Genomic DNA, 72,089 nt, shown 5'->3' with positions numbered 1-72,089 from the left:
TGTGTTTCCTGGAATTGGGTGACTATTTCCTTTCCCATGTTAGGGAAGTTTTCCACTGTAATCTCTTCAGATATTTTCTCAGAGGCTTTCTTTGTCCTCTTCTTTTTCTGACACCCCTATAATTCGAATGTTGGTGAATTTAGTGTTGTCCCAGAAGTCTCTGAGATCGTCTTCGATTCTTTTCATTCTTTTTTCTTTATTCTGCTCCTCAGCAGTTATTTCCACCATTCTGTCTTGCAGCTCACTTATTCGTTCTTCTGCCTCAGTTATTCTGTTACTGATTCTTTCTAGTGTATTATTTTTTTCACAAACCAAATTTTCCTAGATCTTTTGGTCACTTAAGATCACTGAAAAGTCATGGTGAGTTTTTGGAAAATAAATGGAAATCTGGTTTCTTCCTGGTGAATTGTCAATTATGATTGGTGTTCATATTTTCTTAAGATAAAATAGACAATTTGTTTTAGACATAGTTCTTAAAAGACCAGAAGTTTGGGTTGGTTATGCACAAAAAATAGTTAATTTTCCAAATGTGTAAAATGCACACAGTTTCTAAAATTCAGCAAATGATTTTCCAGGAATTCATGAAAAAATGCTTTTTCTTATAAATCCTGCATATGATAAATGTTCAAAAGTATATTAAGTTGCTAACATTGGACTAATATGGGAGTGAAAAAATACATTTAGAAAAAAATTTTTCTGGGTAAATTTTGACACCCCAAAGTTTGTTGTATACTGCTTTTTAAAATAATAATTATGTGAATTAATTAATCATATATATATTTTAAGATTAATAATAACATACTTGCATAATATGAAATGTACAAAGTAAGCTAGCCTTTTTAATTGTCTAAATATGTTAGTGTATTATAGAATAAATAACAATTTAAGAAGCCTCCTAGATCTCTGACCCAAACTCAAACAACCAAAATTTACTCCCTGATTTCTTTAAGGTTAATTTTAATGTTATGATTCTTTTTGCTAAATTTTTGAATGAAAACCTTAATAAAAACTTGCATGATGGGAAATTTTAATCTATGAGAATTTTAATAAATCTATCATTACTTGGATAAAAAGTCTGAAAATAATAGTAGTATCATAATAATTTGACATATGATGTTATTTAATTTAAAATTTGTGGGGTTTGCATTGAAAAAGAAATATAGAACTTATCTGAGAAATACTCTCTCAAATATACTGTAATTGCTGATAAAACACTATGGAAAAATATTTCACTTGGATTTGAAAGTATTAAATGCCTTGCCTGTCAGCAAATTTAAGCTATTTTTTCATGGTTGGTGGAATGGACTGAGAGGATATCCTCTATTTTGATATTAAATATGTAGACAGTCTAATAACTTATGATAAATAGATTCATAATGGATAACAACATGATTCCTCACCTTGACTCATATGCAAATCATATTAATAAAAAGTGGTTTGTATTAATTGTACAAAAAGGTAATATTCATGGTATTATACTAGAGGACTGGATATCAAATTTTGATTTGGTTCAGAGAACAAATGTGGTGCCATTGAAAGTAAGCTAAGGGTGAGCTGATGTGTTGAGCTAGTAGATGTCATAAGTTTTGACTTCCATTGTAGACTGCACATTAATATATTCTAATGGAAAGTAAAAACCCACAATTAATCCTGCCCTGATGGTTGATTGATGAAAGTGAGAAATTTTAAATGCTGATATAAAATAGAGGAATAGGGGAGAGAGAGAAGAGAAAGGAAACGTGAAAGAAATTGAGAGTATGTGAAAGATTTATAGACTTGATGCAACTAGTTTTCTTCTATTAAAATTTCTGTCAGATTTCAGGCATTATGAAAAGAGAAAAAAAACCTTTGGGTTGAACTATATAATTTATCTGCTGATAATTTACCATTTTTGACCTACAAATATAACATCTTCACATGTTTCAACATAATATAAAACACCTAACTTGATCTGACTTTTAATGAGAGTTCAGTAGTAGATGCTTGCTTTTCCTCATATAATGCAATACTCAGTTATTTTTGCTCCTTTCATAGTAGCATTCTACAATCCTATAGAGATTCTAGGGTTTCAGAGTCCTGTTGAAAAAGGAATGGGAAAAGAACTTTCTGCAGACAAGGACAAGAGAGTAAAAGAATCCCAGGATTCAACAAATTTTTATTGAACCTTTACAAATGGCAAAAGGAAACAGAATAGACATCCTCAGGCAATGTGGCCAGAAGTGGCCGTTAAGTAGAATGAAATGTCTTTGAAACCCCAGGTTTGTCTTTAAATATCATGTGATAGTTGCAGTCTATAATATGTCCAATAGTTTGTTTCTGCCCTCAAAGTCTTAGAGAAAAATAATTTCCATGAAAGTATATAAGTATATCCTGTGGTTTCTAAGACCTCTAGATTGCCAGTTGGGTATCTACATGGTCAAGTTTGAAAGGCATGGGATAACTCAGAAAATATGAGTGGAAAAAGAGCTTCTGAGAAGCACAGACATTGTGAGTTAGAGTAATTGGAAGATTCATGGAAGAAATAAAACTTAAGTTGTCTTTTTAAGGATGGGTAGAATTTAGCTACAGAAGGTAGAGAGGGAAGTTCAAATAAGAATAAGAAATCTTATTCAGATTCAGTAGGAATCTGTTTGTCATGTAAGGCAAAGTCAGCTGAAGAGAAAAGAAGAATACACACTAATAAATGGAAAGATATCCAATGTTCCTGGATTGGAAGAACTAATATTGTGAAAATGTCCATACTACTTAAAGCTATTTACAGACTCAATGTAATTTCTATCAAAATTCCAATGACATTTTTCACAGAAATAGAAAAAGCTATCCTATAGTTTTTATGGAATCACAAAGACCCTGAATAGCCAAAGCAATGTTAAGAAAGGAGAAAATGTTGGAGGCACCACACGTCCTAATTTCAAGCTATATTAAAAAACGATAGTAATCAAAACAGTATGGTACTGGCATAAAAACAGGCACATGGACCAGTGGAACAGAATAGAGATCCCAGAAATAAGCCCACACATATACAGTTGATTAATTTTTGACAAGGAACCAAGAACACACAATTGGGAAAGGATAGTCTATTCAATAAATTTTGTTGGAAAAACTGGATATCCACATGCCAAAGAATCAAACTGGACTCTTACTTTTCACCACTCATAAAAATTAACTCAAAATGGATTAAAGACCTAATCTTTAAATATAGCTCCTAGAAGAAAACACAGAGGATAAGCTTCTTGACATTGGTCTTCTCAATAATTTTTTTGAATTTGACACCAAAAGCCCAGGAAACAAAAGTAAAATAGACAAGTGGGATTACATCAAACTAAAACACTTTTGCACAGCAATGAAGACAATCAACAGAGTAAAAAACTAACTTACAGAATGAGAGAAAATATTTGCAAGCCACATCTCTAAATCCAAAATATAGAAAGAACTAATACAACTCAATAGCAAAAAAGCAAATAATTCAATTAAAAATGGGGGGAAAATTCAATTTAAAAATGGGGAAAAATAGACATTTTTTCCAAAGAAGACATCCAAATGGCTTATATGTATGTGAAAAGATGCTCAATATCATTAATTATCAGGGTTATGAAATCAGAACAAGAAGATATCATCTCATACCTTTTAGGATGGCTATTATCAAAAAGAAAAGAGATAAATGTTGGTGAGAATTTGGAGAAAAGAGGACCTTTATACTCGATTGGTGGGAATATAAATTGTGTTAGCCATTATGGAAAATATATGGTGGTTCCTCAAAAAAATAAAAATACAACTACCATATGATCTGAATCTCAGGTATATATCTGAATGAAAAGAAATCAGTGTCTCAAAGAGATATCTGGGAAATCCTGTCATTTGGACAACATGGATGAAACTGGAGAGCATTATGCTAAGTGAAATATGCCAGACAAAAAAGGCAAATGCTGTATTTATGTCACTTATAAGTGGAATGTAAAACGAAATAGTTGATTGCATAGAGACAGAATAGAATGGTTGTTGCCAGGCTTAGGGGAAGGAGAAATGGGGAGATGTACATCAAAGGGTACAAACTTTCAGTTGTAAGAAGTTCTGAGGATCTAATATACAGCATGATTATTTTAGTAATATGGTATTGTTATACTTGAAGGTTGCTGAAAGTAGATCTTAAGCGTTCTCAACTCTCCCATCCCAAACGCACACAAGAGTTAACTATGTGAGATATTAGGCAATGGATGTGTTAATTTTCTTGACCTTGGTAATTATTCCACAATTTATATATATATATATATATATATATATATATATATCAAATGATCATGTTGTACACTTTAGATATATGCAATTATATTCATCAATTACTCCTCAATAAAGTTGGGGAAAAAAAGAAGATAATAACACACAATGTGGGTTTTTTCCTCAAGAGTATCTGGTCTACCTATCAATTGAAGAATTCTGGGTTTACAGCCTGGATCAAATCATGAAGCAGGGTTAAGAGGATGTAACTATCCATTATGAGGACTGAAGACAGGCTTTACATTTACTCCTAGAGTCCCAGTGATCCATTAGCTACTGCCAAAGATCCCTGTAGTTAAAACCTTTCTGTTTAGTGATCCAGCCATGAAGAGTAGTATGATAACCACACTTACCTTATTTTTGATTCTTAAAATCTGCTTCTAGGTATTTGCCACTCTTGAGTCCCATTACCTCTATTAAAACCTATTTAAATTTCATTTCTAACAGTTCATTCTCAGCCTTTATCCACAGAGGGTAGCAAATAAAATGCTTTTAGTAATGGCCAGGCTTCCCTCACTATGGATTTTGCAATGCCTTGATAATGACACAGTCCCCTGGGGGTGAGAGTAAAATTTTAAAATTCCTTAAAGAGGTATGATGATAAAATACTAGTTAATACATAAACCCATATAACTATCTTCTTTATAATTATTCAGGACTTGCCTTGATGCCAAAATTATATTCTTATGCATATATATATGTTTATATGTAAGCTTCTATTAAAAAGGATCTTGAAAAGAGGTGCCTATACTTATATAGATTGTACAGTGTTTGAGAGCAGGTGTCATATTTTCTCTTTTGATGGTCATATTCCAGATTTCAATACTATAAAAATGGAAATGATGCAAATAGGTGAAATTTGAAATATAGCATCATGCTCAAAAGCATGTTTTTAATCAGATATATTTTAGTTTATTTTGGAATCTTTGATCCACAGCCTATTATTAACCAGGGCTACTCTGATTATCAATCCTTTTGGATTTGTTTGAGTAGCCTGAAGTTGCCAATAACTTTAGGATACCTTTCTCATCCTTGCATTCTTTACTCATGGAGTCTGCAGTATAGACTACAAACTGAGAACAGAAATTGGAATTGGAAGGAATATGGACAGTTAATGGGCACAGGAGCACTTATACTACAGCCTAAATACTATTAATGGTCATAAATAGTAGCCATGGAAGCTTTTGGCAGACCTAGTAGGTAGGAAAAGTAAGAGAAAGAGAGGGAGAAAAAAACTGCATCAAGAAAGCTGGAGAAGCAAATGGAATAGTAGGATAAAAAGGAGGAGAAGAATAAAGATTTAGTAATAAGGGAAGGCAAGGCAGTTGGCTTCTGAATCAATTGTCAATTCCTGCTCATGTCATTGGGTCCTTCTGAGGGAGGACTAGGCAGAGATTTAGGTATTAAAATATGTACCCGACTATAATTTCCTAATTGTCTTTGCCGTCTTCTCAATCCCTGTGTGCCTTTAGCTCCCTCTGTTGGATTGGTATTGTTTACACACAAGTGATACTCGCTTTTTGAAGACTTAGCCAAACAAAACTCCCTTCCAATATTTTACATTCAAAAGACGAGGAAAATGATCTCTTCTTAGTGTTTCTACATTTGTATAAAGCTTCTAAGCACCAACCAAGACAAATTGTTTGCACAACTCAAGACTCTTCCTCCAGGTCTTTATTCTAGTAAAGAAATATAAGTATTTTGTCTCTTTACCACACTGACTCTCTCACATCAAATATTCAAAATTGCAACCACATTAAGGGAGACCTTTGGAAATTTTCCTGTTACAAGGCAATCACAATAATTTTCAGTAACCACTAGACCTCTTGTGATTCTATGACTTTAATACAATAACAAAGCCTTCATTCCCAAATGGGTGAAAGGTAAACAGTTTTCTAATAGTGTAAGTCATGTTTGGAGATAAAACATGAGGACTAGGAACTCCAAAGTTCGGAAGATTTTGGAGCCATAATACAGGATATAAAATACGTTCATCTATGAATGCTTCATAACGTGCAATGTGTGATGCTGGAGTTGTATGCCTTGTTTATTACTTTATGAAATCTCTCTCAATCATTCTTTTCTTTAGTTTATGAATTTTAGAAAAAAAATTCTGGAAAAAAGTGGACTTGTAATTCCATTTTCATTAGATTTACAAACTTTACTCACTTTGTGTTTCTCCCACACAGCACAGTTGATTTCTTAAACTAGAGTGTGGGTTAGAGAGATCCCAGAGATTGGAACTGACGCAGTCATAAGATTTCTGGGATGTCCCAAAGTTTGAATGCACATTGGACTCTCTTGTGTTGTCTAGAGTGGAATAAATTGCTGGATGAAACCTGCTGTTTCTCCCAAGGCCCCAGTGTTTATTTTATTGGGAATGACAATGGCCTACTATATTGACTTTTCCATGACTCTCATTACAGGACCACCTAGTTTCAATTTCCCTGAATTCCCTAGAATCTAGGTGTGTGTGTATATACGTGTATGTGTCTTTGTGTAGGAATCAGGGGGCTGGTGAGGGGATGAGACAGAGAAGGAGAACTGATGAAAAGCAATGCTTAGGACATTATGTAAAATTTTGACCTTTATGTTAACTTTATAATTTTTCCTTATGTAGCATTATTTTGTACCATACAGTAGCATATTAAAAATGGAAGTTCTGTGAGGCACTCATTGCCTTTATGTTACTTAGGTATCATATAACTGTAAGAAAAAAACCTCTCAAGCTACATTTGGTAAATGAGATATATTGTAGAAAACCAAGAAAACATCATGGAATCCAAATGGAAGGAGGGTTAGCTGAGCCAAAAATGATTCTGTAATGAGGGACTGATGTGTTGTTCAAGAACCAAGGATGCTAATCTCTTGACTTCTTTCTATCTGGAGCCATGTGACTCTTTATATATGTGGGCATCTATTTCATGCTTCTCTGATCACAGAACTGGTTTTACTGCATTCACATGATCCTTTATAGCTGCCCAGAAATATGACCTGAGGCTCCATAACCTTCTATGACTGGCACCTACCACTAACTTAATGTGGTTTCTATGTACTACTTTTACATTCCCAGGGGAAAGAACATGGTTATCTCAGCTTATGTCATGTACACCCTGCAGGTTTAATCAAGGAACTGGGTTTTCAGCCTAGAATAGGGATGTTTTAATATCCACTTTGTGGAAGGTTGGTATCAGCCTCTCCACAAGAGGTGTGGAAAAAATATTCAATGGCAAATTTAATATTTCTACTTTAATATGCAAACATTTATTTTAAGACAAGAGACAGATCAGCCTAATTCTACCACTAAAAGTTAAGTTGAAAATCAAAATATTTCTTTCAATAATATTCAATATAAATTCACTTGAGTAGATACCAGGGAAGGTATCAATTTAGTAAAATTAACCTACCAGTTTATTTTTTTCCAGGGTACTCTAAGATTTCTAAAATATTGGAGTTGTTGATAACAGCTTTCTTTCCTATAATATAGATAGTCGATTTTCTATTAATGAAATTCTGATACTATTTCCACTCCTAGCTGAACAAAAGTATAACAGTAGAAAGGTATGCTATAACAAAGACAGTGTGAAAGTTCTGAAATATATTTTGAGTTCTCTTGACACCATTTGTATGGACAAAAGGAGTTGCTAGAGGATTTGGACCATTTTACAGTCTGTATTAGGTTTCAGAACTTGCATACATACGAATTTTCATTCAGTTGCATAGAAAGAATTTAGAGCCAACAATAACTTTGGTATTTATTAAAAGCAGGTCACCCTTTTAATGGTGAAATGTTTTGTGCTAAAAGCAGGAATAGTTCTCTTTACTAGATTTGTTAAGACTCAAAGAATACAGAAATGGTTCTTGGCGAGGATAATTTATAGCACTCAAATATTCCTAAAAACAAACATTGTTATTATGTTTTCTAAAAGGACAAGGATACCAATCAGATAAATGACAGGGACACCATTCACATAAATGAACTATCTGTTAAGATTGAAATGAACAGGAACTTTTTTGTGTTGTTATAATCAAGTTCTGTCTTAGAGACAATGATAAATTATTAACAATGTCCATTACGCAATGAAGAGTAGCCCCCTCTCGCCACAACTAGAGAATGCCCGCGCGCAGCAAAGAAGACCCAAAACAGACAAAAATAAATAAGTAAATGTATTTTTTTAAAAGTCCGGGCTTCCCTGGTGGCGCAGTGGTTGAGAGTCCGCCTGCCGACGTAGGAGACACGGGTTCGTGCCCCAGTCCGGGAGGATCCCACATGCCGCGGAGCGGCTGGGCCCATGAGCCATGGCCGCTGAGCCTGCGCGTCCGGAGCCTGTGCTCCGCAACGGGAGAGGCCACAACAGTGAGAGGCCCGCGTACCGCAAAAAAAAAAAAAAAAAAAAAAACTCCATTAACCAATAGGCATATTAAAATACCTTTTCTATACTTTTATCTACTGATTATTTCTATTAAATTCAATTTCTAACATTCTTCACTAACTAAATAATTGTCTTAATATTCCACTTTCTAAAACACTCTGTTAAAGGAAGGAGGAAAGGATGGATGAAAGGAAGCATGAACTAATAATCATTGTGCACCTATTAAAATAAGCCATGTGCTTTGCATAAGTAAGCATATTTAATCCTTACAACAACACACTATAGATGACAGTGGACCCTTGAACAACACAGGTTTGAACTGCCCGGGTCCACTTATATGCAGATTTATTTTCACTAAATACATATCATAGTACTCCCTGAGCCACAATTTGTTGAATCTGCAATTGCAGAACATTGGATACAGAGGGCCGACTGTAAAGTTATCCTGGGACTTTCCACTTCTCAGAGGGTCAGTGCCCCAACCTCTGGAGTTGTTTGAGGGTCAACTGTATTATGCTATTTACGAAAGAAAAAAATTGAGTATCAGAGAAATTAGATAATTTGTTCAAAATCAAATAGGTAAGGTCTGTATATCTACAAAGTCCTTTTTTTAAAAAAAATTTCCTATATGCTGTGTCAATGATTTCTCATTTCTTATTATATCAAGATGAATCTGCTCAGCCTGGCTTTCACAATTACCCATCATCTGGTGTCTTCCTAGTTAGTCAGCCTTCTTTTTCACTGCTCTCCAACATGCAGCTTCTTTTTCAGTCATCAGTCTGCTTCCACTTCCAGGCCTTATTTTATCCATTCTGGAGCTAGAAGGCTCAATCCCTCTTTTATAGCAATCCAAATCCTAAACTCTCCAGGACGACCCTTACCCTTATTATAAATAACATTCTCTGCTCCTTTTTGTTTTTACCTTATTGTCTGCCTGCTGTTTTCCCATGTCCCTCTTCTTTTACTGTGGTCTAACAAACACCACTTCAGGTTTATCAGCCTGTCTTCTTCTATAGCATCTCCTCTAGAATATACATGTTACTCCGTCTCTCACTACCTGATTTAAAAATGGGCTGCTTTTCTTCCAGACCATTTATATACTACATAATTAGTGACGGTATAGCCATACTGTAGTGTACAAGGCTGGGTGTAGAATTGTATATAATCTAATACAGCAGTCCCCAACCTTTTTGGCACCAGGGATGGGTTTCGTGGAAGACAATTTTTCCACAGACGGGTTGGGAGAGATGGTTCAGGCGTTAATGCGAATGATGGGGAGCAATGGGGAGCGGCAGAGGAAGCTTCACTCACTCGCTGGCCACTCACCTCCTGCTGTACAGTCCAGTTCCTAACAGGCCAGGGACCAGTAACTGTCACGGCCCAAGGGTAGGGGACCCCTGATCTAATAGGACTGATTTAGTACCTGCTTTTATGAATGTTTTAATTATCTGAAGAAACAAATCCAACATGAAAGCAGATTTTTATCTAAATGTGAAAATACAAGGGAGAACGTTTTTGTTTTTGTTGTTATACACACACACACACACACACACACACACACACACACACACACACAATTACGCTACTTTATACCATAATGGATAATAGAAAAGAAAGAAGGAGAAGATTTTGTACCTGGCAGAGTACATATCCTTCAATAATTTTCTTTTCCCCGCCACTTCTGGTATTGTTATCTATTTTCTTGCTATATGTGACTGACATTAATTCAAGGTTCTGAAAATGATATAGTCAATTAAACCAAATTAAGTGTAAGAAAAATTTTGCATGTTAACTTGAGGGAACTAATGACTTTTAACCCTCATGTCAGTAATAGCAATCCTCCAAAAAGATCAGGGCCTAGGATCTCATGGTTCTACTGCCAAACTTAAGAATCATCAACTGCTTTTTGGTCTCAGACACAATTTTTTTTCCCCAGTGAATTACTACTTACATGGAGCAGTGTAATTCATGTTTTCCTATATTTAGCTGCATTCCAAAGAATTTCATAAGCATTTCCCTGAGCTCGTTTTCCCATCCTCAGTCTGATGGCATGAAGCAAGAGAGGATTTTTGATGAATGTAACAATATTTTGCATCTTGGAATGTAGATTAGGGGTATTTTCATACGGAGGTGAAAAGGGATTGGGAATGGTGGGAATGAAAGTGATTTCTTCTGGGAATCCTCACTATGGCTGTTCATGTTTTGGCACTGCATTTGTTATTTGTGCACACCAAGAGGGGCTTCTATATTGACATGCTTCTCCCCTCCCATCTTTTATTTTATCTGAATCTATACACACAAATATATCATATTTTACCTTCCCATTCATGAGAGGCTGCTTTCCCAACCTGCCTGCAAGAACTGCACTGTGAAAGAAGATAAAGGCCAGTAAAAGAAAGGAGAAAAGAGGAAGAATCAATTGTTATTCTTTCATGATTAATCTCATTCCCCCTCCCACAGTTAGGGCAGAAAATATTCATTGGCTACTCGACCCCAAAACCATTAAACTTGGGGTCAGGTCCACAACCTCAAAAAAGGAATGTGCTAACTTTCCTTGGGTCTAACTTCCACCTCTTTGAGGCTGTGCGTAAGTGTGTGCCTTCTTCACTAACACACTGGAGGGAGAGACGGGCGGTGGGGCTCACCAGCTTCAGATCAATGAAGGTGCTCAACTCTTGAAAACTGGTGCCTCGCCATCTCTGTCTTTTGTGAGGAATCCTTTGCTCTTGTAGTTGTACATATCCAATTTTTATTTTTTCTTCCTGTCTTCAGGTTTTTGTCACATTTGTAATTCAAAATTAACCCCATGAAATCATCTCATTGAAATCAGGCCAAAAGCATATCTAATCAACTCCAATTGGAAATTTAATTCCAAACATCAATATTTTACAACTTGTGGTTGGTATGCACTTATAGTTCCAATATCATTTAGATGTAGGAAATTTGTGACTACTATCTGCTATTTATCTTTTCCAGTAGAATTTTTTTGATAGATCACAAGGCTTTACAGTATTTATATAATTTCTATTTTACCCAAATAGTCACCTTTTAACTGAATTAAAAACTGTGTAGAGTGAGGCTATATCTTATCTCCTTTAAACCACCATTCTCTAAATTAATACTCATTTTAAAATTTTGTTTTGTTTTTACATCAGAAGATGTTAATACATTTTTGTTGAATGAATGAATGATGAACTAGCTCTGAGTGGGAATGCTCAGTAATAAGCACTTTTTTTTACCCTTTAAAAAAACTCTGGTTATAATCTTTTATCAATAAATTTCTCATATATGGCTCATATTTCACAAGTAACTAACATACCCAGGCACATACTAAACATTTTGAGTAACATAAGACTGTATTAGACTCAGCCCTTGTCTTCCATCAGCTTTCAATCTAGTTGTGAGTTCCTGGGAAATACTTCAATTTTGACACTAGAGAAATCTCATGCCAGAAATTTCTGCCAGTACCAATTAAAGATATTTTCCCTCAAGTTTCCTGAGGCCAAGGTACACAAGGTCTGCAAATTACCTGACTACAGAAATGAGATTGAGTGTAAGCATTGCAAAGAAATCCCAAAATTACCAACCAAAACATTTTTAAAAATTAAACATCCCTCCCCAGTGGCCCCAGGAGATATACAAAAGTCAGAGGATAAAAAAGCAGCATTCTTCACCTGTCTCCATATATTTCCTTGTCTGAGCTGCTTAACTTTAGCTTTCCAGGCAGCCAATGTGCTTGGACTAGAAAAGCAGAAATGATGTCAAAGATCTCAAAGTCCAAGAAGCTTTTGCTTTCCACGTGCAGGAGCTTCAGTAAAGCTGAAGATACACAGATTTGCGTTTTATAATTAAAAAAATATGCCTTTGTTCCTAATGCTAGCCAGTAAGAAGTTACTGACAGTGTCAGAAGCCTGGAATTTACTGTATCAATGAGAAGGGACTTCTGGCTTCTCAGGCAGATGAGGATCAGAAGAAGCTGAGCCATGGAAGCCCACCAAAACCACGAAACATTAACACTGCTGCTCTACTTCCATCCCTGCTACAGAAGCCATGTGAAATATTTTTTATACAGTTCTCAACTTGTGGTAAGGAATTAAACCCAAATATTCTAGTAAACCATGAATTTTGATTTACTAAACATTCAAGAATGCACTTTCTTTTCTTCCTTCCATAGATTTGTGTCATGATTTTAGTTGAAAAAATGCATGACTTTGTCTCTACTTACTCATTCCCAGAAATGGTTACATGTGTATAATACATTCACAGTCCTTTCTTTAGTTCTCTGAGGATTGCAGCACACTGAAGGGGGAAGAAAGTGGTGTGAACACCAAATGAAACCAAGCAATTGCCGGCATCTAACAAGCTTTGCTGCTGGGGCCTCGTAAAGATAAATACTCATCCATCCAGTTCCTTCATTTCTGTAATGTCTCACTGTCCAACTTAATAAATGCTTTCTTGCTGTTTTTTTGGCATCTCTTTGAATGAGGAATGTAAACTGAAAAGGCCTAGGAGACAAAAACTGGCACAAAGCTCTATGATGAATAATATCAGGAGACACACAGACTAGCTCAGTAGTCCCATAAGCAGTGCCACAGTCTCTACCAGAGGACAGAAGGATTTGCTGCCTGGGATGGGGCTGTTATATAATTTCCAGATACATGAAAAAAAATAAGAGAAAAAATAAGGACAAAACCAGGTCCAATTTTGTGTGAATGGAAGATAAGTATAAAACAAGAGATTTATGGAAAGGATATAAAAGGTAATATAAAGCTTAATAAACAGAACCATCAACATATATTTAATCTTTAGATATTGAAAAAGGAAAACATAATGTGGGTTTTTCTAAGAACACTTCAAAATTTTGGGAGAAACTTTCAGCAAAATTAGACGAAATTATTATTTAGTTATCTCTGTATTTACACTATGTCATAAACTATTACTGTTTAAAAGCCTTAAAAAGCCCCTGGAAAATTATGTTCATCTTTCTCAAGTTGAATACCATGAAAAAAAAAACACAAAACTTTCATCTTCATGCTGAGGAGTTTGACTACACTTTAGTTCAAATGTTATTACCCAAAGAAGCCCTCCATTTTATATATTTAAAGTTTCTTTTTTCTTTTCACATATTAGGGAGTTTTCCCCAAGCTTTTCTGCTATCCTGTTCAAATCTTTGATTAGAATATTGACCTCATGTGCCCAGGTAAACTGAAATGAGTATCTACTAATTCAGACCCACCCAGTAAGTAGGTAAATTGGTAACTTACTATCTTTCAGGCCTTTAGGAGAGCAATTTTGGAGTGTGGCACAGCAGCAGATAGACACAGGGGATTAGAGGCAGCGTTCCCATGGACACGCTTCCCTAAGGCTCACTGAAGGGAGGTTAGTGTTGGATGTGGTGGCAATGAAGAATATGTTACTTACATGTCCAGGGTTCTACGAAATCAGTACCAAAGATCCTAATAACTAGAACGTTTCCCTCGTGTTTCAAGATGGTTCTTGAAACTCCACCCTTTCTATCCATCAGAAGCAAGGAGAAAGTGGTGAAAACTCCCTAATTGTTTGAACTTTCTCTTTACAACCCATTGGCCAAAACTGAGGGTTGCACCATGTTGCAAGAAAGGCTAAGAAATGTTACCGTTTCTCCAAATAACCATGGGCCCAGTAAAGGATTGAGATTCCAAGGAATAAAGAGACTATGGATATTGGGGGGCAAATAGCAGTATGTGTCCCAATAAGGAAAGGCTAGAACTGTTGGTTTAAATGGAGAACATGTTTGTTTATAATGCTTATCATTGTTCTTCGAAGATAAAAATAACTGTTCTAAATTTTGCTGGTATATTGGAATTATGTTAGCTTTACTTTCCCTAGGAGGAAGTTATCCTCAGTCAAAACTTTCTGAGTTTTTAGGCATGTTTAATAGTCATTCATAATTTGTTAACAGCTTATCTCATACATCACAATGAAGTTTTCTAAATAATGAGATTTCAACTAGCACACGCATTTTCCGACTCAAAATATTTACCTCTGTAATTATAGCATCTTAAGTTTTTATCAAATTCTAAATTTAGCCTATTTTTAACTTGCTTCTCTTTTGTTTATTCTTCATAAGAAGAGTTGTAAGTACTATGTGAAAACTGTGTATTAGTACATGAAATTTGGGAGGGGACCTCTGTTTGGTGGAGGCAAGGGCACATGAATACTTATGACAAGTCTTTTGGCCAAACTGAATGTGTCAATTTCTTGCAGCAGTGCTTCCGAAAAGAAAGAACAGGAAAAGTACAATTGGATTGTGGTTCATATTTATTAATTTTAATCCTAAACACAATTAAGTTGTCAGTAAGATAGTGTTCTATGTAAATATTCATAGGTGTTTACCATGTGAGCTGGACTGGAAATCCATTGGTGAATAAAAGCCATGACAACAGCCTTCAAAATGCTTGTGATCCAAGCGTTTTTTCTCTTATAAAACAGGCATTGAAAAATCCATAGTCATCAAGATGATACATTTACATTTTAACAGCCATATCTATAAACCATAGCAACAAGAGAGTATAAGAAGTTTACCCTCGGTATCAGGTTTAAGAAAAAAAACTTTTAGAACCAGCACAACTTAATGCATATATAGAGTGGGCCTCAACTCCATTGGGAATGTAGTTGGAGCAGCTATGAAAGAAGCACAAAGTTGGGACAATGTTTAGAGCATACTCCATGCCTGGTGCGTGAAAGACAGTTGTCAGTGATTTCATGCAATTCTGCTTCTTTCCCCCTGACTCTCTTTGCTTTAGTATGGTATCTTAGTTACCTATTGCTGTGTAACAAATTACCCCCAAACTTAGTACCTTAAAACAACAAACATTTATTATCTCATAATTCCAGTGAGTCCGGAATCAAGCCATGGCTTTGTTGGAGATCTCTGGCTCAGCCCCTTTCACAGGCTACAGTCAAAGTGTTGTCTGGGACCACACTCATTTCAAAGGTTCCCTGAGAGAGAGAGAATCTGCTTTCAGGCTCATTCACATGGCCATTGGCTGGCCTCAAGTCCTTACTGGCTCTTCATTGAGACATCAGCTCCCTGCCACATGGGCCTTTCCACAGGGCTGCTCACAAGAGGGCAGTTAGCTTTCCTCGGAGTGCGTGATTGAATGAGCAAGAGCAGGAGTACCCCAGATGGGAGACACTGTTTCTTTATTACTTAACTTTGGAACTAACTTTCCATCACTTTTGCCATTTTCTATTCATTTCAAGGGCCAGCCCATACCCAAAAGGAGGAAATTCAACACAAATACAAATATCAGGAGGCAGAAAATCATTGGAGAGCATCTTAGAGAATACGTACCACATCTTGTGAAGTAACCTGACGTGTAGGAAAACACATGGATTCAAGGGACAGTCCCTCAGACTTAAAGTGGGATTTGGGCTCTACACCTTACTAGCTGCATGAATTTGGGCAAATCTCCAATTTCTATTCTGAGGATAAATAAATGAATGCTAAGATACTCTACCATCCCTCAGTTCGACATACATAAAATGGGCACAATCATCCATAACTCTTAGGACTGTGTTTAGGATTAAATAGCATAACTTGTGCTTAACCTATAGGAGGCATGCAGCAGGTATTTCCCTGTCCCTAGTAGAAGTAACAGATTTATTTGTAAATTCAAGAAAAACAGCTCTCCATAGTGACTGTCCCATGAACTTCCTGGGTTCAACATTGGTGCCTTCTTGCAGAATAACCAACATATTTATATCTTCAGAATTCAGTAAAAGTGGTGGTTATTTTGGACCATTTTCTGTCAGAAGCAGAATATTATGACCCAACTGAAAGGAGATATTTTTTCTAAGTTTTTTTTTCTCTTCCTGGTACTTGAGTTCAGCCAAGATACAGCAATTCCTCATCATCCCCAGTTAATAGTTAGACCTTTGGTCTACTTTGTACTCAGTACTGACAACATAACTGGACTGTTTTGATAATTTCTAGATGTTACATTTTAGAAGGAGGCATGGACAATTGGCAACATGTCCAGAAGGAATGACCAGATTGATGAGTGGACTCTAAAATCAGCCACATGTCATATTAAAGATGAACTACCAGAAAGAGAATATTAATTTAGAGAGGAAAAGACTATTGTGACATACGGTAACCACCTTCAAATATTTTAAACTGTTATGTTAAAGAGAGATTATACATATTTTTAGTGTTTTGAAAGCTATAGCTGGGACAAATGTGTTGAAGAAGATTCCAGGTCATTATAGAAAAAAATTTCAGAGAGAGGTAGAGTGGACAGAGCTGTACTTGAATGTTAGTTCTGCCTCCTACTAACTGACCTTAAGAAGTTCACTTATCATCTCTGAGACTTGGTTTCTGAATCTGTAAATTCACACTAACAGTTACATATAACGGATCTATCATTTGCCACACACTGAACAGGTGCTTTGTATATTAATATGCATTAATAATGCTAAGGATGGTTATTATTATTTTTTCTTTTACACATAAGTGGGGAGCTTTGTGGCAGTAAGTTTCAGCCCTTTGCTGAAGAGTTTCTCTTCAATATTTGTGTTGGCACCTGAAGCAAGCTGGTGAAGAATATCTGTTTCTAAGTGAAGTTACTGCCTATGCTAGTGATCAAAACTGTTAACATCTCACTTTTATTTGGTTCATAGTCTATTCAAAGTAGAAATTGAAAATGAGTACCTGCACTGGGCTTTTAAAGCCCCAAGACAATGAGATGATACGATTTATAGACTTCATCTCTTTATCTCTACAAATACTTTTAGCTAATTAAAAGGTCAGAGGAAAAATACAAGTCATAGTAGGGATGTTGAAACAACATCAGGTGTTGTTTTTTTATGGCCAGTATTAGAAAACTATGAGAACTTAGATTTTTCTTTGGTAAAGGCTTGAAAAGGTCACCTGATCTCTGAGTACCAGAATTTTTTTCTATGAAATGAGGAAAGTGCAATAGGTGGTTCCTCTTAGTTTCGTATATCTGAATCTATAAATACAATGAAATTACTACATGAATCGGACATGACAAATTAATAGACTTCCTTAGGTTTTACTTCTTGTGTTCACATATTGTAAATTATAGGTAAATGAAATGTCATCACCTTTTATTTATTTATTTATACTTATTAAATGTAGTGTTTTCCTGATGTTCCTCAGGTTGCACAGGTTTATTCCATTAAGACTTGAGTTGAAATCTATATATATATATATATCAGTTTGCAAATACAGTGACTTTGACCATAAATATAATTATGAAGTTAAAAATTTTTTAAATTATAGAACATTTGCTATCTTAACAAGGATTTTAATTTTTATTTATAATTACAAAGAAACAGTGAGGTAGAGTTACATAAAGAAAGGGAAAATAAAGAGAAAAGGGATTAGAGAAAGCATGATAAACTTAGAAAGCAAAGAGATACAACCTATTTAGAATTGGGATCCTCAATAAAGAAAACTAAAATTTAGAAAGAGGACCATGATTAAAATTATAATTAAATATAGTTTTATTTTAAGAAATAAAGGAATACTTGAAACTAAATATTTAAAATGCACAATGCATGTGAAAAAAAAAAAAAGATCCAGAATGGTCAACGCTAAGACATTATTGGACGTGAAAGAGAAAGAAAGAATCCTTTACGCAGCAGTAAAAGAAATAAAAATCACCTGTAATAGGGGAAGCATCAGACTGTCCCAGATTTCCCCCACAACATTCAATGACATTCAGTTGAATAAAATCTAGGAAATTCAATAAAATAAAATTTTACCTAAGGATTTCATATCCAGTCAAACTATCCTTCAAGTAGTAAAAAAGAGAAACAAACAAAAAAAACTATACAATTATTTACATGCAAAATTTCTTTTGAGTTTTTTTGAGAAAACTACTAGAGGGTGAAGTTCATCCCACCACATGATGAATAAAGAAACTATAGCAAAAAAATCCATGTGAGTACTATTTATAGTTAAATGTTGAACTACAATTAAAATACATAGCAAAACACTTTTACAGTACTCAGACACTGTTCTAAATTCTTGACAAATATTAACTGCAGGTATTGGGATGACAGTGAAAATGTAAATATGGTATGCCTTCACAATATACACATAAGCCTCATAATTTAAAAGTGGGGCTTAGAGAAAGTTTGAGGTTTACTTCATGTAAATACTGGGGAGCAATGACTTCATTTCAAACTGGAGTAAATCAAGTAACAGAAGCATAAATTGATTTAACCATATAAAAGTAAACACTAAGAAAGATAACTTTATTGATTAAATTTGAATGATGGAATGAGGGGAGGGTAAGAAAAAGAAATAGGATAATGTTATATTGATTGTGATAGAGGTACAATGCACATAATTTTTAAAATACAGGGCTGAGGGACTTCCTTGGTGGTGAAGTGGTTAAGAATCCACCTGCCAATGCAGGGGACATAGGTTCGATCCCTGGTTCAGGAAGATCCCACATGCTATGGAGCAACTAAGCCCGTGCACCACAACTACCGAGCCTGAGCTCTAGAGCCTGTGAGCCACATCTACTGAAGCACATGTGCCTAGAGCCCGTGCTCCGTAACAAGAGAAGCCACCGCAATGAGAAGCCTGTGCACTGCAATGAAGAGTAGCCTCCACTCCCACAACTAGAGAAAGCCCATGCGCAGCAATGAAGACCCAATGCAGGCAAATAGGTAAATAAAAAATTAAAAAAAAAATACAGGGCTGAAAGTAAGATATAAAGCTATAAAAGTAACCCATATAGTAATGTAAAAAAATTAGTATTTTAGTAATTACAAATATACACACCACACAAAGAAAAATGATTACATTTTGTAAGACCTTTAAAAAGCTAGAAAAAAACAACATAAAGTACGGTCAGAGCTAAGGCTAGACATATATTCAAACTATTACATGTAAACAGTTTAAAAGAAAAGACAAAGTATTTTTTAAAAGACTTTTAGATTGGTTCACAAAGCAAAACGTAACTCTGTGCTATGTATATGAGACACACCTAAAAGCTAAAAGAAATGTGAATATAAGGTGTGCAAATAGGCAATATATATCAGGCAAATGCAAACAAACAAAAGCAAGGATTTCATGCTATCAGAAATGGCAGTGTACCTTGTAACATAACAACCTTTGCTTTGAGCATAAATGTTAAGAGCAAGAACTACATACACACACATGCACACACATGTATCCAACCTGTTTTGAGATACTGGGGAGCTAAGCATAAAGATCTCAGAGAGGGTCAAAGATACCAGAGACAAGAATGGTAAAGACAGAAAAAAATATTTTTCAAGGGTGGTATAACAGAAGAAAACACTACTTCTCCTCTTGACATTTGTCAGTTTGTGAGCTGCAGCTGAGAGGCTGAGAAACTGAGCAGTCTCCAGCAGTCCTTTCAGAATGTGGAAACAAAAATTGGACTTTAGGACCTTCCAAAGAGAAGGATCTGACATATAATCCAAGCTGCCAGATGAGACTCCTACTGGGCTGTACTCTAAAAGTAAGGGAGAAACAGACTAGACCAACCCTCCTAAAGAATGAGGCCCAATTTAGAAAAGATTTAATTCCTTATTAAAGTTATCTGCCTTCAGCCTGTTTGCCTAAAACAAAATGAATCCTCTCTTGGAGAAGACAACATCATCTAGAACTTCCAATTATCCCTACCATTTTTTATTTAAAATGTCTGTCATTTAGTCAAAATATTACCAAGCAGGAATAAAGACAGAAAACATGACAAAAGAACAAAGAGGAAAAACAGCCAATAGAAACAGAACCACAGGAGATGCAGATATTGGAGTTATCAGATGCAAGTAAGAATTGATTGTTCTTGGACTTCTAAGTAGGATTTAAAGGTTATGTCAAGCCTATACTCACACAGTTCGTAACAAGGAAAAAGGATAAATTACAAAAAATACTTTTGAAAATGCATCATGGAACTGTGGAAGCTATGAGGACTAAATGGTCCTAAATTATATAGAGAGGAAAAACATTCAGAGGTGAGTAGATAAATAGCAGCTGATTTTTTATATGGGGGAATTTGCCAGTTCTTGGTGTGAGCTGAAGTTTGTGGTTTGGCTCAGACAGAGAGCAACCGTTAAAAGAAGGAGAAACCAATGTAGCCTTTAGAAGTCACTTGGGGATAGAGAGACAAAATTGAAGGTTTGAAGTCCACAGATACATAACCATTTTCCACAAAAGATATTTGCTATATTCTAAGACTATGTAAGAGCCTGAAATCTAAACTAAAATCTTTTGAAATTCAGTGTGAAATCTATTATAGTCTCAAGGGACTTAGGAATCAGATTTGAAGATAGAAAAGGCAAGAAACAAAAGCCCTAGAGAGTATGGTGTATTGGCACTGAGGATTTACAGCCACTTTTTGCTAACCAGTTCTGAGTATGGCAAAAAGTTGAGAAACCAGGTCTCTGGCAGATCATTCATCATTAGATGAATATATTTGAGGAGTAGTCTCAAAAAAAAAATCCCCCTGCATATTGTTTAGTAGGTACAAAGGGAAAAGGATATTTATACGGTGAAAAAAATGTGACAGGCTCCATCTTAACAAAGTGACTAAAATTAACATCGACGGCAGGGCAAATGAATAGTGTGTGCCTCTGGAAGTGGTATGTTAAGAAGGACACAGCATCACTTATATAGTATTCCTGCCAGGATAGTCATAATCTGAATCTAATCATGAAAAAACTATCAGACAATTCAAATTGAGGAACTTTCTACAAAATATCTGGCATGTATTCTTTAAAAAAGTCATTTTATGAAAGACACAGTGTTGTGTCATTCCTAGTCTGTTGATAGTAATGTTCTTGGCTAGGAATCCTGAGTCTCTCACACGGGCCCTGTATTTACTCTAGCAAGTCCCACAAACATTACCCGCCCCCCACCACCAAGGCCAATGTTGTGGCTGAACTAGCCCTTGTGGTTCTTATTATGACCACAGGACACGTCTCAGCAAAGCTACCAGGGAACTTTAAATAACGAGATTTATTACTCTCAGGTCCTGGAGGATACATGGCATGCCTGAGGGCCACACAGAGAGGTCACAGGCAGAGAGAGAGGGAGGGAGCACGGACCTGGGGCTCTGTCTGTGTTAGGGTCGCAAGGATGGAGTGGCTAGGGTTTCATGGGTTCACTCTTTATTGCTGAATTTAAAGCATAAGAGTGGAAATTAGGACACAGGAAGGGAAAAGTGGGATGGCTTTAAGCTGTCAATGATCTATCTTCCTCAGGACTTTATAGAGGGGGAAGTTCATGGATAGGATCAACCTCGTTCCTTACCTAGACGTATTTGCTAGTAGCTGCATCATAGAGCTGGCAATAGTTTATTCAAGATGGATGTCTTTGAAATGAACGCCTCAGCAATCAAGAGCTTAATGTCAGACATTTGCACTACACAAAGAAAGACCGAGGACTTGTAGATTAAAGGAGATTAAAGACATATAACAAGTAAACACATGCATGATTCTGCACTGGGATACTTGATCAGAAAAATATATATGCTATAAAGGACAACATTGAGACAACAGGTAAAATAATTTTGTATTAATGTTTAACTTTCGGAACTTAATAGTGCCATGATTTATGTAATAAAATGTCCTATTTTTTTAGAACACGAATATTTTGGGGTGAAAGGTCATGATATGTGATGCTCTCAGATGTTTCAGCTGATACTTAACGTGTGTGTGTCTGTGTGTAGAGAGAAGGTGTGGCAAAATAATATTAACAATGGTCACTGTAGGTGAGTGTACATGAGAGTTCATTGTATTATTCTTAAACTTTCTTTGCAGGTTTAAATATTTTTTAATAAAAGTATTTTTAAAAATGGCATGCAAAAACTTTGGAGAGCTATGATATAAGAGGTATATAAAAGCAGAGGTAGCCTTAGTCGTGGTATTTAGGTGAGACTGTGCTCATTTTGGTAACCCAGCTCATCACTGGAGAGTAGTGACCTTCTACTAGACCTGCACTATAAGAAATCTTAAAAGAAATCTTCAGACAGAAGGAATATGATAATCAAAATTGGATCTACACAAATAAATAAAGAATGCTGTAAAGGTGAGAAAGGAGGGTAAAAATAATTTTTTTCTTTTAATTGCTCTAAAACTTAACTGATTCTCTGAAATAGGGGTTGGCAAACTTTTTCTATAAAGGATCAGATAGCAAACACTTTTCAGCTTTGTGGGCCAAATGGACTTTGTTGCAATTAATCAACTTTGCCTTTATAGTGGTAAAGCAGCCATAAACAACACATAACAAATAGGTATGGCTGGGTTCCAATGAAACTTCACCCTTTTGTCAACACAGTCTGTATTTTTGTCATGTTGATCTCTTTGTGGCTTCCCTAAGTTGCCATATTCTACCTGTTGGCTCTTGCTGTTCTCTTTTTCTGGCACACATTATCTTTCCAGTCTTTATTTATTCTTTATTTATTTTATTATTTTATTCAACCTTTATTTTCAGGACTCAGTTCAGGTGTCACCTTTTTTAAGGACTCGTTTTCAAAACGTTTATTCCTAACAGGCAGAATAGGTTTTCTTTCCAGTCTGTATGATTCCATAGGAATTTGTACCTCCTGGCTATACCTCTGACTTACTCTGTAACCTTTGGAAGATATTTAATATCCCTAAATCTCAGTTTTCTCATCTATAAGATAGGAACAGTACTTACATTACAGGCCTATTGTGAGAATGCTTATGAATTACTTAACATAGAGAAAGAAATTTCTTAACTGGTCCATAGAAAGCATTTAAATCATGAAAAAATGTTGTATAATAATATTGTGATGAGGATAATTATTCCTTTATCATGCTACTTAGTGATGAATAATATTGGCCAAAAGTAAACTATATTTTGTTTTGCAATACTTTTATAAAATATGCTTGGTTAGATATTGTGTGAAGGAAAGTTATAATAATGTGATTAGGTATATTTGGAATTTTTTGTTATTTTAATAGCAATAAGATGTACTAAATCAGAAGAACATGTCTTAGTCAGTAAGATATATGAAGATTCAGGTAAGATAAGAAAAGATAAATGTTACAATCCCTGTAATTTCTCAACCACCAAAGTAAAGTTAGCCAAGAACATAGCTGGAAGGGGACCAAGTGAAGCAGAGTCCAAATGAGCTCTTTAGCTACAAGCCCTGATTGCGCCGGACACAGAGCCCTGTTCACACCGAGGAGTGCAGCAACTAGTAATGGAATGGCTTGACTAATACAATCTCAAGAGAGCAACCAGGAAATTTGGAAGGGATATTGAATAGAGGTGATGAGAGTTGGGTGGTGAATAAAAGTGAACAACAAAATACATGCTTGAAAATATCTTGTGTGTGGCATGTGTCTATACTTTCTTTAGTTGGTATTTTAAGAGCACCATAAATAAAATGAATATGGAGACATGTTGGCTCATCTCTTAGTAGCTCTGCTAAAAACAAAAAATAAATCCCTGAACAAAAAATGACAAACAAGGAATTGTACATCAATTGGCTTGGCTAAAATCTCCAGAGAGGATTAAATCTGCCCCAAAGACACAGGATACAGAGTCAATATTTTTTAATATTTTATTGAAATGATGTATGTCTTAATTTTTATTCAAAGTAATTCATGCACATAATTAGTACCAGAGGATTTTTTTGAAATCAGGATTGCCCTTCCATAGACTACCTACAAGGGGTAATAATTCTTTTAGTTATATCTTTTGATATTAGCCTTTATTTCTCCATTTTTCAAAACCTAAATAACATGACTGTACTTCTTTTCCTTGATTTATCAATTTTAACATCCGAAATAAATTTCACATTATTTTGAAAAAGAATGTAAATCTCTTTCATGCTGATTCTCTCCTCCCAATATAGCATATCATAATTATTAGTTAACAATGTAGTTTCATTACTGTGAATATGTAAACTCATAGTATACTATGATTGAATTTTCTCTCCTGTGACCTCTTTTCTCAGAAGTTAATAACTGTCTCATTTTTTAACTTATATAACTTTCTTCTATTCATAAAAGTTTAACTTATGTAACATTTGCTATTCATAAATGTTTCCAAATACTCCCTTAGATCCTTCATTATCCTATAGTACCAAGTTCTGCTCTGGAAAAATGTCATTCTGATATGTCCTTCATATGAAACGCATTATTCTTTCCAGAAGTTATTGGATCTTCTCTTTATCACTGGTGTTGTGATATTGCATAAAAATGTGCATTAGTTTGGTACTTTTTTTGCACTTACTGAGCCACGTCATTAGAAATTGGGTAATCACTTCCCTCATATATGAATTTTTTTCTGTATGTTTGAAATTATCTTCCTTATATTTTCTCTTTTTCCTTTCTGGAACACCTACTATCCTGATAGTGGATATCCTGGATTGATTTTTCTAAATATTTTACCATTTTCATCCAATTTCCTATCTCTTCATTTGCTTTGTTTTCTGGAAAATGTAGTTTATTTTATTTTATTTTTTAAAATTTATTTTTATTATTTATTTTTGGCTGCGTTAGGTCTTCGTTGCTGTGGGCGGGCTTTCTCTAGGTGCGGTGGGTGGAGGCTACTCTTCACTGTGGTGCGTAGGCTTCTCATTGCGGTGGCCTCTCTTGTTGTGGAGCACGGGCTCTGGCACGTGGGCTTCAGTAGTTGCAGCACGCGGTTTCAGTAGTTGGGGCTCGCAGGCTTTAAAGCTCAGGCTCAGTAGTTGTGGCTCACAGGCTTAGTTGTTCTGCAGCATGTGGGATCTTCCCAGACCAGGGCTCAAACCTGTGTCCCCTGCACTGGCAGGTGGATTCTTAACCACTGTGCCACCAGGGAAGCCCCTGATTTTATTTTTTAACTCTTGTACTAAAGTTTAAAAAAAACTAGCATGTTTTAAATTAGATCATTTTACCTTTTTCTCAGATATTTTATAGATGCATTACATTCCCTTATTATTCTAATGATATTGATTTATAATTTTTTTTCTGAAGTTTTTCAACCTGCATTAATTCTGCTTATTCCTAGGTCTTTATTTTTTGTTCTCTTTATATTTTTCTTTCGTGTTATAGACTTTCTTTAGATGTATGCAAATTCATACTTTTCCATGTATATTTAAGAATGAGATACTTAAGAGATTTCTATTTCTGGCCATAATAGAATAACTGGAACCAGATTTATCTTCCCAACTTAACAGGGAAGACAAATGGAACAGATATGATATGACGCTTCTCAGACATTGTACAACAGGCAAACAAATAAGATGGATCCTATGAATATCTCAGATTACTATGTAGAATATTTCCAGGGAGTTGTGCAGGAAGTGGGAACCCAAAGAGAACTCGGGAGTCTCAATGAATTGAGGAGACAGAGTTTAGTAAAGGCAGGACAAGGTGGCTAGCAATTATAGGGTAAAATATCAGAGAGAGAAGAGATCCAGGCAGAGAGAAAGAGAACTCCAGGGAACTGCAAAAGGGTCCCCTTAAGTCTTTGGCTGAGTACTGTTTCGCTACAGTGGGGAAAATATAGAGCTCGTGCAAAGAATGGCCTGAAAGAAGTAGAACAATCCTCAACCACATACAGGGCTGGGAATAGTTTCTATTCCCACTCATCAGAGTGAAAAGACTTCCTGATACACAAGATATCAGCTGGAGTCCTCAGAAGATCAGAAGTTGGGCTAAATTAGCTATAGATTAAGGCTTTTTTACATCTGACTTAACAAAGCTAGAAAGCAAGTCTCAAAAGAAGCAATCTTATTCCAAATAACTGCATTCTAGAACAACGATTAATTAAAGGTTGTCAGAATTGCAAAGTTGGATAATATTTCAATATCTGCTCTTAGTAATTTATATAATAATAATACAGAAATTCAGGAAAGATATAGAAGATTTGATTAACCAACTTGACCTAACTAACATATATAGGACATACCCCCAACAAAAACAAAATACACATTTATTTTTCAAGTGCACATAAAATGTTTTCAATATAGATAATATGCTAAGCAATAAAAAATTATGTGTTACACAAAAGAGGAAACAAATGGTCAATAAAGATATGAAAATATGTTCAGCCTTACTAGAAATCAGGTAAATTAATATTAAAACCACAGTGAATTATTAGTTCACTCACATGAGAATTGTAATTCTGAAGACACCAAGGGATAGTGAGAATGTGGAGAAATGAAAACTAATATCACTACTGGTGAAAGGGCGAATTGATATAAATGTTTTAGAAAGCAGTTTGGTAATATTTGTATACATATTCTCTAAAACCCCAAAACTGTAATCTTAGTTATATTCATTATAAGACTTTAATATAAATTATAAGGAAATGTGTTCAAGAATGTTAATTGCAGAATGGTTTGTAATCATGAAAACAGAAATAACCTAAACATCTATCAAAAGGAAAATAGATAAATCAGTGGTATTGTAATCATTCAATGGAATATCATAATGACTAAAATGAAGCAACAAAAATCAATGTGGTTGAATCTATCAAACAAAATATTAAGATACAAATCTGCTTGTGAGAGCATGCATACAGTATAATACTATTATTAAAATGTTTAAAAATGCAGTGGCATACATGACAGCATAGGAATTTGGCAGCACACTCCCCAGTGACACTGATGAGAATTATTAGAAAACAAAACAGACATTTTCAGCTTCTGAAAATGTTCCTAAGAGCTTACAGCAAATGAAGAAACATCTATTCAAGGCAATCTACAAACATTTGTTAAGAAAATCTAGAGTCTGTGGTATTTGAACTGAGACTGATCCCTTCCTCCCCTATTTCAACTCATAGAGGTAGAAACTCCACTCCAGACTGGTGCAGCCAAGAACACAGGGCTCCCTCTTCCACCAGCTTCCAATTGGATGACTTTTTCCCAGGAGGGGTAAGACATCAGCATGTGTCATCCTATTGCTAAGGCTAAATTCCAGGTCAATATGGTTAAGAGGGGAGGGCTCCCTTCTTCTACCCAGCCCCCAGTCATGAAACAGAGTGGGCTAAATATCACTGAGAATACTGGAGCCCCAGTCAACCTTCCCTTGGTCCATAAAGTGATGGTTCCATGTTGGAAGAGGCAAGCCAAGGCAGGCTGCTACAACACCCACCATCTCCAAGTTCTTAGTTCTTAAAAGGGAGATGTCATTCAGAGAAGTGTGCTACTGTCCCTACCTCCAGAGGCTCGGCTGAGATTTTACCTGGAGGGAGGGGGAGAATCAGGAGGTAGCTCATAATCTCTTCCCAGAAAAACTGACTTCATTTGCAATAGAGCATGGAGAAGTTCAAGCCTTAGGGTGCTCTGTAAAACAGTGGCAGTTGTGGTGAAAATCAACTGGGAGGAGATTCATAGATTCAATGAAGATGCAGGCTAAACTATAGCCTGGCTAATTTTCTGGAAAAAAAACTGGAGAAAGAGAACTCAGAGGAAACTTTCTGGAGTCAGAACAAATCTCCACACTGACTGACCTTGGAAACTGCTCCTTCAGAGGAGAAAAAATTTTACTGGAATCATATATAGAGCAATTTATGCCCCAGGGCATTGTTGAAAACAATAGAGCAGTCAGCCAACAATTACTAGAGCTAAATATCTGGATGTGGCCAGGGAAAAAGAGAAGATGAGCTCTGAAAAAACCACTGTCATGTGAGGATTGCTGTGGACATATCCAAAGCTGTGCTTTCCTCAGGAGCAACAACAGAGACTTGACACAGTGAAGGAAGAAATAGACTTCATTAAAATAATCCAGCCAGTCACTAAACAAATAAAAAACCAAATATTAATAACCAGGAGGTAGAGTGACAGTATCCAGAGTTGCTATAATGTATTATCTTAAATGTCCAGTTTCCAACCAAAAAAAAAAAAAAAAAAGATACAAGTCCCGAGAAACTTTGACAAAGCAAATATAACAAGAAAAGACTTCAAAGTAGACATTACAAATATACTCAAATAACTAAAAAATAAATCACAATCAAAGATGTAAAAAAAGGTATGTTTACAATGTTACATCAAATAGAAAATATAAGAACCAAATAGAAAGAAGAACCAAAGAGAAATTCTAGGGTTGAAAAATAAAAAAACTGGACTGAATAATTCACTGGAAGACCTTAAAAGTAGATTTGAATTGGTAGAATAAAGAATTTGTGAACTTGAGTATACATTGGCAGAACAGAACAGAAAAAGAACAGAAAGGAAAAAAGAATGAAGAAAAATAAACAGAGCCTCAGAAAAATGTGGGTTACCGGTAACCACACTGACATATGTATAATGGGAGGACCTGAAGGAGAGGAGAGATGAAAAGAAGCAGAAAAATATATTTGAAGAAATACAACTGAAATCTTCCCAAATTTATCAAAAAAAAAAAAATACTAACCTACATATCCTGGAACTCACTGACGTCCAAATAGATTGAATTCAAAGAGATCCACGAACAAACACATCATAGTAAAAGTGCTGAATGTCAAACGCAAGGAGAAAATCTTGAAAGCGGCAAGTGAAAAATTGCACCCTACTTAAAAGGGAACCCTGATAAGATTAATACTGACTTCTCAGCAGAAATAATGGAGGATAGAAGGCAGTGGGATAACATATTCAAAACGCTCAAAGAAAAACTGTCAACCAAGAATTCTACATCCAGCAAAGCTATCTTTCAAAAATAAAAGTCAAAGACATTCCCAGATATGTAAAAACTGAGAAAATTTGTTGCTAATAGATCTGCCTTTCTGGAAATAACAAAATTCTTTGGGCTAAAAGCAAGTGACTCTAGATGGTAATTTCAATCTACACACACACAAAAAAACAAAGAACACCAGTAAAGGTAATTATGTAATTACTAAAGCCAGGATAAAGGCATATTTTTCTCCTTTCTTTTCTTAACAGATTTAAGGAGCAATTGTATAAAATAATATGTATAGGAAATTCCCTGGCAGTCCAGTGGTTAGGACTTGGTGCTTTCACTGCTAGAGCCTGGATTCAAGCCCTGGTCAGGGAACTAAGATCCCCTAAGCCATGCAGCACAGCCAAAATTAATAATAATAATAAAATAAAAATAATATGTGTATAATGTAATGTTGGACCTATAACATAAAAATGTAATATGTTTGCCAATAACATATAGCATAAAGGAGGTGGATAGGAACAAAGCTGTATTTGGCTTAGTGTATTATTGGGTTTGTAATGTTAATCAATGTAATATATAACATTAATAGACTGTAATGATAATACCACAAAAAAGGAAGAAAGAGAATAGAATTATATAGGAGTTATATATTTCTATAACTCAAGACATAGAATCAAGCCAGCATAAAGCTAAAGCTGATTCTGTAAGTTAAGATATATGTGGTAAGTCCTAGAGCAACCACTAATAATATGTGTGTGTATGTGTGTGTATATGCGTGTGTGTCAGTAATTTAAAAATCATCAATAAATAAATTTAAATGTTTCATCAGAAAATATTTACTGAATACAAAAGAAAGCAATAAAGGAGAAACAAAGGAACATGAGACACAGAAAACCAAAAGTAAAATGCCAGATGTAAATCCAACTATATCAATAATAACTTTAAATGTGAATGGATTAAACAAATCAAAATCCAGAGATGGTCAGACTGAATTTAAAAAACAAGATTCAATGGTATATTCTTTGTAGGAGACACATTTTAGACATGAATGTTTATAGCAGCATTATTCATAACAGTCAAACGGTGGAAAAAACCTACATATCTATTAACTGACAAATGGATATATAATATGTGCTATGTCCATTCAATGAAGCATTTTTCAGCAGAAAAAGAATGAACTACTGATTTGTGCTACAACATGGATGGACCTTAAAAACATATGCTAAGTGAAAGAAGCTAGTGCCCCAAAAAACACATATTGTATAATTCCATCTATAAGAATTATCCAGACTAGGGCTATCTACAGAGACAGAAAGTAGATTAGTGGTTGCTTAGGATTGGGAGTGGGGTGGAGAAATAGGGACATGATATCTAAAGGGTACAGTGTTTCTTTTTGATGTGATGAAAGTGTTCTCAAGTTGACTGTGGTGATGACTGTACGTATCTGTGAATATACTAAAAACCATTAAATCGTACACTTTAAGTGGGTGAAATATATGGTATGTGAACTATATCTTAACAAAGCTAATTTTTTTTAAATAGAGGGAGGTACAGAGAAATGAATGAGCTAAAATTGGGAAATTCAAAAAGAGGACACCACTAAACAAACCACAATTCACAGTATTATTTTGGCCAGAACTAAGAAATCTTTCCTAGTTCTTCTGTGAGAAAAAAAACAAGAAATCAGTATCAGAACCCCATTGTAAAAAATACATAATCCAGGAACTTCCCTGGCGATCCAGTGGTTAAGACTCTGTGCTTCCACTGCAGGGGGCACAGGTTCAATCCCTGTTCAGGGAACTAAGATCCTGCATGTCATGTGGTGCGGCCAGAAAAAAATAAAATAAAATACATAATCCATTGTGTGCATTTCAATTTAAGTTATTAAAGTTACATAGTTTAAAATTAAATAAATTTAAAAGTGCAAAGGCAGTACACAATATTTCTTAGGTACACTTATGTATAGAGTAAAAGTAGAAGAAAATTTGGGGGCCATTGTTTATGTTGAAGAGAAATTTCCATTCCCAGGCATTAAGGTTTCAAGTCTAGGGACCTCTAGAGTAAGGCTGACTGCTTGCTTTTCTCTACCTGCTCACACATTTTTCCCAAAGGGAATAGGAGTTAGTTATCTGATTGGTGATTTGAGAAGAAAGAGTTGTACTTGCTTTGCTCAGTCTCTCTCTCTCTCTCTCCTTTCTCTTCAGATCTGTCTCAGAAAGAATGACCGTTTGCTCTCCTTCACAAGGTAAGCTGGTTGGAGCAGGTTCTGTTTTTGTCAGAAGTTCCAGTCAGGGGAGTGATCAAAAGCTGGTGGCCTTTTCATCTGCTTCTGTCTGACTTCTGTGTTTGTCTTTTACTTGGTTCTGCACTCAGCTGGGGGAAAGGATGTTGCTTATTGGGCCCTTTCAAAACTCCACTTGTAACTTTAATTCATTCAGCTCAGTATTACATATATTGATTAGCACAGGCTCCGGATGCGCAGGCTCAGCAGCCATGGCTCACGGGCCCAGCCGCTCCGCGGCATGTGGGATCTTCCCGGACCGGGGCACAAACCCGAGTCCCCTGAAAGGGTGTATGGACTTATTATACAGAGTGCTGTTACAGAAGGGGAAAATTGGAGAAGAACTTTAAGTAGATTTTTAAAGCTCAATATTTCTGCTTGCAAGTTTTTTCTGAAAGAAACATTTCATGTACCTAAAACATAGCAAGCCACTGTTTGCAAGTGCTTGAAAAGTGCTATAGTTCTATGTAAATATTTATAGAAACAATTGAGCGGAAAAGAGTTTTAAGCCCACGTGGTGACAATGCCCTAACTTTGTGTATTGAAACTAAACCAAAAACCTCTGTATTTATTCTACTTGAAGTTTCATATATTGTCACATGCCACAAATTAGAAAGCTCTTTAAAATAATTCCCAATTAGTATGTTTAAGATTATTTTTTCATGGTGAGAAAGCTTGTAGAGGACATTAATGTATACTTGCTCTAAGACAGTAGAACAGTACAACCACAAAGAAAATGGAAAGAAGCAGTAAAATCCAACATTTTGTCTATGTCAGTGCTTCTCAGGCTGTCTTTGGTGAAGACTAGCTGTTAAATTTTTTATTTTTAAACATTTATTTTGTACATTTTCAACTTACCATTTCAGGTTTTAAACATACAATTAAAATGAGTTCCCCTAAAATCAAATAGAAAATGTACAGATATAAACCCAAGTCTGTCTTCACTGAATTCAACAAGCACAAAATTATTCCATCAAATTGTATAAACATTTCTAAATGTTTACTTTCACATTCTGTGCTTACCTCATGGACAGGTAGAAGTGTGGGCCTGAACTAGCCTAAGGACCAGTGATCTAAGCGACTCTTTACTTCTGTCCTACATTCATCCTCGCCTTGATGGTAGTACACAGTCTGCCTACTCTTGAGTCTTACCTGTTCTAACCTTCGTGTTTCTTCCTTTAAAGTGTTTCAGCCCAGTTTTCCTTTTGTGGGGTGTTATGCTCTGAATCTTTTTTTCCCTCTCTCTCCTGTCTTAATGCATCGCCTTTCACATCAGATTTCAAAAGAAAATGGTACTTCTCCCCTTTTCTTCTCTTGATGAATGTCTGAGCATCCCTGATATCAAACTGACGTAACACGCAATATTCACAGGCTATCTGTTTTCCTCCACTTCTACCTCTTTCTCCCTCTCTGTGTCTCCTCTCCTTAACAAATAGTAGTTGGGTATCTACTCTGGACCAGGAACTTACTCACTAACACCCCAGGTCCCTATCCTCATGCTGCTCACTGTCTACTAGGAAAGCACTTACTGAGCAAATAGTTTATTACTTAGAAGAAGGATAAATTCTACAAAGGGGAAGTAAGAGCTACCTTGGCAGGATTAACATGCCTGGTGAGTCTTGCTGACCTACATAATTCTAGAGGACAAAAGGTTATAACTTTTTTTTAAAAAAATGAATTGTGTTTATATGTACCATCTTTAAAATGAAACTATCTTTTCAAAATATTTTTCATTTTAAAAGTCTGAAATGGATGATTTCTTAAAAGTCATTTCAGTTGGTTCAGTTTAAGGAGCTATGAACAATAATCTAATTGTCAAAAGAAAAAAGGATTTAAAAAAATCAGATTATAAACTGGATTTATACTCATACACATTAAGATTTTTTTCTTAGTAATTGTTTTAGAGATAAATAAATATCTAACTGTTTTGGTTTCAGTAACATGGCCTTCCCAACTTAATCTATTTCTGTTAAGTTTAAAACATCTCTATCCTTGCTGAATAATTTCAATGACAATGATAATTGTCAATATTTATCTTTTCCTTTTTTAATTTTTATGCTTCAATTTAGTTTGTTGGTCTAAAATTTTTGGCAATTTTGTTTTTTCTTTAAAGTCACTCCCTAATTCACAAAAATACCAACACTAAGCTTTTACTCATTTATGTTGATAAGAAAAACAAGTATGATTTTGTCTAGCTATAAAGAAAATAATTTGTATTATCCAATTACTGCAATGTGTAATATTTCATAAATATACCTATTTTAAATTTTTAACAAATTATTCCTGCTCTTATTCTCTTTCTAAATAAGTAATAAAATGTCAGAAAAAATTGGTGATTGTTAGGAAGAGAACAAGAATATTATCTGTATAACCACTGAAGAGTCATCAGTAAATGATAGCACAAACAGGCAACATAATTTCTCTTCTGCTACTGAAGGTGACCATCCTGAAAAACTTAATCGTTTTTCTCTTGACTATATGAGCAAAGTTGAGAAATGATAATAAGCAGTATAGAATTATGAAGGCAAGAATTCCAAGTGCTTCACTCTCTTTTGCTAGGTGCAACGTTGATGCCTATTTTGAACCTTCTCATTTTGAGGCATTCTATCTAGAAAAATACAAATAAATATATTCTTTAAAAAACTAACAACTGGGCTTCCCTGGTGGCGCAGTGGTTGAGAGTCCACCTGCCGATGCAGGGGACATGGGTTCGTGCCCCGGTCCGGAAAGATCCTACATGCTGCGGAGCGGCTGGGCCCATGAGCCATGGCTGCAGGGCCTGCGCGTCCAGAGCCTGTGCTCCGCAGCGGGAGAGGCTGCAACAGTGGGAGACCCGCGTACCGCAAAAAAACTAACCACTATGTTTTATTTGAGATTGCTATCACCCAACAAGAATCAAAAGATAAAATTCTACGCCCACGTTTGTGTGTGTTTGTTCATCTATATTTTTGTAAAAACACAGATACATTTATAATTAGGTTTCTGAAGTGTTTTAAAATTCTAAATTTAAATAAATGCCTGAAGTTCTTTTTAAATTACTCATGAAAGAAAACAAACTTCCTGTTAATTCTTATGAATACAGTGTTCGATTGCTGAAAATTTATTGTTTGATGCTGGATTTGTTTGAAAGAATAAAGCTTACTTTTGCTGTAGAAGTCTAGAAAGTAGGCTGCCAAAACAGCCAACAAAAGCTGACTTCTTCACTTCCATCTGCAGAGTCGAAAACCCTTTATGCCACCTCCCAGTCAATGAATTTAATTTGTTCTGTAGTAAGTGTTCTGGAACTACAGTCCTGAGAACACTATTGGTAACTGTACTGATGTTTATATTTCTTTTAACAGATAGGTATATCTTGTTCAGTGTCACTAAGTTTGTAAAAATGATTGCTTTTATTTATCCACTGAAGGAGTTCAGAGCAATGACAGGAAAACATGCAAGAGTGAAGTGTTTCTACCTGTGAGGAAATGTACGTTGCACCATGAATTTGCTGTTCTATTGCTTATTACATAGGGAGGATCCTCAAATGAACTAGTGGAAAGAGCTTATTTCTCCTAGATTACAAAATCAGAATGCATTTATCTTAAGTTATTACAGCATTAGCTTTTATACAAATGGGATGTGTTAAAGCACACTGAAAATATATTTTTAAAACTTGTATTGGCAATAAGGAATTCCATGTTAGAAGTAAATTTTTAAGATAAATTTTTCCACCATAGTGTAAACATATCATATTATTAATATCTCTGTTTTCACTGCATTCATTTTTATTACTCCTGTGATTTTGTCTCTATTCTCTTTCTCAGGTGTCTCATGTGCTTACTTTCTTCAGTTTTTCCATCCACGTCTCTAGTCTCCTTTTTCTAAACTCTATAACCGGTAACAAATTTTTAAAAATTTCTTGAACTACACCACCATAAGTCTACCTGCAGACCCAGTGAGATCCCTAACCTCATAGCTTTGGTTGATATAGTCTTCTGGGTCTGCACATACTGAAAAGGACATTCCAGGCCTGACCCTATGTGTCTCCAGCAAAGCACAAGGCAGCATGACTGTCTGATCCATTGGTGAGTAGCACTGGCTTTTCTAGGAATAGTACATCAGAGTCTACACAAACTCATAGCTTAGAGGAGAAGCAAACATGCAGGGCCCGGAAAAGGTTGGGACCAGAGCCATCATGTTGCCATGGTTAGCAACTCCATAGGCACATCTGGTAAGCAATTGTAGTCCATGAACCCTGTAAAATGGTAAATGTGGCCTGTTGAGCATAAGGGTCCTTTATATCTGACATTATATTGACTAGGCTCTTGCTATTCCCTCTAGAGGGGCCCTTCACTCTGCTCTGTAAACAGAGAAGGAAGTCAGAGGCCCGCTCTTGCATGCAGGAGGTTGGCAGCTCACCCTGAACTTGCTTTAGCCAGAGCACACTTAGGCGTCATGGTCAGTGGATATCTTGAACCTTCAAAGGTGAGTCCACTGCTCAAAGAGAGACATTTCGATGACCCAAGATTCCTGACAGATTTTATTTCAATTGCTGGAAGTTTCTCAAAAAAACTCAAAAGCCCTCCAGCTGCCTGGAGAGTCTGTGAAATGCATGCAGTGGGTCTCTCAGACAAAGCTTTAGAAAGCTGCTAGCACCACAGATCCAACCCAGCCTCTGCATCTTGATTTCACTAGAACAGATGTTATCTGCAAGCAATTAACATACTTGTCATCACCAGTGAAACAGATACAGAATCCTTCAGTTTTTTTTCTAAATGCACCCTAAAGAAAAGTGTTGTGCATAAAACAAAATGTTCACATTGGCGTTAAAATAGTAGTCAATAAAGAAATTCGCATGTGTCAGTTTTTCAGTTTTTTCCAATTTTGGGACAAAAGACACTGTAATAATTTTTAGAAAACTGTTAGGGAGTAAATGTCACCAGGAATATAAATATTTGCGATAACTCCCTATTCAATTAAAGCAGTATCTATTTGTAATTATTTTGTATCTTCATATTGTGACTGATAGAAATTACGATTTGGTATATTTTCCTGTGTTTAAAAATCTTCGAAATTGCTTGATTTTATAGATTTCTATGGGAAATAAGGGAATTTGACTTAATAATAATACAAATGTCAAATAGTAAAATATTGAGCAAAATATGACCCTTAAGATGGATACAAGTGAAAATTTGGTAAAAATTGAATGTGTAAATGTCCAGGGTGATAAAAACAAAAATAAAACTAAAACAGTAGAAATTCTAAACTCTTGAGTTTTTCTTAAAAGAAAGTCTAAATAGCATAATACATTTGTATTAGTATAATTATACTTTTGACATCAAATCAGTTTCTTATAGGCTAACTTTGTAACATGACATTCCTAAATTACTAATCCTCATTAAATTCACAGTTGTTTAGCATTCATACCCTTGTACTTTTAAATTTTATTTTATTTTATCTTATTTATTTATTTATCTATTGGCTGTGTTGGGTCTTAGCTGTGGGATGTGGGATCTTTCGTAGTGGCGCACAGGCTCTTCATTGCGGTGCACAGGCTCCTCTCTTGCTGTGGTGTGCTGGCTCAGTAGTTGCGGCATGTGGGCTCCAGAGTGTATGGGCTCTGTAGTTGTGGCTCACGGGCTTAGTTGCCCCATGGCATGTGGGATCTTAGTTCCCCGACCAGGGATCAAACCGGCAGCCACTGCATTGCAAGATGGATTCTTAACCATTGGACCACCAGGGAAGTCCCCCCTTGTACTTTTTTTAATTAGTGAAAACTGAAACGCCTAATTTCTAGCAATTCAACCTTTGATCACAAATATTTCTGCTGAAGTAATCATGTAAGCAAATACTGTGACTGATACATTCATTCTGCACACAGGTACTTGCCGTATTTGAAGTGGAATAAATATTTACTGCAACTGAGAGACAGATATGAAACAGCAAAAGAGCACTGAACTAGATAAAGTATGATATTCTAGATCACTCTCATAAGTCTGCAATTTACTAACTGGTGACCTTGAAAAATGAAAAATGACTTAGCTTTTCTACCTAGAAAATGATGATCTTCTTAACTGTATATTGTGAGTTAAGATAATTGATATGAAAATACTTAACAAACTATGGCACATTATTCAATTTTAATCATAGAATATTTTATATAGCATGTACTCAATAAATACCTGATGAAAAGAATTACCAATTTTATTAGGTAATGTTAACTGAAGTGCCCTGGTGTTTTGGGTGCTTCCTGTCTAATAGGAAGTGTTTAATCAGTGCAGCTTTAACACTAGATAGATTGGTTAATTTGTCTACTGATAATCCCTCGTGTATCATATGGATGCCCAGGGTGCTCACATTCTTCTCCCAGCCTCTTCTTTCTCTGTCCACATACAAAGGCGTGTGTCCTTCCGGGTCCTGCCCAGCCTTTGCATTTCCTCAATACTCACTGTTTGTGCAAAGGTCAAATCTTTCAGCTTGCCATCTCCACGTCGCTGTACTTCACTGCCTAAGACAGGACTACCTTATATTTTAACACCCTTTACTTTTACTGATTTTATAATAAATATTTTTTCTTTTCTATTATATCAAAATCCCCTTGTGATTTCTCATTCTTCTTCATAGTCTCAGTACCTATTAAATTGACCTGTAAGAAATAATTACTTAAGTATCTACTAATATTAATGATTTGAAACCTCTCGAATCAGAACCTGGATATTATGGGTGAGATTTTGTTCAAGTGACAGCAGAAGTTCTATTACCCTTGTGCGATCCACTTCTTGACCAATCCTTTAGTGAGAAAGGCAAAACTTTGAAGTTGCTTTATCTATTTATGTATTTTTTTTGGAATTCAGCTCTTTTAAAAACATCTTCCTAGACTTTATTCTAATTAGAACTTCTGATTTATTTGTGAATTTATTAATTCATTCAGTAAATATTTGCTAAAGAACTTCTATGTGCAAGGCATTACTCTAAGCATATTTGATACGGCAACAGACAAGTCAGGGCAAATGCTCCCTGCCCCTTGGAGCCTAATTCTACTGGGCAAGACATGCAATAAAGCGAGTAAATTCTCAAATAAATTCAGTTAATTAAATGTCCAGTGAAATAAACAGGGTACTGTGATGGAGACAAGCAGGGGCAGGAGAACACTTTAGGTGGAGTCTTGAAAGTGACAATTTAAGTTGAAATGTAAAGGATGAGAAGAAGCCTGTCAGGCCAAGAGCCAGGCAGAGACTAGAAGTCAAGTCCATATGTAGACAAGAACTTGACCGACTCTAACAGTTTTCAGAGGCCAGTGTGGGTGAAGTACAGGGAGAGGAAAGGAAGTCATGGGATAAGGTAGGAGAGATAATAACAATATTATTGGCTAACATTTATTGTGTGCTTTCTATTGCCAGACACAGTGCATAGATTATCTCACTTGATCCTCACAAAAATTCTCTGAAGTAAATACTATTATCAACATGTTACAGATGAAGAAACAGATGCTTAGAGTAGGGACCCTACTTAGTAGGTAGGGACCCAATCACAAAATGACTTACAGTTTGGGGTAAATAATTCATCTTTTGTTTTTGTACAATGAGAAGCCATTGAAAGATTTTAGTTAACAGAGTGGTATGATTCATTTCTATTAATATAAATATTTACCCTGAAGGACAACATGGATTGTTTAACTTTTCTCTTTTCTCTTCATCTCTGGTTTGTTTTGTGCCCACTAGATTCTGAGGCCCTCTAGGAGAGCAGAGAATGATAAACAATTCAGTCTTGTTTATTACTTTATATTCAGTGCTGAGCATGGTGTTTAGCATATTGTGGATGTTCAGTTAATATTAGTTGAAGGAATGGCTGTACTTGATACTTGCTGATTTCCACTTATTTGTATTCTGATTTGGGGTTTCTGATATTAAAAGTTATACTGGCTCCTGTTTTTTGAGGCCTATAACTATTCCAGGCTCCCCTTATCTTTCCTAAGATGTTCATGAGTGGGCAGTGGCTTACAGTAACAGGTGTACATTGTTCCTTCGTGGCTTAAGTGCAATGACTGTGCCAAATTCCACAGTGGCTGGGGAAGTGTGGACATGGGGACTACAGCCAGAGGGGTCAGAGAGGAAGCTGCAGAGGTGAAAGGGATAAGGCCATCAGGGCACAAGGACCCCGCTCTGTCTTGCCTTGCTCACCATGGGGGGTCTTGGGCTCCCCAATGAGTCAATAATTCTCAAATAATAATAGTTATCATATCCATTCTGCATAGGTAATACACTAAGTGGGGATCTGAGCATTGGTGGAATTAAAGCACATAAATTAGAATTCAATCCTTTTTATGTAATGTAGAATTATATCCACCTTGAAAAAATATTTAGAGGAAAAAGTTCAAGTATTTTTCTGATTATGGGACTCACCATAAATTTTGAAAACTTTTTAATTTGTAAAAAATAGTATTGGATCTAGTAGCTGTTCAATATTAATCAGAATAAGCTAGACTGTGCTATTCTAACAAATTAATCCCAAATCTCAGTGCTTTATCTTATGCTTACTCACATAAACAGAACTGTAGTCTGCATAGGTTTACTTACTATGCCAGGGTTACAGAGGCTCCCCCCATTTTGTAGCAGCACCTTCTGAAACATATAGGTGTTTATTGTTGGGGAAGGGAAAGAAATACAGGAAAATCATTGATGGGGTTTTCATCTCCTCAACCTGGAAGAAATATATATATATATATACACTTTTCTCTTTATATACATATATACATAAAGGTATATATATATGCCTTTCTCATTCATTTCCTTTCATTCTCTTTCTCTTTCATTTCAAGCCTGGTCACATGCTAGTGCTGAACTGAAAGGGAGCTAAGAAATATGGGAAGCAGATGGAATTTGGTTGAGCATCAGAGTCCGCAATGCTCCTCAAACATACCACTTTCAGAAGGGTTGTAAGCCTGAGATGTTTAGTTGATAGAATAGGGATCATATTATTCTTTCAAGTTTGTAATTTCAGTTTCTCTTCTGAGTCAGGATACACTGATTATTATACAGCCACTGGAACACCAGACGTATTTCCATAGTTCCCCTTCATATAGACTATTAAATAAACAGATGCCATTTCTAATTAGGACTTCCATTTCTTCTCACCTAATATAAAATATATCAAGTCATTTCCAAATCAGAGATTTATTTCTGTTTATATTTCTCTATGGTCTAAGCAGCCTTCTCTAAGAATGGCAGGCTCAGAATTGTTGCTTGTCCCAAGTATACTGTTCATATGTTGATTGATTTGAAACATAACTTCTAAAAATGTGAAAGCATCTTCCAATTTTTAAATAAGATGCAGTTGTACTCTGATTTTTAAATGATATACTGTGTTGGCATGGTATCTCTATGGTGTCATCATTATTGTAGTACTGAAGGTTCAGGCAAATGTTCAGTTGTGTTTTCACTTATTTTGGAAAATTGGATTACATCAATAAATTTACCAGGAAAAGGAATATGGTTCAAATATTTTTTTAAAAATCTTTTAAATATGGTTCTAGAACTCAAACTGAACATCACTGTAAAATGTTTTTGGAGTGTTGGAAAGCCATCTATAGTATGCTGTCAAAAGAATTATTATATCAATTGGGAGGTTAAACTGGAGGACTCCTTGCTTTTCTTAGAAGGTTTCATTCCTCTCCACAGTTCTTTTGTTTCAGGGCCAGATATGCTTATTTTTATTTATTTATTTTCTGTTTTTAATCAAGTCCTAGGTCAAGGCATGGAGCATTTTCCTTCCCTTTTTAAAAGAAAAATTTACTAACCAATGATCTTGATTTTTGAGTTAATCTGATAGATAAGAATTGTACTTTCTATTCCAGCAATACAGTAGACTAGATACTCTGAAGTTCCTTCCAACCTATCTGCAACTAGAGACTGCATTAATTATAACAAACACAAATTTTAATTATGGATTTTCTCACTAAAAAGTGGAAATTAACGAGGGCAAAAGAAAAAGCAAGCAGTGAGGATTAAGATGTTAAAGAGGGCTTAACTCAATAGCTAATTTTACCATGTTTATAAGTAGAAAGACTCAACATCTTGAAAAATATCAGCCCTCCCCAAATTGGTACATGTGGTCAATGCAGTTATGAAAAAAATCCAAACTGGATTTTTTTTTTGTTTTTTCTTATTTTTTGAAGAATTTGACATACAGATTTTAAAACTTATGAAGAAGTTCAAGGGTCCAAGAATAGTCAGGATATATCTGAAACAGAGGAATCATGTTGGGGGAATTGTCTAACCAGCTATTAAGATTTATTCTCATGAATTGGAATAAGCTTAAAAATGACGAATAAATTTGCATTAAGAGCCCAGACATAGACCCATTAACATATGAAAAAGAATATATATCAGAGACATCATTGCAAATGACAGGGGAAAGGAGGGACTATGAAATACCAGTGCTGGGGACTTCCCTGGTTGTGCAGTGGTTAAGAATCCACCTGCCAATGCAGGGGACACAGGTTCGATCCCTGGTCTGGGAAGATCCCACATGCCGTGGAGCAATTAAGCCCGTGCACCACAATTACTGAGCCTGCGCTCTAGAGCCCGCAAGCCACAACTACTGAGCCCATGTGCCACAGCGTGCCACAACTACTGAAGCCCACGCACCTACAGCCTGTGCTCCACAACAAGAGAAGCCACCACAATGAGAAGCCCACGCACCTCGACGAAGAGTAACCCCCGCTCGCTGCAACTAGAGAAAGCCCGCGTGCAGCAACTAAGACCCAACGCAGCCAAAAGTAAATTAATTAATTAATTAATTAATTGAAAATACCAGTGCTGGAGCAGCTGATTATCCGTATGGAAAGCATTAAACTGGAATGCTACCCCAAACCATACACAAATATCAATTTCTGATTGACTAAAGAGATAATTTTTTTTTAATTTTAAGGAAAACGTAGGGAAGTTGTCTTCATAACATCACGATCGGGAAAAATTTCCTAAGCAAAGTATTAAATGTGCTAACTACAAAAGAAAAGATGGATACAGCAGACCATAGTAAACTTATGACATTTAGATCAAAATCTCTAAAAGTTAAAAAGGCACAGTATATAAAAAGATAGTTACAAAACACATTGCCAGCAAAGGAGTATTATCTAAAATATAAAATCTCCTAAAATAATTTTTATAAACTATCCAATTTTTCAAATACATAGAAAGAACTACTGTGGAAAACTGTCGGTGTTGTTAGTGAAGTTGAACTACATTATACCCTGCAACCAAGAAATTCCACTTGTAAGTATGTATCAGTCAGGATTCTATCAAAGTAACAAAACCTGAGGGAAAAAGAGACACATCCATTCCCCTGCCTTTTGTTTGTTTGTTTATATATTGGCTTATGTGATTATAAGGGCTGACTAGGCAAGTCCAAAATCCATAAGGCAGGGTAAGCTGGGAATTCTTGGGCAGAAGTTGAAGCTGCAGTCCGCAAGTGGAATTTCTTCTTCCTCAGGAAAACTTCAGTTCTACTCTTGAGGCCTTCCCAACGATTGGATCTGGCCCTCCTAGACTATTGGGGGTAATCTTCTTTAAAGTCAGCTAGTTGCAGATGTTAATCACATTTACAATATACCATTACAGCAACACAGATTAGTGTCTGAATAACTGGGGACTTTAGCCAAGTTGACACATAAAACTGACCATCACAGGTACTTTGCCTAATTTTCCATTGGATTATTGGGTCTTTCTTTATTGATGACAGAATATATTTATATACTAAGTAAACTGCCCTTTATCTCTTATGTGTGTTTCATATATTTCCCAGTTCATCATTTTTCTTTTGCTTTTAGTATCACATTTATTTCATGCAGTATTTTTTAAATTTATGTAAATAAATCATCAATATTTTTATCTATGGATTCTGTATGTTGCATATCAACTAGAGATACCAGTCTCATATTGAGACCTAATAGTTTTATAGTTTCAAATTTTATGCTTAATTCCTGGATTCATCTGAAATTTATTTGGCATAAGGTTTGAGGTAGTGAATAATTGTATCTTACGATGGCTTCTATTTTTCCCAGCTAATTGATTCAGTGATTCATTTCTTTTTTAATTTTTATTTTATGTTGGAATATCATTAATTAACAATGTTGTGTTCGTTTCAGGCGTACAGCAAAGTGATTCAGTTATACATATACATGTATCTGTTCTTTTGCAAATTCTTTTCCCATTTAGGTTATTACAGAATATTGAGCAGAGTTCCCTGTGCTATACAGTAGGTCTCTGTAGGCTATCGATTTTAAATATAGCAGTGTGTACATGTCAATCCCAAACTCCCAATCTATTCCTCCCCCCAATGATTCATTTTTGACCACAGATTGTGAATACCATCTATGTCATTTTAGAAATCCCAACACAAATTTGGGTCTACATCAAGACACACTATTCTATTACATTGATATGTATATTGATATTTCAGTATGAATCCTACTTTAATTAATAAAGCTTTCCATTATAGTTGGTTATCTGATAAAGTATTGTGCCTTTATTTCTCCTCTGTCAGACATTACCCACCTATTTTTGCCTATTTATTTTGCCATTAAAAACTGTAGAATCACTTAGATTCATTTTTGAAAATAAATTTTTAAATGTATTTAAAATAATCAATTTGGTACTTTTTTGGGGAAGTATAAACATTTTATACACATTTAAGGTCTTCCTATCAAAGAGCGGAACACATATTTACACTTATCTTCTATAGTAATATTTTAGGTTTTCTTCTTATACTTCTTTTTTGTATGTTTTTTTATTTATTTATTTGGTTATTCTTTTGGCTGTGTTGGGTCTTTGTTGCTGCGCGCGGGCTTTCTCTACCTGTGGTGAGCAGGGGCTACTCTTTGTTGTGGTGCGCAGGCCTCTCACTGAGGTGGCTTCTCTTGTTGCGGAGCACAGGCTCTAGGGCACGTGGGCGTCAGTAGTTGTGGCACACAGGCTTCAGGAGTTGTGGCTCTTGGGCTCTAGAGCTCAGGCTCAGTAGTTGTGGTGCATGGGCTTAGCTGCTCCGTGGCATGTGGGAATCTTCCCGGGCCAGGGCTCGAACCCATGTCCCCTGCATTGGCAGGTGGATTCTTAACCACTGCGCCACCAGGGAAGCCCTTCTTCTTATACTCCTGACACATTTCTTCCTAAGTTTATTCTTAGAGTGTTACATCTTTTCTGTTGTCATTTATAATGGTGGGTTCTTTTCTCTTCTATTATGATTTGCATTATAAAAGAGTTGTTTTTATGTAAGAAGGTTATTGATTTTGTTATATTGATATTATACTCAGCCAACTTACTGAATTCTCTTATTGTTGGTTATAGTTTCCTGAATGAATGTCTTGAAATTTTCAGTGATGACATTATATCTCAATGCAATACAATTTCACTTCTGAAAAATATATATTCTTTATTTTTCTTTTCTAATTGCATTGATCAGAACACAGTTAATGCTTGTGTTTGTAAGTGCTTTTGCACTTTTTAAAAAAATTTTAGAACAGCACTGTCATAAAACTTCCTGCAATGATGGAGATGTTCCATATTTTATACTGCACAATATGGTAGCCACTAGCTACATGTAACCACTGAGTACTTGAAATGTGGCTAGTGAGACTGAGGAAACTAAGTATCTAATTGTATTTAATTTTAACTTATTTAAATAACCACATGTGGCTAGTGTACTATATTGGACAGTGTAGTTCTAGTGCTTTAACTTTAGGCATGAAATATTCTTTATTCTAATTCATTCACTGATGTGTTCAACCTACTGTATATTTTTCTTTCAAATTTTATAGGCCAGTATTTTTTGTTACTATTCTATTTTATTGAACTAAATTCTTGATTCATTAATTTCCATTCTTTTTTTATTTATTATTGTAAGAAGTACTTAACTACTTTTTCTATGATATCTTATGTATTCTGAAATGTCATATTTCATTAACTGTAGATTTTACTGTAACTCAGCTTTGATATCATCTTTGAGTTGTTAATTCACTGAAATTTGCCTTGTGGGCATATATGATCTTTATTTTTTTTCTATCAATGACTGGCAGTCTGGGAGGTATCATGTAGCCCAATGCAAATCTGTTTAGCTGACAGGATTTGTTAATTTGAATAATAGAGATGATAAATTATTTATAGGTGAGGGGGGGGAAAGATGAAAAATATTGGAGAGGACCTGGTGTTTCTGAAGTTTAGTCCAGGTTAGCACAGGAGAGGAGAAATAAATCCAAATGTGAGAAGAGGATGTTAAAACAGAAGAGGAAAAAAAGAAAAAGTAGGAACTGAATACTGAAATGGTCAGAATGTTCCCTTAGGTCATCACTAGAAAACATTCCTGGGAGTAGAATGAAGACTACTTCCCTAATTGGCTTAACCTGCTGGTTCTAGATCAGTGCCAAACAATAACCCCTCCAAAAAACCAAGAAGCAGAACTACTATAATAGTCTTGGTCTGGTCTACATCTTAAGCTGAGAGAAGTGTATGTTCCTCATTTTTCAGATGAGTCATCAAAGGGCTTTGAAGAGTGCCTGACACATAGTGATTTCTTTTGAATTATTAGTCTGATGAATGAGCAAATGAAAAATGGTTCAGCGAAGGTCAGAGAGCTGGCAACACGTGGAGAATTAGGAGTAAGTGATACTGCTCTCCTGGCTCCTAATGCCTTAGTCTTTCTAACACATCATATTCATCTGTTTTTCTTTATTTATATAAATATGACAGACTTAAACTTTCACTTCGTTGGATAGGTATTGTTTCCGTTTCTGCTTTTCCTAATCTTAACAATGAGAAAAAGAAACTAGAAAAAAGCAGTGGTGGGTACAGCCAATGACAGTTTTTAGGAAATATGTACTAAAGAGAAGGACTGTATAGGCATATGATGGGAACATCCAGACAGTACAAATAATTTCATATGGATTATTATCACTGCACTCCAGCAATACACACACAGGTAAGAGATGAAGAGCACTCAGAGTAATTGCATGTAGTATGAGATAAATTTATATTTGCAGTACCAACCCCAGTAGTTAGGCGGTGGCTTTCTGGAACACTGTTGAGGAAAATTCACATGTCATGCACAAGATCAACAAAAAAGTGTACCTGATTGATTAACAATGTCTATCATGGCCATGGAGGGAGATGCAGCATTATGAATACCACAGATTTTCAACTCTGACATTATAATTGCTTTCATATCATTCAGTGAATTATCTTTGCTGGCAGACAGTAGACAATTTGTATGTATTTGTAGAATTAACTTTTGTTAAAATAAGCATTCTACTTCTAACAGGGGCTTAATAGATATATGATAAGTAACATATGTAGTGATCAAAGTGTGCTGATAGGAAGATCTATTAGCAAAGATAAGAGAATATTATCCCAGAATAAAATCGCCTAGCTCTATTGCCTGGAAATGAATAGGAAGAAAGAGAGATTTTTCGATACCCAGGAAAGATGATTGACATTGCCTCCCATGCCAGTGGTTAGATGAAAAAAATGCCATTTAATTGCAATATTTTAGAGAAGTTCAATTAAGTCTACACTTTGAAAAGTTTGGGGCTGAAGTCAATTAAAAAGTACAAGAGAACTAGGTCAAATTTGTGGTTAATGTGGTTGCACCATTCAATAACATGTGGGACACATTCTTGGATGGAAGAAACCATCATCCAAGTTTAGAATTATTTGGAACCTGCGGCTTTTGAGATCTGAACCCAACCTGAACTTTTTGGTGCTGTGTGTTTTCTTTTTGTTTTGTTTCCTGGGAAGAGAACATGTCGTGCGTGAGTGCGTGTGTGTGTGTGTGTGTGTATTCATTCTAAAGTTTATAAAAATTATTGTAAAGCCAATTGGGAAATATGTTTCTAAATACACTTTGATGAGTTTACTGTAAACAAATTAATATAACTTTCCATTAAAATATATGAATATTTAAAAATTGAAGGGAAAGATACTTAGAAAAACATAGCTTAGGTTTTACCCAAACAAGAACATTTGTAAAAAAATAGCTAAAAAATATTAGATGATCTCAAATTGTGGCCCAGCTCAAAACCTTAAATTACACTGTTTCCCAACATTCAGGTTCCCTAGGATCCCCAAGCAGTAGAAGGTAAAACTATTACTCCTTGGGGAAGAGAATTTCAGATCTCCGATTTTGGTCTCCTGCTCATTCGTCAAACCGCACTGGAACCTGTCCTTGGTTGGATAATATATAGGGCCACCATGCAAGTTCTAAGAGCCACCTGGGAGAAATGATTAAAATCATGTGGCTAAGCTCTTCAAAACATATAGAAAAATTGATATGCCTGTCCCTGCGGGAGGAAAAGAAATCCACAAGAATAATGACCTTAATGGAGCCTTGGGGTTGCTCGACTTCCAGTGTGTATTCTGTAGTGCAGCCAAATCTAATCTGAAGGACTGCGGTGTTGGCCAGCAGGAGAGTAAAATAAATGTATGGCAAACAGGACTTTGTTTGCATGTGGTTTTGTGAGAATATCATTCTTTTAAATAGTAAGTCGTTTTACTGTTTTACTTAGTTGATTGTGCTACTTTAGATTTTTTTTAAAGGTGCCACTTTAATATAACATGGTAGAATGGAAAGAGCATGGGTTTTTGAGTCAGGCAGACCTGACTCAGTCATTCACTAGCTGAGTGAGTTGGGGCAAGAACTGTACGCGGCGTACGATGTGAACAAATACTTGTCAAAGGAGGGAATGAATGAATACAAACAATTAACCACTCTTAGCCTCGATAAAACTGACCTTGTTAAAATTTCATAAAAAATGAAAAATTTTAATTTTCATGTAATGAGACCAGATTGGTAAGCATTTTAGTACAAAAAAATGGAATAGAACCTCTTCTTCCTACTAGAGGATTTTGACAAAACTGTAACAAATTAGAGAACAAATTTGGCCTTATCATAAAAGAGAAATTAAGAGATCACATTTAGAATATTCTTTTGCCAGTGTTTGGATTGTGCGAGTGTTCAACACTGCTGTTTGGTGCTGTTGTACTATTAGGCTGCTGTGATCTTCTGAAATACATAGTGAATGTTAGTGTTCATAGTCTAACTTTGGGACATCTATAGATGTTATATGAGGAACAATATTCTAGAATCTACAGTTAAGCTTAGTGAAGAAAGAATGTTCTTCATTCTTTGCAGATCCCACCTAAGCCAGTTTCTGGATATTGCTGATTGCCCCGGAATACATATATCCATCCCAGAAACCTATGGTGGTGCTCCTATAGGCTTAAAGGATGCCTGATAGTACAGAGCATCCTGAAATGCACTACATCCATGTAGGTTATTAGTCAGTTGTATACCAACTTGAGTGTTTGAGGGGTACGTTTCTGACCGGTGTGTCCTCCATTCTGAGACCTTGGATCCTAACTAATGAACAACAAAGACTCCTGATATTTAGTATAAATCTATAAAAGAAATATCTTTATTATGTAGCTAGTTTTAGCCTTATAGCCACTGTGTTCCTCCATATTCAAAACTCTCATTGGTTCATGACTTGAATTACAAGAGCCTTTTACCTGGCTCTCCTGTTTCTTCTCAAACATCCTATCAATTCCTGCCTGCCATAATCATAATTACAACACTCTCTGTAAGTTTCTACAATATTTTTCTATTGTCTACTACTGTAGGAGACTACAATAAAACTTTGGGATCTTATTAGGTGAGCTCCAAGAGCTTGGAACTGAATTTTTAAAAATTTGTCTGAATTAAACTATCAAATCAACAGAATGTACAAAAAGTATGTCAGGTGAAGTAAGAGTGTCTGGTAACCTATCTGAATATGGTAATATGTCTAAGAAAAGAGTGAACATTTCAGAAAGAGGAATTTGTCACTCCTGGACACATAGGAAAGAGGTGACTGTCAGATGTATATGTTGGCAACATCTATCCAAAGATAGTCCAAGGAAATGGAAGTTGGCTATTCTACCTGGAATATTTCCATTTCTAATGGCAGAGATATTTTTAAGATTCAGATGAATGTAGGTAGTTGTAACGGATTTTAGGTCCCATTGTCGATACCATCCTCACTGTGAGATGGACATATCTACCTAGCTTAATCTGAAGCCATGAAAACAATACATTGCTTATACCCATGTTCACCAAGCAAGTGTCTGTCTAATAGAAATGTGCAGGGAGATCACACTGATATTAAACATTTCTTATTCCTGTTACAAAGGTTGCACCTGGGAATTCAATAAAATTATATCTGATCATTATTTAGCTTTCTGTTTTAGTCACTTTTGCTCGACTGCCTCCCTAATAATACCCCACATTTTTTTTTCAGGCATCTATCTTCTTGCTTGTGATCATGAGCTTCTTAGAGGCTGGAAGCAGCCTCCAAGCGAGGAGTGAATCCTGTCTACATTGGTCACTGATTCCCATTCCCCTTGGCAGTGGCTTCTTTAGACCAGAAGCAATCCTGGTGTGTGAGATATAAAGGCACTCTGCTGGTGGGCTTCAGGAAAGATTTCTCATCTGTACAGTTGTACAAAGGGAAGCATGCCTTCTCCCTCCAAAGGACTCGGAGTTCTGCCATGATACATCAGCATTTTGATATCCACCACAGTCTTACATGTACTAAATTTAACATGATTCATTCTCTCAAAATCTGATAATCCCTTGGCACTGGTAATAATGAGCTTTTGAAGTTTCACTGTGGTGGACCTAGTGATCCAGCAGAACTATCATCACATTAGTTGCTTCCAGACACTTCTCAGTGAACTTATACAAGCCTGTGATGAAGTGTTCACCAGTCTTCAGTAAAATAAGGACATAAGGAATAGGTTTTCCACATTTTTAATTTAAAATTTTAATTTAAAGGAAATCCTTTATCTTGAGGTTATATATGTACTATACTTTTGTTTCCAGATTAATTTTATTAAATTTGTTTTATTTTATTAAAATGTGAAATTCCGAATTCCTAACATGGCTCTTTCTGGCTGGTCACTACCCAGTGTGTTTCCTGAGCTCCTTTCACACAGGATTTCTCACTTTCTCTAGACCTGCTTGAGCAGAACCATCACATCCTATCAAAGTCTTACCTGTCAATTCTTGGGGGCCCCAGTGTGTTTCCAGCAATTCCATCCCCATCAAATCTGAGGCACTGTCACACTGAACCTAAAAAGTACTGTACAGGCTCCACCTTACTGCGTTGGGCAGCCTATTCCTACCTGCTCTTTCAGATGCTACAGTTCTCTACTGGCCCCTCTTCAGATCCCACCTGGCAGTAGGTGCCAAATTGGGAAAACTACCCTTTCTCCTTTGTGTTTCTCTCTGATGTGGTCCAAAACAGCGTTATTAGGGGCCATTGTGTCTTTTGTTTGGGTTCAAATATCAGCCCCCATGATAGACTCACGAGTCTATTCTTCTCCTGTGACTGAAATGAGTCACTGGGTCAAGTTCATCATGCCTGACTTTCTCTCAGGGGGAATCCTTTCCAGGGAACTTACTCAGGATCTTGTGTTAAGTCTTTGAGAAAGCCACTCCACCAATACTACCCACTGGTATGGATGAACTACAACAACAGATTAGGTACGAATTTTTTTCCAGAGGGTACAACTAAATTTCCAACAGGCCTGTTTCATTGCTTGACAGGTATATCTGAAGCCCAGCAGTCGGTAGTAGAAGCCCATGTGTAACTCAAGCTGAATCCTTACTTTCATTCGTTAGGAAGTTTTGGATATGAAAATAGTACCCAAGCATCCAGACTCCAGTTCATTTCAGTTATTCTTGGGCAAATTACTTAATCTCTCTAGACCTCAGTTTATTTATATATAAAATGGGATGGTAGTGGAACTTACTTCATGTGTAAACTAAATGGGTTAATATATTATGAGTAAGTAATAGTGCTGTATATGGTAAATATACATGTCAGATATTATAATTATTAATTCTGTCACATTAGTTCCAAAAAAGAAATACATGTGGATATATTTGCTTGTCTTAATATTACTTTGAGTTAGTGTATTCTGATACCATTTCTTTTAAAGACACACAATGCTTTGAAGAGAAACTGCTATAATTAATTATGTTGTATTACTACATTTACTTTAAAGTTCACTGTGAGGATTTTCCAGACTACAACAAAACAGAAGAAACCTCGGAATACAGCAGAAAACATAACTCAAGCAATTAATTATAATAATGTCCTACATTACTAGATGCATAAAATTGGTAAAAGCGTTACATCAGATGACGGGATATGTAAGCTAATAGAATGGAAAATTTTCTTAATACTACAGATTATCCTCTCCTTCTTGCCTTTTTATCCAGCAAGTGGCAGGGAAGTTCAAATGACTGCTCACATTGTAGCTTTAGTTCAAGTCACGGCTCAACCTCACAAAGGCACAACTGACAATTCCAGATGTCCATTAGTCACGGCACCATGGAGACAGACCCCACTGATCAGTTTGTAAGCTGTGGGCAAATCATGAAATTGTCTTGCCACCATACAGATAAACAAAGCATATGTGCTATAGTTCAGAGCTGAAGATAGCATAAAAATCTTAACTTCAAAAATCTAACAAGAAACATGCAAGAAACAATTTTAAAAATTTTTAGAAAGGAGAAAATACAAACTCTGCAGACATAAACAAAGGTAGGTGGTAATGTAGAAGAGAGCCTGATTTTTGTGGTCGTGTTGCCTTCTTTGATTATTGCATGGGGCAGACCCACGCTAGCTGAAATTATGTCTAGCATTTTACAGCAACGGATTGGACTAGCCAGAGGCTTGGAACCTTGTGGATTTGTGGCTCTTCAGAAGTGCTTCTGTATTGGAATGTGTTTGTGTTTGCCTTTATTTGTTTTTAATAGAAAAAAACTTGAAGAAAAAGTTTCTGCCTTGGTAGATTTTCTTTGGAATCCCAGAAAGGGCTCTTGAGGGCTCTGTGGCTCTTTTGTGATGATAAACCAAAGCTTTGAGCTTGTCCCAGTTGGAATTCCAGACACTAAAGAAGCCAACTTTAATTATTATTATTGTTGTCTACAGAACTGAGCCCCTTTCTGATTATTCAGGTTTATACAAATAGTCTTCTAAACATATTAGTTTTTTTTTTTTTTTTCAGCTAAGCTAAGACTGCAAAACAAAGCAGGGGAAACTTTGCAATAGGGTTTCAGAGGTGCCAAGTTTCTGAGTCTGCATGGCGGGTACCTGTGGTGTGGCAGGTTTTTTTGAGAGGGAAACATTAATAAAAATAGGGCCTGCAGTGAAGAACAAGTTTCACAAACTTGTAGAAGAGATTATTACCTGGGAGAAGATGACAGTTGAGATAAGCAGAGTCTCTGGGAAAGAGGAAGTTTATTACAATATCTGACTCTCCAACTGAGACATTAATAAATATGAAGCTAATCATAGAATCTTAGTGTTATACAAGGAAACTTAAAGATTTTCAAATCTAACCTTAATCTTCTGCAAGAACTAGCTGTACCATGTCCCAAACAGATTACTCAGCTTCCACCTCAAGCATATTTCCTAGCAGAGAACTCGCTACCATACAAGATAACCCTTTCCGATTGAGAACTCTGATAGGAGGTTCAGCCTCATACTGGGTCAAAAGTTATTTCATTTTAACTTTGACCCATTAGTCATGGTTCTGTCCTCCAAAGTTACTCCTTCTTTCATGTAATACCTGTTATTTATTGAAGATAGTTATTATTATTATTCCATCCCATTCCTGAACGTCTTCTCGTCAAGAGTCCTTAGCTCTTGCGACCATTCCTTTTCTTTAAGTTAAATCAAGTCAAATTAACATTTACTGAATACTGACTATGAGCCATACTCTGGTAGGATCTTAGAACACAAGGTTCAACAGTCTGTATTTTAGGAAGATCCCAATGGGACAGCAGGAACTGAGCGACATATAACTTATCACCGTAATACATTCTCACAGATGTTAGAAACATGCACAGACGGGATGGTGGCCAGGGAGTGATTAGATCTGCCAAGGGAAGCTGGGAAATTCTTGTCAAAACAATAGCATTTTCCAAATGAAAAATTAAGGAAAGGCATTCCAGGTGAATCAAAATACTGTATAAGGCATAGCTGTGTGAGAAGCAAGTTGTGGTAGGAGAAAGGGTCAGGTATATTATAAAATTTTTTATATAAATCTTGAAAGAACCCAGAGGTTTTATTAACATAAAATCAGCTAGGGGATCTTTTCCAATCTTCTAACTTATCTTGAATTTCCACTTCCTCTTAAAAATGTTTATTCTGCCTTTTCTCGCTTAAGAATAATTGTTAAACGAGAAATAATAATTCTAAAAATTCTTCCCTTCATAGGGAAGGCAGAGTGAAATAGGAGTTGAGAATTTTGGTTTTCTCACAATTTCTTAAACACCATACCCTCCTATCTCAATCAAATGGTCTATTCCTTTCTTTTCTTAATCTTTGAGCCCCAGTAGCTCTAAAGTGCTTCCATTCTTCTGATTTTCAGCCCATTCCAGGCTTTATTCTTATCAACACTATTATTTTCCTGCTCTTCTGCTTATCTGTGATTATTTACCTTTCTTGTGTTTGTTATGTTTATCCATGTAAAATATTTCTTGAGAAAGGAATCAGTGTTTTTAAGTTAATTATAATAGCTAATGATTTAACTATTATCAATCATTGTTCCAAGAGATTTAGATACATCATTTCATTCAACCTTTATAATAGCCTTACAAAGTGATTCATACTATTAGTTACAGATGGAGAAATCTGAGAGGACTGGCAATTTAGCCACAAAATTTGACTCCAGTGCTGGCTTTATTATTCAATATATTGCAGTGATAATTCTGTAACTTTTAGAACCTTTCCCTTTTTACCACCTTGGCCCCATTGGTAATTTTATTTTATTTTATTTATTTATTTTTTTGCAATACACGGGCCTCTCACTGTTGTGACCTCTCCCGTTGCCGAGCACAGGCTCCGGATGCGCAGGCCCAGCGGCCATGGCTCACAGGCCCAGCCGCTCTGCGGCATGTGAGATCTTCCCCGACCGGGGCACGAACCCGTGTCCCCTGCATCGGCAGGCGGACTCTCAACCACTGCGGCACCAGGGAAGCCCATCACATTGGTAATTTTAAATGAGAAAACTCCACTTTTACTTTACTTCATCTATTTGCTTTTTTTTCCTATTCTTGAGTCTATAACCATGTAAACAAATCCCATTTGTGATTTTGGCCAAGTGCTAATTGAACACCCCCTGAATGACCCCATCTGCAGATGCTTTGAGGTACATAGATGTACCTAGTAAATAAGAAAATTTCCAAGAAACTGGATTGGTTTTTTGCATAATTGCTGCAGTTAAATAACTTATTTCTTTGAATTCATGGTTCTTACTTATAAATTTTGCTTATATTAAAAGGCTTATAGTCAAATCAAGAATGATAAAGTCAGTAAAAAAATTTAAACTCAAAATTATAAAATTAGAAGATTGTAAAAATATACATTAAACATCCTCATTAACTGTAGAAATCTGGTATTTTATGTGCCTTTTGCTGATCTCCCAACTTTCCAGACTCCCAGGCCCTCATCTGATGCAGGAATGCCCATTGGACAGCCACAGATCTTGCCATCTCTTTAGCCTTTAAATATCTTGGCTATTACTTTAGACCTAAAAATAACTAGTGCTTGGGATCATCATAAAAATTTGTTGGCAGATTCTAAAAACACAAATGGGAAATTCTGTTGCATTAGTTTTTATAAGATGTGAAAAGTGTGTTTTATCAAAGTAAAGGACACACTTAGGAGACTTCTGTGGATAAAAAGGATGGCAACTTATTGGAAGGCATCAGGGGAAATTGAGCTGGAAGAAGAACAAACAGAAGCAAAGTTGGAAGCTTTGTTAAAAGAAAGTACACTTGTTATTAGTCTACATGATATAAATATTTTTGAAGAGAAGTAAGCTCACAAAGCAGACAGTGTCTGTCTCTTGAGCCTGAGAACATGAGAAAGAAAATGGGAACATAAACATTCTATCAAATGGTCAGCACATGAAGCAAGTTATATCCTCCTAAGAGACAAAATGGACACAATAGGGGTGGTGTTAATTCTGAAGGAAAATGCAGGCTGCGTTAGAAGAGATGTGTAATTTTTAAATGATCTCCGACATAACTGTTTTTCTTATATAAAAGAAGCCATTGAGAGTGTTTCTGATCTTGTTCATAATTCTGTGATTCCTTTTAAAGTGAAAATGCCTGCCAGACATTTCTTGTAGAAACTGAAATAATGTCCTTTGCCAATCCCAGATGAGGAGAAAGGAATACCTCCCATGGAGAAAGAAGAGGGGAGAAAAAGGTGTGAAGAGTGTTGAAGTAAAGGAATGCTGTTCTGGCATCTCATCCATGTCAGTGACAGCAGGTGCCACAGAGGAAAAGACAAATAAAGGGCAAGGAAACCAGGGGAGCAGACACAAAGAGGGAAACAAATCCATCTGCCCTGTGCCTCATTAATCTTGTCACAAATACTTGCTGCTGAGAAATGCTAATCTTCTCACTACCCAAAGTAGCCTCCCTCACAAGAATGTTTTCAAGGTCTGGTATATCTAATGACTGAACCATTTAATAAATTACTTACTTACGTTACTATAAAAGCCAGTCCAGCAGCTGTAACTTACATGTAAAGCACTAAATCCTTATACCTGACTTTCTAAAGGTTCCTCTAAATCATATTTAGTGACAGGATGAGGTACACAGGAATCAGGATTTAGTGGCAGGGCATACTTCATGCTGTTTCGGGTAGGTCAGGAGGTCTAACTTGGATTTCTTCCCAGTAACCTGATCTAGGTGAATCAGCAGGTTATAAATGAAAGTCAGTTTCTAAGACTCCAAATTTTCTTTAACTATCAGAAACTTTATAGGAACATGGTGAGAAACAGGAAAAGACCAAGAGATAATAAACACCATCGACTGCTATTATGATATTCCAATTTCTCCTTTCTAAAACAATGTGAAATGAGGTGCCATTTTATATAAGCTAAATATTTGTATCAATTCCTGAGGTTTTTATTTCTATTGTTAGCCAGGAAAAATACTCAAAATGTTTCAGAGCTCACGTTGCCTTTTCTATTAGGTCACAAAATATAACATTAGATTGTGAGTTCCTCAAGGGCAGTTTCTAAGACTTTCATATATTTTTTCACTCGAGTATGAGAATACCTTCCTAACATGTTAAATTATAGGAAAGAGAAAGAAGAAAGGGGAAGACAAAGGAAAACAAAATGTATTAGTCTTGTCACATTCAAAGCACTGATACTCATTGCCTTGTTTCATCCTCATGACAACTCCTGGATGAATTAAGAAACTTCAGCTCAGGGTCACAGTAACTATGATAAAATTAGTGTTTGATTCTAGCTTTGTCTGATTTGAAAGCTTAAGCTCTTTGCTCTGGAAGGAAGATCTCTGAGTGCAAGCAAACCTTCCAGTGCCCATGAAACCATGCCTTATTGATAGCTGCCTTATCGTATACGTGGCATGGATCTCACCAATCTATGGAGTATTTCTAAAGGGTAATTAGTTCTTCTCTATTATTTCCAATCAAAAGACTTTTGAATTAGCATAGCATGGTAAATCTAACAACTTACATTTACAAAATCTCAGAGAAGTCCAATGGTCTCACAAACACCACTAGTAACATATTCCCTTCATTGTAAAAGGGACAATAACACTTGCTGTTATCGAACCCCATGAATACTTTAGGAATATTGAGCCACTTTGTGGGTGAAGTGTAGGAAAATCATATGAAGTATGAAAAAAAATCTCAATTTTCTCATCATATTAAAATGGCAATAATAATAATAATGACTCATGGGCTTCCCTGGTGGCGCAGTGGTTGAGAGTCCACCTGCCGATACAGGGGATACGGGTTCGTGCCCCGATCCGGGAAGATCCCACATGCCACGGAGCGGCTGGGCCCGTGAGCCATGGCCACTGAGCCTGCGCGTCTGGAGCCTGTGCTCCGCAACGGGAGAGGCCACAACAGTGAGAGGCCCACGTACCGCAAAAAACAATAATAATAATAATGACTCATAGGTATGCAATGAAGATTGACAAGCTACTATATGTAAAGCATAAAAGCAGCTCACAGCACAGAATAACTGTTCAGTCAACGCTAACTTTTATTAATGCTATTTTCATAACTGTGATTTCGATTATTAGGTTTCTGTTCTCTGAAATGAGTTCACTAGGCCCAGAATCCTAAAGTAAAATACTTGCTTCTGTTTACTTCCCTTCCAATGTCAGTTTTATTGCTTCTATCTTGTATTCCAGGAGAGTGACTGAGCCATTAATAAAGGAAATACATGAATAAGCTACAGTTGATATGAAACTGTTTATATTTGCAGATTCAGTCCTCAGTAACTTGTATATTTGTAAATAGCTCAACATTTCAGCTCCCATGTGTACCAAAATAATAATTGAAATTCAGTTTCTACACATTCACCCCCCCAACCCTCCCTCACCCCCCAAAATAACTAGACATAGGAGACCGTGACTATAGCTAAATAACAAAGCTCCGCCCTTATTGCTTACCTCTTTCTGAAAGCCTTACTGTGTTTCAGGAATGTCCACCCTTGATCTTGCTAGTCCACTACTCTGAAATGTCTGATTTTATTTTTATATTTGTTGTGTACTGGGGTGAGGACAGGCAGGTAAAGGTTAGGCTGTGTGGTATCCAGAGGCTGGAAATCGAAGCCCCCTGTTTCTCACTGCCCAGGTGTGGTGCAGACAGCCCTGGCCTCCACATTTCCTCACCATGCCCTAAAAATGACCTTTACCCTGACATAGAGAGAGAAGCAACATAACTGTGAAAGGCTGTTGCTGGCTGGCTGCGTGAGACAGAGCACTGGGGCTGTATCGCATTGCTCTCCCCTGCGTAGTAACACTTCTAGTCTCTCCAAGTTGACCTGGACTCCCTGAAGCCATGGAGAGGTCAAAGTTAATCCTCAGTGCCCATCAAACTCATTTTATGAGTCTGCCCCATGAAGCAGTGGGAAAATGACTCAGATCAAGTCTATCCCTTCTATTCAATCTTGAAACCTATTGGAAAGAACTCTTTTCTTCTAAGATATTTCACTCAGGTACACTCTATCTTTTCCACCTCTTGCACTATTTTCATTAAATAATAAATAAACAAATAAATACATATGTAAATATGTGTGTGTATTTATATATATATATTTGTACGTACATAACACAAAACACTGAAGCTAAAGCAATGTATCTGTTACCCCAACAGACTGCATTTCCCTTACACTGCTTAATCATTTTTCATATATTCCATATCTTTCCAGTTACAAATCTGACAATGATGATAAAAGTATCTATTGGGCTTCTTTAAAGAGTACATGTCCTTATTTTTTTCCTTTAAGACAGATGTTCATGCTTATACAATATTTAGGTTTTATAAGGTCCAGGTAGAAGAATGCTTTTGTTTTTAAAATATTTCTGTGTTTTTCAGCATAGAGTGATAGAAAGTGATCAAACCAGGGAATGGAAGAGTTTAAGCAAACGGAATTTTCTTTACCAAAATTTATTGAAACAACATGGACAGGTTTTATTCTTTTAAAAATGACGGGTAAAGTTTAGCTTTATAAAGTATTTCTTGCAACCATTTAATTAAATTCAAGTCTTATGCAGTATAATTCAAGTCTTATGTAGTGTAGCCTCTTCTTTGCAAGAACGAACAGTTTGGGGGAAAGAGTCATTTCTCAAACACTCACTTGTTTTCTTTAGTAAGTCCAACCTTACTACAGAAGACTCCCTGTAACCCTCTCTTTGTTTTTCAGGGTCTCTGAATATTGAAAATAGGAAATGAAGGAGCAAGCCCTGTGATAGATTTCCTAAGCTTGGTGGAAGATCAGTATCAGCTCATGGAAGTGTGATGTCTTAGCAGAGGTAAAGTGGTTCCCCATTTATATCGTTTGCTCACAGGTACTTCCTCAGAAAGATGGACAAGAAGATGGCCAGCCAGCTTCAATTGCAGATCTGTTCCTATGTCATTGCTCTGTTGAGCACTCATATTTTAAAGGGGAATATTTATGAATTGGTTCTTAAATATTCCAAATAAGAAAGACTTATGCAAACTGATGACTAATGACAAGTATGAGGGTGGCGTGACTTATGTTCAAGTTGTACTCAAAAGAGGGCATTTCAACTTAAAATCTGAGTCTAGGCTCAATGAATGGCAGACCACTGGCCTTAGGCATGCTAGCATGGTTCACTTTGGACTTCTTGGTGCAGCAGAGAAGGCCCAGCACCAGCAATGCTTTTTTAGGGGTTGAACCCTGAAGGGGTTCAAGTGGCTGAATTACCAAGAGGACAAGCAGTTTTTCACTTTTTTCATTTCCTTCATTTTATGCCTTCCCTGGAAATGTATTTTTATTAGTAACTAGGTTTTGAAATTTTTACCGAGATGTCAGCATAAACCATTTCTTTCTAAATAAATGCCTCCAATATCTGATGTGTACATATAGGCCAGTGTGAGCCAACCATGCTATTAGGAAACTAATAAATATGTCTCCTTTGTTTTCTATTAAATAAGGAAAAGCAAGACAATATTGCTTGTGCCAGATCAGGTTTTGACTGGTATGTGCTTATCCTTTACATAACAAGTGTATTTTATAAGAAAAAACACAGGGGAAATATTTTTATTTATTTTATTACTTGTACAAAAGCCATTTTGGCAACTTAAGAACTAATAAACTGAAATTGTCTCATGTGGTTCTTATTATAGAATCAAATATTAATGTAAAAGGCAAGCACACACCAATCATAGCCCCATCTGGCTGAAGGAACAGGCAAATGTGGCTCCATTTTCATTAGTGAGGAGAGACGTATATTTCATGATGTGTTCAAACCTGGCTGTAAACGCACACTCAGAGCACTGTGGCATTTTGTACCACTCAGGGGTGCCATATCTACTGATACAGGTTGATGTATTGACATGGCTTGGAGGGAGAGGGTAGCTCTCAGTCTTGCAACAGCACTAACAGAGCACCAGTGGAGACTCGAGCAGCATTTCTTGAAATTCTGGGAAGGAAAGCAAGCTGAACCAGTACGTGATATGTACAGCTCTTACAATATATGCTTGGTTTATTTGCAGCAAGTAAGTTGACATGCATGTAACCACCAAAATTTCATTCCAGAATGTTTGGTCTTTTCAATAACCAGACAAAACCATTCAAGCCCTGGAATCAAAAGACTGTATGCATAAATATTATCTAAGTTCCTTCGGTGCTGTTTTCAGTTTACCTCCAAGGAAATTTAAGGGTGGCTATTTATCAATGGAAGGTAGGTATTCCTTTGTACGGGGTTGGGTCAGCAAGACACCGCACTAATCAATCATCCCTGAAACAATGAGGTGTGGTCATCAGGGCCTCTAGCAAGCATTGACATATTCTTTATTAGGAACAGAAAATAAGTAGGTTCTGATAATCGAAGTTGGGTCCTTCTGGTTTCTCTTTGTCACTTGCTATTAGCTGTGTGTGTTTTTTTTAACCCACTTGTGAATAGGTGACTAAATGATCATATCACCCCAAAATATGTGAGTTTCCTGACTTTTGACCAGTGTGTGCCACAACTGGGATGGAATTATTTCCCTATCCTGAACTTGTTGTGGAGTGCAGAAGAAATGATAAAATAGTTCTTAAGGTATTTTGTTAAATTAGACTTAGACTTATGTATGACATTGATTATTGATTTATTTGGCAGGAAAATAAGTGCAGAAGAGGACTCAGGTCACACTAAAGTTCTAGATTTCTGATCCTATTTAAAAAATCCATTCTTTTCGTAAACAATCTTTTAAAATGTAGTCAACAGACCAAAAAAGAAACTACAACTAAAATAATTGTTTATATAAAAACTAACACTAACAAGTGTTTTCATCAGCAGTATCCTTAATTATGGAATGCATTGAGAGTCTATACTGCTGGTCCTATTTACTTGGTAACTAAATGGTTGACGAAAGATATTACTGGAACTGAAACAACCACTCCATTGGATAATGGAACCACTGAAGAGGATATTAAAGCCATGCTCCTAAGAATCTAGGACTAGATCCTAAGTGAGGAAAAAGCATTCTTTGTCCTCTTGGGATCTACTGTATCTGGAACAACTGGGGGTCATATGTAAAATGCCTGACTCACTTCTGACACCAGTTTTATTCTCCTTTAGTGAGAAAGGCTGATAAGGAAAAGCTGGTGAATCCCTGGCTCTGGCGTCAAGAGGAACTAGACTTGAATATTAGATTTGCTACCTAATAACTGTAACACTATTATTGCTTTGTTTTGAAAATCCAATGAGAGAATGAACCATGAGGATTTTTGCTTACAATTTTATCCCCAAATCTTTGCCCAGGGTTTGGCATAGAGTAGATATTCAAAACATATATTTTAGGGGAAAAAATGAGTGGATGAACTAATACATCTAAAGTTAATTTTTTAATTTATAAAATAGAGATACTAATATTTATCTTATAGTGTTACTTCAAGGACCGAATACGGTATTATATGCAAACCCTAGAGAAATTCTTGACATACCATAGGTGGATGTTAGAAATGTCCGATGGTGTTTATTTATTTAATAGATTATCCACTTATATAACAAATACTTGACTTTTTTCTCTATCTGGTGTCTTAGTTGACTATACTTAACAATTAACGTGACCCTTGAAGGTGAAGATGAGATAAATTTTGAAGAAAGAAGAAAAAGAATGTGAATTCAAAATTAATATGATATAAATTTGGAAGACACACACACCCAAATAGTTTTGTTTCCCAGAATACCCAAAAGCCTGACCAATGTTAGTATATCTACATTGAATCCCATAAGAGTTTTATACATACTTCAAAAATTAGTAAATTATATTGCAAAATGCACTTCAATTCAATTGATATGAATTCAACAGAACTGGAGAAAGGGATATACAACTAAACACTTTCTTTCCTGAAGACAACATTTTTTTCTTGAGCCATGTTAGCCATGTAATATAGATCAGCATGAGTAAGAAAAGAGACCAGTTTGGAAAATGTCATACTACTGTATTACATTGTGACTCATAGCAACAGAAACAAGAGAGGAACAGAGGAGATGGCGAGGTCAATAGCACTGCAGACATGGGAGACAGAAACAAACCAAGCCTAACCCCAAAGGACATGCCTTCCAGGAACTGCTGCCTTGACAGAAATGCAACTCAGCAAGGGCTGAGGGCACAAGTTTTCTGTAACAGTTTTTGGGACTGCGGATGTGGATGTCCCCAGCATTGGATGGGCCCTATGGATGGGCCACTGATTAATCCTTTGAACAGCATTGCTTCTGTTTCTGAAGGCAAGGCTGGAGCTCAGCACAGCCGCCGTGCCAAGCCACTAGAAAGGAAAACCAGAACCGGCACTGATCTTTCAGCACTGTGTTCCCATCTAAGATGTTTATTCCTCTAAATCTTTTAACAATTAAAATACTCTCAATTAGTATACAAGCATCTTTATGATTTGCTATATTCTTTCAACTTTCAGTGTAACATTATTTATTTTAACTTCGATTTAGTTTTGATGTGGTGCATGTATACAATTTACCACAGAACCCATTTTTAACATTTAACAGGATGCTTCCTTTTTCCTTTCTCAAACTATTTTAAATCACATGTTTCACATTTTGTTGGATTCAGATACGTTTTCAGCAGATAGACAGTAAAACAAACAGAAATATATTGATTTTGGTAAACAGTGGAGATGTAACACAAGGCAAAAGTTCAATTTACACGTTTTATGTTTCTCTGCTTCTTCTTCTTTTTTTTTTTTTTTGCCAAGGGACATAATTTTCATTCTAACAGATAAGATAATCTAAACTAGAGGACATAGTCAGACAGACAGTTAAAGTTTAGCATTTTCCTTCTATTGATGGTCTCTTCTTTATCTGAATTATAAGCACTTCTTTAACAGTTAGTATATGAAGGGAGAGTTGTAACACAAAATGTCATGTTTATTTAAAATACAAAGTATAACTACCACCACCAACATCAACAACAAAAATTCCTTGTTAAAAACAGATGAACTAATAAATGTCTGAAATTGTACTTGATTCTTAAAAATCTAGTGTTAGGCACTTCATCAGGTCAAATAAAAGATAACATTTCTAACTGCCCAACAAACATGGAGCCCTTCTCCCAGGAACTTAATCTTATCACTACATGTTGGCTCATTGGGAAAACTTTCTCCCTGTCGTTCCACAATGATTTAAGCAAGTGGAATCCTAGGAAATAAAAATGGAGGAAGGCAGCACAGCACTGCTGCTCCCCGAATGGCTTGGGAATCCTGGTCTCCCTAAGCATCTCTTTTGTGTTAAATGTTGTATGGTTGAAACTTCCACAGAATGCCTTTAAGTAAATAAATATTTGAATGTTTATCATATGTTACCTGATTTATTTCCTCCAAATACACCTTTAAGGAGATGCTTTCTCCATTTACACTTGGAGAAATGGAGGTCCAGAGAGGTCAAGTAACTAACTTGAGGTCATATGGAAAAGCCATCATTTGACACCAGGTCTGACAGAACCAAGCCCGTGAATATCCTGCTCAGTACAGCCCACTCTGCTCCACTGATGACATTGTGAAGGAATTTGCCTGTACATGTAAGAGGAGAGACGGGCAGGGAAGGACAGTTAGTTCAGTGTGAGTTCTGCTTTATCCTATATCACCTCCTTTACTTATCTCGAGCTCATCCTCAGCTTGTTCAGTTAAGACTCCCATTTCCTGGATGACTATATTAGTTTCCATTGCTTCATAACAAATTACTGCAAACTTAACAGCTTAAAAGAGTACCCATTTATTAGCTCACAGTTGTGTTGATCAGAAGTTTGCAGGGCATGGTTGGGTTCCCTACTCGGAGTATTGCAAGTCTGAAATCAAAGTGCTGGCCACGCTGAATTCTTATCTGGAGGCTCCAGGAAAAGCCCCCTTCTGTTTATTTATGTTGTTGGCAGAATTCAGTCCCTTGCAGTTGGAGGACTGATGTCCCCATTTCCATGCTGGTTGCTCTCAGCTTCTCAAGGTCCCTCTCAGGTTCTTTACACATGGCCTGCAGAGATGGTTCACAACATGGATGTTTCCTTTTGCCAGGCCAGTCACAGCTTGTCTCTTTCCTCTTCTACCAGCCAGAGAGCACTCCCTGTTTTTAAAAGGCTCATTTAGATAGTCTCCCTTTCTTAAATTCAACCACACCACATGATATAACCTAATCACTAGAGTAAACTCCATTTTCTTCATAGTCCTAGGAATTAGAGCAGGAATCTTGGGGGCCCTCGTAGATTTTAGCCTGTCACATTGAGATATCTAAAGTTATTCCAGTATTTTTTAAATGACATTAGATTAAGAAGGAATGTATCCAGAGGGTATATATTCAAATTTTTAAGTATATTATTAAGTCACATTATTTTACAATTTATGGAATCTATGGGAAAGACATTTTAGGGGTAGCACAATGAGGCATTGTAGGCTAACAGAGTGACTATCTGATACAATAATTGAAGAATACAGAAATTGTTTACTGCGTTTAATTTCTGGCTTCTTTGATCAAATGCTAGTATTTAAGTGAAAAATGTTCATATAATACTAGTATATTACTAAATTAGTACTGTTACAGTATTTGTACAGATGAAACTGTTGGGGAGAGGTAAAGTGAGAATAATATCAGTGGATCTATAATTGCTGTGTGCCTCCTGGTTTCCCCCTTTTTGAATGGGAGTGTGAAAAAAAGGCCATCCTACATTTGTCTCATTATTGAGTATTGGGTATTTGGGAAGCAGATAACACAATTCTTTCATTCCCAAGTCTTCAGGTCAAGATGAGTGTTAGTGATGAAGCTATACTTGAGGAATTGCACCCAAGGAGCCTCATTTGCACCTGGACCTGATTTAGACAAGAAAATACTAGATTTTAAGCAGATGCCAAAATAGAATGAGACTAAGAAGTCTCAGGGAAGAGATGAGTGCATCTGCCATGTGCGAGTGTAGGAGGGATGTGAAATTTTATGGCCAGAGGTTGGACTGTGACATACTGTATTTTCCAAAGATGGCCTGCATGCTCTCCTCACAATGGCAGTCAGACAAAAGTCAGATCACATTTCTAACTGCCCTCAAAACCCTGATACTCTTCCCATTGAATGGTGAAGTTCATGTTTCCTCTCTCTGTACTGGGCAGACCTTTGGACTGCCTCAACTAATAGAGTATGGGGGAAATGATGCTAAGTGACTTTGAGGCTACATCATAAAAGTGCCACGTACCTGCCCTTTGCTCTCTTGAGACACTTGCTTTTGGGACATAGCAGCCACCATTCTGTGAGGAAGCCCCCACTAGCTCATAGAGAGATACTACATGAAGAAGCCACATGGAGATACTCTGGTCCTCAGCCAAGCTGAGGTTCCAACCAACAGCCAGCTCCAACCACCAGACATGTGAGTGAAGATGCCTTCGGATGATTTTAGTCCCAGCTATTGAATCACTTCAGCCTTAAAGCCTACCCAGCTGAGATCTCAAACATTGTGGAGCAAAGATCAGCCATTCCTGCTATTCCCAGTCTGAATTTCTAACCCACAGAATTTGTGAGCATAACACAATGGCTGTTTTTCATCAGACTTTGGGTAGTTTGTTATACAGCAATAGTCACTGAAACACTTGAAAATTAGAAGAAATTATATAGACAAACGATGGTATTTTCAGCCCTTGTCTTTTTTCATATAATTCTCTGGTAGCGCCCTCTCAGCATAAAGTATTATGTACATTATGGAATCTATTGTTGAAACCAGTAAAATTTATTACTAAGTTAAAGTGATGCACATTTAAAGATACGCATTGTTCTTATTGCCAAGGAAGAAGGCATAAAGGAAAAATCGTTTAAACAAGTGACTAAAATTTGTACAAAATATTCAGGTTTTTATCTTACCAGTTAGTTCTCAGTATTTTTACTTGTATTGTTTATAATTTGAATAGATTTCTGTGATACACTGATATAATATGAATCCGGATACTGCTGACAAGATTAAATTTCACTCAACTGTAGAGTGGGGTTAAGTAGCCCATCCCATCAAGAAAGAGAACATGTGCCACTAGAATTACTTTAGGTCTGGTTATACGCTGAGTGTAGGAAACAAGAAGCTGGAGGCTTTGTATGAGGCAAGTGTATGGAAGCCCCCTGTGAAGCTGATGAAAAGTCTGTGCTGCAGTGGTGGACTAGAGTGGCTGGAACAAGAGGTGAGGCTAAAGGGATCTGAAGTGGAGCACAAGAGGCATCTGACACTATTTCTAATCCTAATATTAGGAAGTTTAATCAGACAGGAATGATCAATGGAACAGAGTTATTTGTTGGGTTGTCTATTAAGCAATGGGTTGGAAGTTTGCTTAGTGAAAGTGGGTAAATTACCACAAGAGCTTTAAATCAATAATTTCCAATCTGCCTTAATGGTACCTTGTTCTTCTTAAAGCAGGGATTTAAAGAGATTTACAAGACCTTCTTCCACCAGCATCAAGGCAGAAAGAGCATTGGTTTAGAATTATATAGGCCAAGTTTTGACACCGGATCCAATTCTTATTTATTAGTTATCAGGCCTTGGTCAATTTATCTTACTTTTTTGAATGTCTTAAAGGTGAATAAGGAAAAGGTGAAAATAAATATCCTGGCTAATTTTACCCTTTTCAAGCTAAGCTGCTTTTTCTTGAACATTAAACTTGATATATTGCACTCAAACATCTTGGTTAAACTACTAGTATGTCATCCCTTAGGAAGAGTATTAGGAAATGTATCTATTGGGGGCTATGTATTCTCTCATTGAAGCCCTTAGTTATCTTGCAAGAAAAACTGATTCCCTTAAATTTACTTTTGGAGATAATCATATTGATTTTCTTCATTGGTAATTTGACCTTGATTTGTTCTGAGTTCTAAAGTCAGTGATCTTTAGCAAGCACTGTTCATTTTTCCTTGCTTACTGATTAAAGATTGAAAGCCTCCTTTAAGGTCAGTACTAGGCATCTGAAAGGTAGCACCAAGGGAAAAACAAGTGTCTATCCTCTGACCCTAGAAGTCAGGAGGTGGCCTTCTCCTGACTACTACTTTCCATTTCCATTTATAAATGAAAGACGTGTGATATGAAATCAAATAAACACACAGAAACTTAGAACAAAGAAAACAACCAAACAGTAAAAACAAGAGTGAAGAAGCAACACAAATCTCAACTAGGCAAAAACTCTCAACATACTAATGGTCTAAAAAATTTAGAAAAATAAAGAGAAAAAAGTCCACTCAAACCAACCAACAAACTAACCAACCAACCGATAACAAACAAACAAAAACAGAGAACTCCTGACTGCCCTGTGTGGCATTCCGGGTGAGTAGAGGGGCTAGCTATCAGAAAGATCCTGATAACTTCTTTTTAGAGATGCTACAGTCACGCCTTCAAGACAAGTTACATGAAATCTCTGTTACTAAAGACAGAGGTGGGCAATCAGTTTCTTTGTACAACAGAGGACTTATTTTCACAGCAGGTCATCATGAACTTGTTTCCCTCATCTCAGCCAGCACACTATGAGCACTAGACATTGCCCTCCCAGCAATTTGATATTTCCTCTTCAGAAACATAAAGTGATTCAATGTAGACGTTGCCCCTAAGGTTATGGGTTATGTATGTACACTTGCAGGTGAGAATAAGCCACCAAGTATAGAGCACCTCACCTCAATACCCCAACACCATTATGAGGCTGAGTATTAGAGACAATTTCAAGATGTTCAGTACTTTTTCTTATCACAGTATCATGTAGTACCAAACTAAACGTATGTCATCACATTATCACAATTTTGCCACCTGATCTCTTTTCCAAGCCTGAGACCCCCATCAACTCTAACCTTGCCAATAAACGCCTCTGTCCTCTCCTACCCCTTATGCGATCCTGTTTCAGGTTCTCATCCTCCAGAATAAGAGGGCTGTTGCCTCCATAGGCTCATTCGGAGGTGGGCGCCATAAGTTCTGGTGATCTTCATTAGCAGAAACATTGAGCCAGAAGTGGGAGCCATTTATCCTATAGGGAGGAGTACACGAAGCAGGAAGGTGAGCCCAGGGGAGAGAACATCAGAAGAAAGAATCTGACTTTGAGCACAGAGGAAGCGTGTGGCCAGAATATTCAGAGACGTTAAGACCAAAGGATAGGAGTGTGAAGAGGGGGAGAAGGAACTGACACTCTGCCTCCCTCGCCCCAGGTACCTCTGAAGTCACTTCTGAATTAACACTTTGACACTCCAAAATGCTGAAGATCTATCTGTGGCTTCACTTTAAAGTAACTAATGCTTTTAAATGGAGATCAAATGCCAAATAAGTAAAGGAGGTAACACATCAATGTTGTAATGCAAACTCCTAAGAGAGATAACACCTCAGTGTGAATCAAGCTCAGTCAAAATGTAAACAATGATATCTGATCACTTCCTGCTGTTTTAGAGGAAAGGGGTGGGGATGTAACTAGGAAGCAATAGAGATGGAAACAGAAAGGCTGGCAGTTCCCTCTCTCTCTCTCTCTCTCTGTCTGCTTGCCTTTTCTGTTTACACATGTACGTTTGTGTCCTTTATTAACCTAAAAAGTTTGCCCCAGTCCAAAGCCTAGAAAATGAGTAAAAAGAAATTAAATTGACTATACTAAGTGATTATACTGCTTTATAGTCTTGTCACAAATTTATGGCTTCACATACCTTCGTATAAATGATGCTCTCACATTATCATCCCCAATTTCAGGATGATGAAACTAAGCCCCAGACAGTTTAAGCAACTTCCTATGCTCCAGCAAGCAAGGAGTTGGTAGAGCCAGCCCTGAGACTCCAGACGTTTGACTCTAGTTCCCACGTTCCTTCCATTCCGCAAGAGCTGCTTCCTGTTTATGCGACCTGGGTACAGACACGCAGAGGAGCAGTGCACAGTGGCTTTTGATGTCTCCAGTCTTTGAGTTCTGTACCATAAAATAAACCCTGTTTATTTTAATATTATATTATAAAAAGAGTTGCCCTGGACAACTGATAAGACATTCTGATGTTGTGTTTGCATTTTCTTTTGAGAAAATAATACACATACAGTACTCATGATCTAGGGCTGATATATATACTATTAGAAATCATAAAGAAAAGCCAGGATTTCTGCTTTTAAAATTTCTGCTATTTATTCCTTAGTTTAGGATGATATGATTTAAATACTATTATTCATATATTTTGAAGCTAGAAAAATGCAATACAATCAATTGTAGAGCAAGTATAAGTAATTCCAGGGGATAAGTTTAGGTCCTGTAACTCCGTAAAAAGGCTAACATTCATCCAGTGCTGACCATTTGCCAGCAACTGTTTTAAAGGCCATCAAATGGATCAACTCTTTTGATTCTTATAACAGCTGCCATATGAGCTATGTACTACTATTAATCTACATTTTACCAAGGAGGAAACTGGAACATCCAAATGTTAAGTAGCTTCTCTAAGAGTTCAGAGTTAGCAAGCTGCAGAGCTGAGATTTGAAACCAGGTGACCTGGCTCCAGAATCCATGCCTCAATTTCAGGATAACTTCTCTCTGTCTTTAACTATGTAGTTACTGTGCATTGTCCATACACACTGTATTTCACACCGAACTCACGGGCTTCCCTAGCTACTAATTGTATTTCATTTTGATATCTCTATTTTTTCCCTTGTTTTTCATCTCTTGCAGTCAGGAGCACCGTCTCTGTTTCAGTCCCAACTGTAACATGGGGCTTGGGATATAGTCTTTAAAAGACCTAGCTAATTTATTTAATAAATAAACAAATGAGTGAATTATCAGGGATAATGTTTATAAACCTGGTCGGACATAATTGTCTGGGAGAGGAGGTTCTGTTTAAAGCTTTCCCTGAAATGAACTCTATAGGGAGGTCATGTAGGAAAAGTACAGGAATGTAACTAGAAAGCTGGAATGAGTGTATAAACTAGCAGTGTTTAGTAAGTAAATTAATTTCCCTGGGCTTTATTTCTTTACCTATGAAGTAAAGTTTTGGCCTATGATTTCTTTGAAGCCTCTCAATTCAAAACTATATGACATTATGATTCTTTAAATTATAACAGAATTTCAGTGACCCGTTTTTAAAAGCCTTAAGCATTTTGTTTTTGTCAGTTGACTTTTGCTGGGCTCAGGAGTATCTTATCTTTCTTTCTTCTCTTTCTCTCTCTTTCTCTTTCTTTCTCTCTATCTTTCAAAGCAAAAAGAAAAAAATGATTCCCTAAGTGGTACAGTTATTTTTCAGGCTCTCTCACAGCTGAAATTATTTACCACATAAAAACCCCAAACCAAAGCAGTGACATATCCCTTATAAAGCATTCACAAGCTAGTCAACCAACATTAAAAGTGGAAAATATATCTTTGCTCATAAGGGGACATTGAAAAAGATTAAATAGATTTCTCTGAAGTTCAGGGGGTGAAAGCCATATTACATCATTATCAAAGTTAGACATTTTTCTTCAAATAGTGGGTAACAAGAGAGCCATCTTCTGTCCTTGCTGTGCATGTGGAAATTTCTGGGACAATAGTGGAAACTCTGCATGAAGTAGTGATCATAGGATGCTTCTTTTGCTTATTTACTTATTTGATTTATTAACTCTTCCTGAGCCTCTGGAGTCATGAACATAACTGTAGAAAATACTAGTGTACATAAATCTCCGTCTTTTTCCCAGCCTCACAGCTGGGATTCTCCATATCAATCAGACAAAGGTCTGGATTCAGCCCAGAGTATTAATGAAAGTTGTATTCTCATTTTGCAGTCCTAAACAGAATTACATTTGTTGACACATTTTCCTCTCTCATCATTGTCCAGAATGCCTCAGGTTTTCTAATGTTTATTTTGTTTTCTCTAATTCATTTTCTGCCTTCCAAGGGTCGATTGTACTACAAAATGAAGAAGGGTTGATGGAAGCTTTTTCTCATCAACACTCGAGTCTTAAATGCATTTCTTTGGGAAGTTTGACCCAAGGCACTAAACAGAACTAGGAAAGAGAAACTGGCTGACAATTTTCTTTTGCAATATATATCCAGATCGTTAGTATGGATATTGGAATATTATTAGATCTACTGAAGCAAGAGGTATTGGTTACCAATAGGTATTGGTTACTTATCTATCGCTGTTTTTGAAGCAAGGTCTGAAATTTCCAAGGGTCACTTAAGCGTAAGATCAGTTTTATGGGTATGTGACCTGTGCAGTCACATAGGGCAGCAAGCTTAGAAGGGTTCCATGCTTGGTTTAATGCTCTGTTAAAGCAGTCTTGTAAGTCTTAACAGTTTTTGAGTAGGAGGCCTCACATTTTTATCCTGCACAGGGCCCTGTAAATTACGTATCCAGTCCTGCTTAAGAGTATGATCTAGTTAGGTAATTTCAGTGATGTCATAGATGCCAGTTTTATTTTTGTACCAGGGTTAACTCTCCTAGAAGGGCAGTAGCAGCTGCCATTCACTGATCTTCATATAACCAGAGCTGTATAATGGACCATGTGCTTGACCATCTTGAAACCGAAGACATTGTTT

This window comes from Neophocaena asiaeorientalis, unplaced genomic scaffold (assembly GCF_003031525.2).
Source record: "Neophocaena asiaeorientalis asiaeorientalis breed wild unplaced genomic scaffold, Neophocaena_asiaeorientalis_V1.1 scaffold5, whole genome shotgun sequence".
Classification (NCBI taxonomy): domain Eukaryota; kingdom Metazoa; phylum Chordata; class Mammalia; order Artiodactyla; family Phocoenidae; genus Neophocaena; species Neophocaena asiaeorientalis.
Note: the sequence above shows the minus strand (reverse complement) of the source record.